This window comes from Chelonia mydas, chromosome 9 (assembly GCF_015237465.2).
Source record: "Chelonia mydas isolate rCheMyd1 chromosome 9, rCheMyd1.pri.v2, whole genome shotgun sequence".
Lineage (NCBI taxonomy): Eukaryota > Metazoa > Chordata > Testudines > Cheloniidae > Chelonia > Chelonia mydas.
Window position 1 is genome coordinate 85,225,766 of NC_057855.1, and position 72,089 is coordinate 85,297,854.

The window sequence follows — 72,089 nt, forward strand, 5'->3', positions numbered from 1 at the left end:
TACGGTCACATAGAAGATTTGTCTGAGTAAAGTCTGTAGGATCAGGCCGCACATTGATAACAATCTCAGTTGACCTTCTTTCCTTTCTATGTTGCACCACTTCTCTCTACTTTACCCACCTCTGAAGCATTCCACAGAGCTCCTTTGTTATACCTTGCATTCTGGAAATGTACCTAGTAATATTAACTATTCTCAAAGACGCTATGATCTACTGCACTAGAATTTTGATTATAGTAGGTAGAGGTTGTGTAAACAGGCTTGATAGAAAACCAAGTGTTGTGCAATTAGGAGCACTTTGAAATCTTCCAGAAAGTGTGGGATATCCCTAGAAATACCTCAAATGTCATCAAATCTATATGTATGCAGTGTTGTTGTAGGTATGTTGATCCGAGCATGTTAGAGAGACAAGGTGGATGAGGTAATATCTTTTATTGGACCAACTTCTGTTGGTGAGAGAGACAAGCTTCCTCAGATCTGAGGAGGAGCTCTGTGTAGCTTGAAAGCTTGTTTTCTGATTAAAATATTAGAGTTTGGAAAATAAAAGTGGTTATTCATGTACTGAAATATGCAGAATACTACTGAGCTTCAATATACTGCACTACTGTCTCTTTGAGAAGTGAATTTTCAGAACTTTTATATTTTTCAGACCTTAAGGCCAATTCTCTTCTTAGTAGGGCCTCAGTTCAGCAAAGCACTTAAGAAAATGCTGAACTTCAAGCATGTGCTTAATTTAAACCATATGCTTCCATCCCATTAACTTCAATGGGACTTATGCGTGTGCTGAAATGCATTGATGAATCGGAGTAAGTGCATAAGGTATAGGAAATTAGACCTGGGTATTAAAATGAAAACAAGAGATGATTAATTTGATTGATAGCTGAGTAGGAAAAGCCATTGATAAATACTGTTGATTGCAACAGTAGTTGTGGGCAAGTGGTAAACAGTTGCTAATCTAAATAAACAAGACTCTGTCAGACATTTCAACTATTCACTTTTCCACTTGTCTTTGAGTTGCCTTTCCCAATCCCATTTATGAACAGGTTGTATGTATTTGTAATGCTGCTAGTACATTTCAAACACCCTTGGAGATTCTTACAAAGAACTAGATTTTTAAATTAAAATGAATAATAATGACTCCAGGGAAAAATCTTTTCCATTGACCTTTGAGAAAAATCAGCCTTGGGTACTATCAGCAAAAATAGAGGATCTAAGAGATGAATGAGAAGTTATGTACCTCACACAAATTTGTCCTGGGTCAAATCTACATTAGACATTTTTTCCCCATATAGCAATGTCAGATGGCATGTGATTTTTTCCCCCAGCAGTCTCTTACCTCAAAACCCCAGTGTAAGACTTAGTTATATTAGCACAAAAAAAAAAAGTGCTTTTGCCAGGACGCCTTATTTTACTCACTGGAGTGATACTGGGAAAACCACCCTTTTCCAGTATAACGTGTCTACACTAGAAGGATTTTCTGGAATAGCTAAAGAGGCAACCCTTTCCTAGTGTAGACCTGGCCTTGGCAGTTACATGCATTTTAGATGCAATGGGGCAAAGATTCAGTTAGTATAAATTGGCTTCAGTGTTTTACTCCAGCTGAAGATGTGGCCTAATATTCAGTGAGAAATGGTTTCCACACTGACGTTACCCAGGGTACAATATGGACTGTTGAACATCTATGTCCACTCAATTCTCCAACATAGGGTGCCTTTTACACAGCTTTGCCCTTAGACCAACCACTCCTGATCAACTATAACAGGGTTAAAAAAAGAGCTAGATAAGTTCATGGAGGATAGGTCCATCAATGGCTATTAGCCAGGATGGGCAGGGATGGTGTCCCTAGCCTCTCTTTGCCAGAAGCTGGGAATGGATGACAGGGGATGGATCACTTGATGATTACCCAGTCTGTTCATTCCCTCTGGGGCACCTGGCATTGGCCACAGTCGGAAGACAGGATGCTGGGCTAGATGGATCTTTGGTCTGACCCAGTATGGCCATTTTTATGTTCTTATGCTCACACACAGCCTCTAGCATGTAAATTATTCCAAGCTATGTTAGGTGACTGCTATAGCTAGCCACTCCTGAATTATACTGTAGAGAAAAACCAGCAAATTCTCAGTCCCAAACCTGTCCCCAGAAATGTACATCTTGTACTGCCTCTCCTTCTGGACAATACAAGCTCATAGAAATTAATAGAAAATTATATGCGCAAACCCCAGTATCTCAAAGGGAGTTTCCTAAACACTTCAATCCAAACATACTGGTTTATATAAAACAATAAAACAAGTATATTAGCTACAGAAAGATTGGTTTTAAGTGACTACAAGTAATGAGGCATAAAAGTCAGAATTGGTTAAAAAGAAATAAAAAGTAAAAAGGCAACTAACATCTACCTTAAAAGTTAAATAAATACAAAGCTAAAGTTTCTCTCACCATATGCTTTTGCTGGCTGGATGTCTTTAAGTCAAGACCCCTCCCACAGTTCAGTGTTAATTTCTTGTCTGTCAGGTGCTGTTGATGCTGTGGGCAGAGAGAAAGGAAAAATAAATAATTTGTGTCTCTGTTCTCACTTCTTATTGTTATTTTCCTCTTTAAAAATCATCTCCAGCTGAGATTCAAGAGACAGAAAGTCTATTCACATTGGAACTTTCTGCTATTCTTTTACCAAAATGTAGATTTTTCCCTCACACTCTTCTTCCTGCCGAAGAATGGCCACTTAAGCATGTAATAATCCATTTGATTATGTTGGCAGCTGGCTGATGTGTCAGTTTGCCTTTTGTGTCCAAGGAACTGGTTTTTGCCTACTAGGGTGACCAGATATCCCGACTTTATAGGAACAGTCCCAATTTTGGGGTCTTTTTCTTATATAGGCTCCTATTACCCACTACACCCATCCCGATTTTTCACGTTTGCTGTCTGGTCACCCTAGTGCCTACTAAGCTTGGAGCCACGTCTCAGTAAAGTCAGAGAGTAGAATCTTATAACTTTACCAATGTTTTCACACATATTATACAAGGCAGTAATGATCAGCAGATATTCAGTTTTCAAATGATACCTCACAAGGCATACTTTGTACAAAATTTATCATAGCCTTGTAAAATGGTCAAACATTAGGGATACAGTCACCCACATGCAGTTCATTTTATTAAATGCAAAATTCTCTTTTTCACATGAGAGACTATTATTTAGCATTAGTGTATATTGCCAGCTGTGTGCTTTGCATTAGTTGCAGTTTGAAGATGTAGACATTTAATCTTTTGGGTATTGCATGCATTATGTTTGGCATGTATAAGGTTGCAGCTATTCACAGCTTAATATTTCTGGAATTGCTATACAGCTGGCCTATATGAAGCTTTGAGTTTTATATATTTATATAAATTACTTCTATGAACCATAAGCACTCTAGCAACTCCAGAGACCAGGTGCTGTGGTGATCTTTGAGAATGGAGAATGTTAAACAGCAGAGAAAAGGTTGCTAGTGACACCCAAAATTTCATTTACATGTGGGAAGTTTCTGTTAGAGACACAGCCAAATGGTAAGTCTTGACCAATCTAAAGTTCACCTAGATTCTCCCCCTATTCAGTCCTTGATTAGGCTCATCTCAGATAGCGTAGTTGGCTTGACCTGGGCAAGATGACCCAAGATGCACCTGTGACTGCATAAGGGTGCAGCTGCAGGCTGTTTTGATGAATGTGCAGGACTCTTCATTGTGTACTATGAATTAAGTATTTAGCATGTTTTAAAAACATTTTTCTTGACAGTTCTCTGCAGCTGCTTTGAAGGTTCTCTCAGACTATTCTTTAAATATCTAATTATGGAATTTGTGAAACACTCATTACTTATTCTGTAATATGGCATGGCTATTTCATTTAGATCTAATTAGCAGAGCTGGAAGAAGACTTCCCCAAAAGAATCTATGAATAATTATTCAAATAAGAAAACCACAAAGTTCCTCTTTTTGTTTGCTTTCTACAAATACTGGCTCGGAAAAAAACAGCAAATTTTAGGTGAACTTTTAAGAAAGCAAATTTTGATTTCTTAAACATGATTATTTGCACCAAAACTTGAATGTGAAATTACATTTATCCAATCAGGGAACAGAAACAATATCACGTGAACTAATTAGCACAGCTTACATTTTGAATTCTTGAAACAAACTGCTAAAGAATAACCTACAGACCAAGAATTATAAGGAGTAAATAATTATGCATAATGAATACATTCAAGAAAACCATAAGTTACATATAGACAGTTTGTCAACAGAGAGGCAAAAGACATCAGATTATTCATTATGAAGTGTTTGTTCAGCTCTGAAAATTGGGTATTCTTTGTTATTTTGTAGCTTGTCAATGTACATCATAAAGGGCACAGTTAGAATTTGAAACTGAAACACAAGTGGTACGAGCCACCCACAAACCAAAACAACAATGAAAGTTCATCAACTCACCCTGCAAATCTAAACTTGCCTCATTTCACACAGCTCTAGTAACTCAGGAGTTTAAAAATAAAAAACTTGATGCAATTTAACAGACTGTCATAAAGAATTAACAACAAACCCTTTTAAAATGCACATTACTGTACTTCAGAGTCTCCAAAGACTCCTTTGTCAAGGCTGGTTTATAGTCTATATAGTTTGTTAAAAAAGCTTTTAGAATCATCATGGTCGATTGGATCAGTGTGGCTATCGTGAATTTGCAGTATACCCACATTAAAGTGCTTATGAAATTTTAACATAGAAAGAATTAAAAGCACATGTTCTGTAACCAGTTTATAAAACCAAATATTTTAAATCTCCAGCCCCAACCTACAAAGTGGAGACCATTGTATAGGTTTTTTTTTTTTCCCCAGAGTATCCATCTACTCATCAGTGATTTTCTAGACAGTACAGTGACCTGTTTGCCGTGTCCAGCCTTGATATTTTCTCCTGCTTAAGTCAAGCCTTGATATTTTCCACCCAAGGTCATCTCATTCTGCATGTAACAAATGAAACATTGTGGTTAGCTTTGTGGTTTTGGTGATGCAATCTATAGGTGTCTGCAGCAGTGGACTCTTCTGAACATCTGTTGGTATGTTCAAAGACCAACCTCAGAGTGTGTATTTGTGCACCTGTTACAGATCTGTGTTCATAGGTGATTGAACTATGTTTAAAGTGACTTTTATGTTTGTGTAATGGTCCCTCGCTCTCCCACTCAGAGGGAGGCCACTCAGGCTGGTCCTGTCTGGCCAGGACCAGAGTCTGCGAGACAGCCAAGAGCCCACAATAGGGCTGGGCGATTAACAGTCCCTGTCAGGCTTCAGCCTGGTTTGGGTAGCTTAAGTCAGCCCGCAAACAGAGTCTATCTGGGCTGGCTGTGGCCTGGGCGGAGCTCAAGCAGCCAGCAAACAGTCTACAGGTGAGCTGGGCCTGGGCTTGAGGAGGCTCAGGCAGCCTGCAAGCACAACGGTCTGAGGGCTGGCTTCAGCCAGCAGACAAACGGTCTTTCAGGGCTGGCTTGGGTCTCGTCGGAGCTCAAGCAGCCAGCGAACAAACTGTCTGGGTAAACTGGTAAGGGAAGCTCCTTTCTCCGGGCTAGAGATTCCCTGCACAGTGTGGGGAGTCAGCCACTCTGGGTGGGGTGGCAGGGGGACGCAGGCCCACCCAACTCCACCGCATCCCAGCCCAGGGCCCTGGCAGGGGCAGGATTGGCTGCCCCTGCGTTGGCGGGGATCCAGCCGCACCATGCCGACTGAGCCACACCTGGCTCTGCAGCCAGCTGCTCTGTGACTACTTCCTGCCTCCCCGGGGTTCGGTACCTGTGGTCTCCAGGCCTCTTCCGGTTCCTCGGGGTACACAGAGGCAGGCACTCCGGGACAGTCCTCGTCAGCGTCTGGGGATCGGGAACAGCCAGGCGTAGGTTCCTCCCAGGGACACGGCGAACTGACAAAGCGTCCTTCTCCTCTGCAGGCTCTCCTCCAACCAAGCTGCAGGGCCGGCCTTTTATACTTCTGGCCACGCCCTGGTACTTCTGGCCAGAGGGGTGGGGCGATCTAGGCTCCGCCCTCCAAGGGGAGTGTAATGGTCCCTCGCTCTCCCACTCAGAGGGAGGCCCCTTGGCCTCACTACAGTTTGCCAAGTAGTAAGTTGATTTCTAAGTTGTCTGCAAAATGTTCTGTCCAGGGGCTGGTAGGTTTGGGCCTGGCTTTAGGCTCTGCCTTATGAGGTCTTGACCAGGGCCACCCTTACAGGTGGGCAACATGGGCAACTGACAAGGGCAGCATGGTCATTGGGGGTGCCATCCAAGTGCTGCAAGCTGGCGGGCCTGGGCTGCTGGAGTGGGGGTGAGTGCAGGCCAGCCTGGGACTGGAGCGCCTGGCCAGTCGGGCGGGGGACGGGCGATGCTGCCCGGAGCTGCCAGCCTGGTGGGGAGGCACAGGCAGCAGGGCTCACCCCTGCAAACCCGGTAGGCCAGCCCTTTGGTCCCCCCCTTCCCATGGGCACGGGCGGTGGTCACATACCTATTCTCCTCCTGCTAGGTGGTCGGGGGTGTATGGTCCCTCTGCAGCCCAACTTGGGTTTGGGGCCAGGAGGTCGTCCTTGTGCCCTGCACCCCATGCTGCTGTTCTCAAACTCAAAGAAAGGGTGTGAAAATACAAATTCACTCACATTTTCCCTAAAGCCGGCCCTGGTCTTGACTTCTGGAAGATTAGGGTTTTACAGTGCCACTGTTTTGAGGTCATTCATCCCCTCTGTTCATTTTCCCTCTGTGCCTTGGGGAATATCAATTTCTCTTGTGTATGACAAGCAGTGGGTGGGTTATGCTGTAGCTTTGCAGTTTTCCTGAAAATATTGATAGACATAATCCTGATCTGAGTGACACCAGCCTAGGGCAGATTGGTTTTACACTAGCTATCGGACACTGCTCCATCATTTTACACAAACACAGAATTGCCATGTCTGTGTACCACACAGCCCTAACATAACCCCCTTCCTCCCCTATCTGTTTCCAATTACACCCATGCCAACTCTTAGGAACATTTTATAGGACCATTTTATACTTCATCTCCCTCTATTGGACACCTTTTTCAACACTGTAATACTCCCTTTGAGTTTGGCTCCATGTTCAGACGTACAAAAGTGAGTGGGTTAACGGTGAATATATCAGTATAAATCAAAAGAGATGGGGGTGGGGGGAAGATCGAGCAGCAGTTTTAAATCCTGCTAGCTTTCATCTCTTATATTCTGAATTGAAGCAATACGTTTTTCTTAAACCAGATCCACCAAGTCACCTGACATACAAATAGATTAAACAGAACATGTTAACACCCCACATGGTAGTTTAGCCTAAAGCACATGTTTACAGCTTCTATTTAAACTGAAAGAGGTAAAAAAAGATTTTACTTGTAGGCACACTAGATGGTATACTGCTTCAATGCAAAATAGAACTAGTTATGCTAAAAGGCAAAATTAATCTAGAAATATAATTAGTTCTGCATCAAAATAAAAGCATCCGTATAAAATTAGGTTGAGTTTTCTATGCCACTATGCTTTGTAAATGGCATAGAAACCAAGGTTACAGGCAATTATTTTGCCATAAGGTAGTAGAAAAATTTTAAATTCTGAAAATAATGTGGAGAAAACAAAGGCAGTTGTGAAGTAACACATCTTAAAGTAATAGTGGCATTTAATTTTGGGTTTTTTTTTTAACTTTGATTAGGGACTGATGATTTACTGCAGCAGGAGTTTGTGTAAGCTATACATGAAGCAGGCATTAACTTCTGTTGAGGGGACTGGTAAGAATTATTGACAGGAGAGGTTAATACTTCCTGAGGCCAACTGATTCCAATATTTACTTCGAATGACAATAATTGTTGATATTCACTGAAACAGTGTGTGTATTGTTATGTACATCCTGAGGGTCCAATCCTGCAGTCTTTCCTCAGGAAAATTCCCACTGAAGTCTTAATATCAATAGGTCTCCATTATGGACAACTATTTCAGGAGTTCAGCAGTTTTTCCTTTAAAATTAACATTCTGGAGGGAGGTTAAATCAGAGGTATATAGCAGTTGTGAACGAATGCCGTGCAGCAACTCAGGATGCATCTCTTGTACATTTAATCTGATTGGTTAATAAATCAGGAATCTTTGATCAATCCTGCTTGGAACATTTTTAATCCTGGTTAATGAAACAGTACTAAAATCTATCTGTTTTAGGTATTTATATGATACCTATTCCTGTAATATCTAAGCACTTCACAATCTTTAATCTAGTCCTCCTCACCACAACCCTGTCAGCTAGGGAAGTGCCAACAACTGTCCTGGGATACAGAGGCACTGAATAGCTAAGTGACTTGACCCAAGGAAATCTGTGGCTGAGCAGGGAATTGAAATTGGGTGTCTCAACTTTCAAGTTTCAGAGTAGCAGCCGTGTTAGTCTGTATTCGCAAAAAGAAAAGGAGGACTTGCGGCACCTTAGAGACTAACCAATTTATTTGAGCATGAGCTTTCGTGAGCTTTCAAGCTGGCTCTGACCACTGGACATTTTGTTCTAGATTATGCTTGCAGTTAAACTGTGGTCGGCACTGATTCACCCGCACCCATTTATGGCACTAGTTGTTAGCAGTGGGTAAATTTTCCTAGCATAGATCATGATATCTTCCTAAATCTAACTGGGGACAGGAAACTGAAGCTATTTCATCATCAGGTAAAATAGCCATTAGATTAGAGAGATGTTACAAAGGAATCCCCCTCTGTGAGGAACAGTAGTCTTTCTTCTTGACCTGAGCAGAGCTGCAGCTACAATGTATCACTCAACTCACAGGAGCCCTTTTAATCAGAGCAAAGGACAAAACTAAATAAAGAAAGAAAAGGATGGTTTCCTCTCTATGCCTGAGAAAAGGCTGAAAAGACAAAATTCTATAGTGAGTTTGCAAAAAAAAAAAAGGGGGGGGGGGAAGGGAGCAGGAAAGAATAGCTAAATATAATACAAGGCTCTCTTTTAAACACTTACACACATACTTAAAGATTCTCAAGGGCAGCTGAGATAGAAATGGTTCCAATTTTATTTTTCCATTGCTTCCCTCCCCCCAGAGCTTCTATTTTACACTTCAGAGACTCCACTCAGGAACTCCTAAATGAAAGCAAGCAAACCAGAGGATGACAGCAATCACTGTTCTTTGCCTAAACTTTAAAACATAAAAGTTTATCTATGTTTGTCTTAATTTAGGCTCTGGCATCTATGGAAAGATATTTTCCAGCCAATGTATTGATTTTTTTTTATAAGTTTTATGTTCAGACATGCTAATTATTAAAATTATCTGAAATAAGCTGATTGAAGATGTGAAAAATATAACAAAATGTGCCTTTTAACAGTACACTTACTGCATATTTTAAAATACACATGACACAAAATATCTGTCCCAATGAGACTGAGCTGCTCCCACTAAAAGTGCCCAAAATTCCTACTGGCTTCAATGAAAGCAGGTTTGGGCCTATTATCTGAAGGTAAACATTAAATATGTTGTGGTGTCTGTTGCACAATAAATTGTATTGCAACAGTCATAATCTTTGTAAGATCGTTCATTTTGGATTTCCAAATAGATGCTAGGGCCAGAAGGGATCATTATGCTTATCAAGCCTGATCTTCTGCATATCACAGGTTAAAGAACCTCATCCAATGATTTCTGCATTAAGCCCATAACTTCTGTTTGAGCTACTGGGTATCTTTTAAAAATATACCCCGCCTTGACTTAAGGATTGAAAGTTGTTCTGATGATTAATTACCTTCTGTGAAAAATTTGCATCTAATTTCTAGTCCAATTTTGTCTAGCTTCAATTTCCTACCATTGGATCTCCTTGTGACAGCGTGGGATATTCCAGTGAACTTCATTTTGTATTTTATCCTCCATTTTATATTATGAGCTGAACACATCTAACCTTGCCCCAAACAAAATTATTTAATTGCTTTCAAAATAGCCAACCTGCCCAGGAAAGGCAAGTGACATCTCTTTGAAAGACCATCACTGAGGAGGAATCATAGAGCAATCTGAAGCCATCAACTTTAATTGTCTCTCAACAGCTGGCACAAAACCACTGAAAAAAGGATTCTCTACATGGCTGCTGGATCTGGAGCGTCTCAGCTGTGCCTATAGCAAAAGGAGAAAGACTGTTGGAAGGGGGGCTTCTGTGAGTGAGAGGACAGACCATCACATCATGTAAGCAGGACAGGCTGGAAGGGGAGAAGGCAGTAGGTACATTGCCCAGACTTATCACTGACCAACCTCAGGCTCACAGAAGGGGTCAGATCAGATGGTGGGGGCAGGAGAGGGTGCATTTCTATAACTCCAGCGAAGGGCAACAAAAATGATTAGGGGTCTAGAGCACATGACTTATGAGGAGAGGCTGAGGGAGCTGGGATTGTTTAGTCTGCAGAAGAGAAGAATGAGGGGGGATTTGATAGCTGCTTTCAACTATCTGAAAGGGGGTTCCAAAGAGGATGGCTCTAGACTGTTCTCAATGGTAGCAGATGACAGAACGAGGAGTAATGGTCTCAAGTTGCAATGGGGGAGGTTTAGATTGGATATTAGGAAAAACTTTTTCACTAAGAGGGTGGTGAAACACTGGACTGCGTTACCTAGGGAGGTGGTAGAATCTCCTTCCTTAGAGGTTTTTAAGGTCAGGCTTGACAAAGCCCTGGCTGGGATGATTTAACTGGGAATTGGTCCTGCTTCGAGCAGGGGGTTGGACTAGATGACCTTCTGGGGTCCCTTCCAACCCTGATATTCTATGATTCTATGATTCTATGAACTCTGTAGTGCTTTTTAAAGAGTAAAGAGAGTGCGGTTAAAAACTTCCTTTCCTAAGCCTGTGTTCCTTATTTTCCTGATACGTTGTCCCTGGGGGGTTAAACTAGAAGCCCACAGAGTGCCCACAGCTAGATGAAGCTCTGTGGGTGCATGTATAAAAGACTGGGTGACTTGGGAGATCTGGGGAAGCTGGACTGCAAAGTCCCATATCCCAAAGAAGAGCTCTCAAGATGTCTGAGCCTTGGCATGTGCCCAAGAAACCGAAAGCCTGAAACAGTGACTTGATCCTACCTAGACCTAGTGGGCCCAGCAATTTGCATAGACTCACAACAGACTAGTGTCCATACAGTGCAGTACTGAGCCAGGTTGTGATACTCATTATGCCTTTTTATGCCAGATTAAATAGCTACCTACTGTCAGAAATCTCTTCCCCAGATAGATATTTACTATACTTGTATGATCTTGCCAACCTATTCAAATCATACTAGAGAATTTTAAAATATGAAACATAATTAAAACACAACAATGCAAACAAAAAAACTCACCAAAAACTGCCTTTAGCCCCACCCCTTGAACAATAAAATCTTAGATACTGCTGAGACTATATAAGAAAATCAATGTAAAATACTAATTGAAAAATTATATAAGAAACCAATACTAAAGAATCAGGTATTTTAAGGATACAGTATAATTGTCCCATGAGTGAATAACTTTGAGTGTTAAATGTTTTACTGTTAATCTAAACTATCTAATGGTACAAAGGTCAGTGTGACTTTAAAAGTGTTGAAAGCTTGTGAGCCTTCCAAGTAAACCATTAGAAATAGTGTGATATAATAAAGTGAGTAGGTCCCACTTCTTTTATACTTACTTGTAACAAAAGTACAGTTTTAGTGGGTTGAAGCTTAAAAGCCTTCTTTAAAAATATCTGAGGTTAAATACCTTATAGTTGAGAAGTGTTTCTCAGCACAGAAGTGTTTCTGAAATTTATGCACACAGCAAGTTGTGTGAGGAAAAAGAGTCTACATTTTATTTCAAAACTCTTGACAATGTATTGTGCTGGTTTCAAGTAACAGTTGTTCAGGCTTCATTTCCCCTCAGACAACAGCCATAATTTAAAGGCTAATCGAGTTCTTGGGAATCTTCTGGGATGATGTCATTCTTTCACTATGTCAAGGTTCCTGTTGCTTATTTATGTCAGTACAATTTTTCAGATTAGCTTTATTAGCATTCCCTACCCCGGTGAGAGATGGACCCAAATAAAACACTTTCATGCAAATCCCCCTGATCTCTGGTAGTTTGTAAAATATGCTTCGCAGTTCTCAGCCCTAGTTTGGTTTTGCAAAAATAAAGTCTGGCTGATAATATTTTGCAAAAAAAAAATGATTTTTCAATTATAGAAATGGAACAAATCCAAAATCTTTTATTAAGTCCTGCCCTCAACTTTATTTCTGATCAAATGAAATCAAAATCTAAGCCACCCATGATTTTGGATTTAGTTCTGCAAAAATGAGATAAATGTGAGATTTCATATCCCTTTTCTGGATTTATCCTGTATTCCATCAGTTAAATATGTTCCAAATAATCTATTTGAGAACCAGGCACCTACAAACACTGATGTATCAAGTAAGAAGGCTTCCTGTTACCCATCTTTTTCATTTTAATGACTATCTGGCTGAGAAACTTTGAGAACCTGCTTTTGCCAGAAATGCCGTTTTTTAGGGAAAAAATCTATTGCACAAATGTCTTGACTCCTGAGAGACTCTAAAAAGGCACATCTGGTTGCGTTTGTGATACTGTATTAATCTATATTCAGTATATACATCAGCCTTTATACTGTATTCACTGTTAACACTGTCAACCTTAGGATGACATTCAAACTGGATATATAAGTAGATACAACTCCATTGAGTCAAAGGAGTGGCACCCATTTACATCAGGTCTGAAGTTGATCCTATGAATAAAATCTGTGGTCTGAGCTTGTCACAGATCTAGATGAGTTCTCCCTTTGCTGCAGTCTTGGGGCCTCTTAGCTCGCACTCAGGGTGCAGCAGATCCTCTGTCTAGTACCCCTGTCTGAAATCCCGTGTTCCAGCTGCCTAGTCTCTGGAACCAGTGCTGACCCCTCACACTCCTTCTGTGTGGGTGTTCTGGGTTTACAGTTTAGCTCTTCAGGAGCATGTGATAGGTACAAAACACAGACTTTAGAAATGATTATAAAACACCATTGATCTTTACTTAGCATGAGAAATACACAGATCTGTACAAAAATATTAAACCCTACATGCATTTCTATGCCTGAGTTTCCTAAGCAAACCAGAGCATGGTTTGGGTCATGGTCCTCTGGGGACGTCCAGGACCTTTCTGCTACAGATCATGGCTTTTCTTCTGAACCACAGAGCCATTCTCTATCTGGGTCAACTTGCTTGGAATATGGCCAGTCCTGCAGTTAAACCAGGCCCTGCCCTCTTCCCTCTCCTGTTGTGAAAGTATGTCTGCTCCTTCTCCCATCCTGTGTCCCTCTCCCCATCAATCCTTTTTAAACCCTTGCTTTGTCATCTACATCTCATTTTGTGTAGTCAGAGTACAGTTGTTAAGGTTACTTACATTCCATTGTCCCTAGTCTGGGGGGTAGATGGTATAGGTCCTGCAAGCGCATTGTGGATACATTTATGCAGAGGCATTCAATGATACAGCAATTTTCATCATAATAATTTCATAATAACAATATAGAATTAATAAATTAAACAGATTCCCCAAATCGTCTCAGTGACTCTCTTTTCTGTATTAAAATTCTTCCATTTTATTTTTATCATTATCTCTTTTCCCAAAAATTAGGATGATCATTTTTTTTATTATGTATCATACTAAGCCAGGGATCAGCAACCTTTGGCCTGGTGGGCCAGGCCGGTTTGTTTATCTGCCGCATCCGCAGGTTCGGCCAATCGTGGCTCCCACTGGCCGCAGTTCGCCGTTCCAGGCCAATGGGGGCTGCGGGAAGCGGTGCGGGCCGAGGGATGTGCTGGCCGCCGCTTCCCGCAGCCCCCGTTGGCCTGGAATGGCGAACCGCAGCTACTGCAATTGGCCGAACCTCTGGATGCAGCAGGTAAACAAATCAGCCCAGCCCGCCAGGGGGCTTACCCTGATGGGCTGCATACCAAAGGTTGCCGATCCCTGTACTAAGCTATGAAGTTTCCACTTCAAACACCTCTTAAGCAGAATGAAAGAGGCAAATATAACTGAGCTCCTATTTGCTGCTGAAGAGTATTTTTCAACACTTCTTACTCTTTAGTTAGTTGGACAAAATTTCTATTGCTCTCAGTGTGGTTGTTTTCTGAGAAAAGTGCATAGCATAGCTAAGGAACTTCAGTTAAAACAACGAGGAGTCCTTGTGTTAGAGACTAACACATTTATTTGGGCATACGCTTTCAGGGCTAGAACCCACAGACTCCTCGTTGTTTTTGCTGATACAGACTAACCTGGCTACCCCCCTGGAACTTCAGTGGCTAATTACTAAATAGCAGCAGCTTTAAATTTTCTTTTTCTCTCTTTCCTTTTCTTAAATTATTGCTCTAAATATCATAAGATGGACTAAGGTAAAATAGGGATGGATTTTATCGTTAGGAATCTGGAGCCTATTGTGAAAGAGGAGAGATCATCTCATTTCACAGTTGTTGATGAACTAACGATGAAATTTTGATCATGCATATATCCAACCTGTTTTCTCATGCTTTCAATTAATGGATATGTGTGGTTGCACTTGTGTAAAACAGAACTGCTGTATAACACTCCAATGTTGTTTACTAATAATTTATTTTGATGTGCTTTACTTCATCTTGTTCTAAACATTGATTCAAATACTCATAGAGTAGTTAGAACCCAATTGTCTGTTTAAAAAAAATATATTTACCTAATGTATTTAATCTGTATGAGTATCATTATCTAAAGGAAATTAATAAAATATCAATTGAAACTACCTTTTTCTGTGTCCCAAGTTCAATATAAGCATTTTAATATTGTACAAATCTACAACACTGAGGGGAAAGATTATATTTTTATGTAATTTGAATTAAAAAGTGGGCTCTGTGCATCTGTCCTGGAATTTGTTGCATATCTTGGGAAATGTACCAAAAAGAAAAGCACAAACGTGTCTTACAAAAGGTGTAGTATGCCCCCCCCCCCCAAAAATGGGAGGGGGCCAAACTCTTCCAAACAAGTAGCTAATGTGTACAGTGTTGTGTTCTCACTTTAAATTAAAGTTGTTCCTCGACAGATGAAACATTAAAGAATTTAAAGACACAGCATTAATGAGGTCATATTTTCACATGGAACAAACTACTCCTGAACAATTATTTAAACGTATTAGACATAAACATGCCTCTCTTCCTCATCAGGCAGCAAGCTCTTTCTACCTATTTGATCTTCAACAAACATTTAATGTGGCATTTGCAAGAGAAACCTCAGCCTCCATTAACATCTGTGTTCCCCTTGCAATCTCTATTCCTATTGGAGTAGAGGGTAAATTTTTCTTAATGGTAAGGGTTATTAGACTATGGAGTAGTCCCCTAAAGTGGTGGAATAAAGATTGCAGAATACACTGTGTGAAACCCTGGCTTCACTGAGGTCGATGGCAAAACTCCCATTGGCTTCAATGGAGCCAGGATTTCACCCACTAATTATAGGGAAAAATCTTCTTGTTGGCTCACAGGTGAATGGATTACTAACAAAATTCCATCTATGATTTTAGCACAATAAGATTAGTAAGAATTACTATAATTTATTTATGGCATGTTAACACTCAAATGTCTCTATCAGGACCTGACGTCTGTTGTGTTGAATGCTGTACAAATTGACAGAATGAGACAATGTCTGCCCCCCAAAGAGTTTATAATTGAAAATATGTAGGAGAGAGAAAGCAGAAAGATGAACTACTAAACAAAATGGTTATGTCTTGCTAGTGTATCTTTGTTTTCTTTCCCACCTCTGTTCCCTCCTCCCCTCTCATTTCACATCAGCCCAGGTGCTCCTGTCAACTTGCTCTGACGCTGCTGCCTGATGCATGTGTGTATGATGATGAAGGAAATTTCCAAGGCCAACCAGATGATGCCTGAGCCTCATGACTTTTTTAAATGAGTTCTCTCATCAGATCAGCTTGTTCTAACCTATATTTCAATTCTGATGGGGAATTGAAATAGTTCTTCTTCAAAATAGCTCAGTATAGAAGCCTCCGTGGACAAATTTACCATCAGGCCCAAAAATCTTCAGACTTTTGAGCATTCGGAATGAGGGCTTTCATTTGAGCCAAGGTGTAACCTATAGTTATTGTGTCATGGCATTGGAATTGTGCCAAGTCATGTGTTGACCCTACTTCTGACACCAAATGCCCAGTTCTGACACCAATTTCATCCCTCTGCCGCATGGCAGGTGGCATCTAGTACCCTGCAGGTTGGCTTCCACTTCAGAGGCTAGGTATATTCGGAGTGTAATTCATTTTATTTACACATGCACACCAGTCCTAGAATGGTGGAAATCAAACAGCATGCAGGGCAATCCTGTCTTTTAGAAATTTCAGCCCAGCACCAATTCCTAGTTTACAGGGAGCTCCTCTGCCACAAAAATTGAGACTGTCAGAGATCAAGGCAGAAGAATATCCTCCTGCTACTAGTACAACCTGCTCTACAAAAGATTCTTTCTACACAGTATTTTGCATAACCCAGAACCAGCCACAACACATCATGTCTTCCCAAAACTCAACATTTGCTTGTATGCTAAGAACAAAACCTGGGAAGACTGTGTGTAACAGTGCCATCTGATTATACCAGCCATACATGGTAGGTGTCCACTATATTAGTCCATGCTTTGAAAAAATTATAATCTCATTTTAAGGAAAGAGAAAATGACTGTCCACTGTGCTCAACAAAAGATTCGGCTTAAAATCATGTGGAGAATGTGTGATGCTTCATTTACATTTGTTAGTTTTTACTTTGTCTTTTTAAGAAAATGTCATTTGCTAAAAAGTTTAGTGACATGGCAAAATGATTTGAATACAAGGGAGCCAGTACTGCTTAAAATACATTGTTTAGTGATGCTGTGTCCCTAGAAGATATTTTGGGAAGCAAATATGTGTATTTGGCGGAAATAATAATCTAGCCATATTTCTCAACAGGGCGCAGATATGATTTTCAGCCAGAACAGCTTTGAGAATACATTGTTTCAGGCTATTTATTCAAGAAGTGAGAATAGAAGAAAATTCTCCAATGGGATTGAAAAAGTCACATAATAGTATCATAAAACATTAACTTAGCAGTAGAAAAAACACTTTTGAACCATTTTAAGTTGGGTTCTCATGGGTTTAATTTTTTTACAGCCTTCATAAATCCAATAGGTACATAATTCCTTTATTAAGTCAGAAATTGTATTTGCTTTCAGAAGCTAGCAACCATTTCATCCTGGAAAAATATGAGTTCTTCATTGTAAACAAATTGGCACATAGGAGATATTATTACAGTTAGATAATCTTCTGTGGGTAAATGATTAAATATTTAATCTCTTTTTGAAATTCAGGATGAAAGGTAGCAAATATAAATTTAGAATAAATACAAATGTCTATATTAATAGTATGTCTTAATTGACTTGCATCTAGGGATTTCAGAAATGAGAACAGTTTTTTACTCCAGCAGAGGGCTTTTCAAAATGGGATGGGATGGAGACAGACCCATCTCATCTCAGCTCTCTCCATTTCTCATTTGTGTCTATGTATTGCTGTTCATTGGCCCAGTCCTGACATGAGCCTGGCTTGGGAAGAACCCTGTGGCCCTGCCGAGTTCTAAAAAAATTAATGGTGCTCTGCATCTGCACAGAGGTCTGTCCACATGGAACCATTTGGAGGATTGGGGCTATAGTTGGTTCAGATAAGAGAGCTGATTATGTTCTGGTTCCCTACCTCACAGAAGATAATTTAATGTTTACAGCTTACTTCCTTGGTCTTATGGATTTAGCAGACTTTTACTCAACCAGGCAGAGTTGTTAAGAGATTTTAAATGTTTAAGACTTTAACAAGAAAGCACCTATTTTGCTGACCAAAAAGAACAACATGATCTAATCACAAATTAGGACTGTACTGGACTTTGATACCAGAGGAAAGGCTTGGCTTTAGACATTGGTACTCTTGGAGAGAAGAATCCTTTTCCAAGCAGTAAAAAAAAAAAAATTTTTTTTTATACAAAGAAATGTGACCAGCTTGGGGTGGCGGGGCAACAGTAACCAATTTCTTGCCACTCCCCTGCACACGTGGTGCTATGTCTTTCTAGTATGTATCTAACCTATTCAGCAAAGGTTTGAGCATGTGGTAGGCTGCATTATATGTCTGAAGGGTCATTGAGTGCATCGTTGAAGGGTCAATACCGTTGGTCAATAGGCACTCACATAATTCATGTTTTATTTAAAAAAATTTAAATAATATTTCTCATTCTGTCTTTGTATCTTAGAATATTGGAGTATTAAAGATCATATTGGCCACCTAGTCTGATTCCCTGCGTTTTTCAGGACTTTGTAAATTCATTGGTTCTTATTTTATGTTTTGTAAAATGCCTGGCACCTTTAATAGTACAGTATAAAAGTTTAAATATTATAACCATTCCAATGGTTTAAGCAGTACATAAAACTTGAAGTACTAACCTCTTCAGGTTACTAAAGATCTTATGGTATTTGTTGCAAAAGTATTGTTCATTATTATTAATTAGTGTGATCTAGGGAATCTATCTGAACAACTTATGAAGTCTCATCAGTGTTATGAAGTTATTATACAATTTGTTGTATCAGGCATTGCTTTTATTTAGATGCGGAACCCACCATTTGCTAACACTGGCTGTAGAATGTACCTACCAGACCAGGAACAATGGAGAGTTGTTAAATTTAACTCCTTTGCTCTGACTGAACAATTGGTATGCTGAAATTGGGAGAAGTGGATTCCTCTACTTTGTCTGCAAGAAGGGGACAGTGTTATACCAATAAAATAAAAACCAGCAGGATCTTATTAAAGGGAATAAGGCAAAATGCCACATTTATTGTGAGTACAGAAAGAATCATAGTAAGCAGTTAGCAGTTATAGCTGTTATAGCTATAACATTCCATTCAATTTCATATTTATTCACACATTCATTCATACACACACACAGGTTCTGCAAGGTTGTTATCATATTTACCAGCCTTAGAGTTGCTTCTGCCAAGCCACTGGCCAGGTGGTCTGGACACGAGGAGGGAGCGGGGCCTTGTCAGATGCTCATCTGATGCTCCTGGAAGTTGGTTTGCAGAATCAGACCCCAAAATTCTCAGTTTCTAGAGTCCATTTTTATAGGAATTTATTCCTATGCCAGTCTATGGGAATTGCTTCATCATGCTGTTGCTGAATCAATCAGCAGATGGCACATTCCTGATTGCTCCGTGCTGCCAGATGTTATCTTGTTCTTCGGTTCTCCCATCCTTGAGGCTGTTGGGAGGATTCCAGTCTGCCCTCCGGGGGTCCGCTGGTTATTTCCACTTGATGACTTCTTCGGCCGATCGACACTGGATTCTTAGGCTGGCACCTCCCTGATCATTCATTTATCATCCACACCAAGCATCCATCCACATATTTTAATCACAATTGTTAACAAAGCAAGATGAATACAACAAAAGGGTGGGGAGTCTCTGTGTGCTATTTCTGTTGTTACAAAGTATCGCTTTGAGTCTCTCTCTGTGTGAGTAGTTGTTGTTACAAAGTATTGCTTTGAGAACAGACTCTGTTTTAGGATGTACTAACACAATTAGCAGCTTGCAAGTTTCACACAGAGAGGGAGAGAAACAGTAAAAATAAGAGAACAAAAACCAAGAGACCTCTTAATTAGTAATACCCTGGAATTTAAACTATGGGGAATCAAACTCATTTGTGATTTTAATACAGAACTTCTTTAATATGATCCAAAAAAAGTGGAGATCTGTGTATTACTCATGCTGCTAAATAAAGAAGAGCGGTGTTGTAGAATCCTATGCAAAGTGCATGTGTTGGCTTTCATTGTCACGTACCCCTGAAGAGGCAAACTGTAAACCACACCTTTGGTGGGATTCTAGGGAATATGTAGGAGCTGCTAGGGAGGCTTGGGGGAGACAACATTAGTTTTAAGACCTGGGCAATTGGACCATGAAATCCCCACTGCCAAGGTCAGCACCTGGAGGATGTGGGAGCTATACTGGGTCCTAGGTCTGCGACAGTTAGGTATTGTGAGGTGGCTGTGCTGAGCATTGTACAAATATAAAGCTAGACACAGTTTCTGCTATCAAGGACTCCCCTTTGCCTGGATGGAACATATACTAATGTTAATTTCCATTCACAGAGAATACACTTCAGACAATAAAAGGCTAAGGATGGTGGCATGATGTCATCATGGTGGAAGATATGATTTTCTTTTAATAACTATTTGGATTATAGATGCCAGATTACAGTTGAAAGGTTTCATGGATGAAGCTTTTTTCAAGCAGAATTTAAATGTAACGAGGGAGGTAATTTAGAGCAAAATGAGAATAAACTGTGGCATAGATGCAGACCTACCAAGTCTCCAGCATTTTGCTGCAGACACAGGCAGTTGGGGATTTTTGTCCATCTGTCTTGTAGGAAGTGTTGAATATCTAGCATTTGAGAACCTTTTCTGTTTGCTCTACGTGTCAGCCATCTTTTTAAAGGACACCGATCTTTTTGTTATGACACCATCTCTGTGAGGGGTGCATCTCTTCTCAGCAAATGGAAGACCTGGATGAAGGGTTTAAGAGGTTCAAAGCACAAAGAGTTGTGAAATGGCCAGCTGGAGTGGGCATAATGACATCTCTCCCCACATCCAATACAGCTCTTCAGGCATTGACAACATCTTTCCAGTGGTTCCTCTGCCTCTGGGCCCCTATACCTGGAGAAAACAAAGGAAATATTTAGTGGGGAGGCTTGGGATGAGAGACCATGAGGTGAAAAGGGAAAATATGTGGAAATCACTTCTGAGCTATAGGCAGGTGTAATTTTATGCAGGGAAGAATGAGAGTTTTTTTGAGAAGTTGAGTTTTTGTCATTTTTACTTTAAGATGGAAGCTGGATTTCCTGAAGGAAGTGTTGGGGAGAAACAGATGCAGCACTGAACAGAGTGAGAAGTCAGGAGTAGAAAGACAGATTCTGCAGTTGTCATTATAGAGATCATAACAGATAGTAGATATGATGAAACAGGGATAGACTATAGAGGGAGAAGGGATCAAGGATAGAAACTTGAGGGCTAGTGACAGCGAGTGGGAGAGGAAACAGAAGTAGAGTAATTGAAGAAAATCATAGACAAGTATTTGAAGAAGTAGGCGAAGGCTCAGCAAGCTACAAAAAAGCCACAGGCAGAGGGTGAGCATGATTAATTGTGTTGAAAGAGGTAGAGAGATCACAAAGGAGAACTACAGAAAAGAGGCGAATGCAACTTCCCCTTTAATCTGATGGATTATTCCTGTCATCCTAAACTGTTCTATAATTACCAATGGTGTTACAATGGCTGCCATGCTCCACCCCAGAAATTACTGCCCCTCAGTGGTAGGTGAAATTATCTCTACAAGAATATTGCTAGTAAAGTCATTTGGGGGTTGGGAATCAATTCATAATCATCTAACCTGCTTTTGCACATTGGCAGTTTATTAGAACTTTGCTGGTTAGTGAAGCTGTAATTAAGTTTGGGAAGAACACTCTGTTCAAAATTGATGATAACACTTACTGCCACTGCTTGGGAAAACAGCTGGGGTAGGGGGGAAAGGTTGGTTTTTATTTCTTCTGTCACTTTTGAAACCTCTTTCTTTAGCTCAAACAATAGCTGTGAATCAGCCTGGGAGTCCTGCCACCCTAGTGAGACTAGTAAGCGGCTTTAATAGATTTCCTGCCAATTTTCTGAGCCTGAGGTGAATTTAAGTAGTGCAGGGTTTATGCTAGGTTTCAGAGTAGCAGCCGTGTTAGTCTGTATTCGCAAAAAGAAAAGGAGTACTTGTGGCACCTTAGAGACTAACCAATTTATTTGAGCATAAGCTTTCGTGAGCTACAGCTCACTTCATCGGATGCATAAAGCGGAAAATACAGTGAGGAGATTTATATACACACAGACTATGAAAAAATACACATTGTAAGGAGAGTGATCACTTAAGATGAGCTATTACCAGCAGGAGAGTGGAGTGGACACTGTGCACAATGCCAGCGATACCCCTCTGCCATGTACATTGGTCAAACTGGACAGTCTCTATGTAAAAGAATAAATGGACACAAATCAGATGTCAAGAATTATAACATTCATAAACCAGTCGGAGAACACTTCAATCTCTCTGGTCACTCGATTTCTGATCTAAAAGTGACTATTCTTCAACAAAAAAACTTCGAAAACAGACTCCAATGAGAGACTGCTGAATTGGAATTAATTTGCAAATTGGATACAATTAATTTAGGCTTGAATAGAGACTGGGAGTGGTTGAGTCATTATACTAAGTAAAACTATTTCCCCTTGTTTATTCCTCCCCCCCCGTCCCCCCACACTGTTCCTCAGACGTTCTTGTTAACTCCTGGAAATGTGCTGGAAATGGCCCACCTTGATTATCACTTCAAAAGGTTTTCTCTCCCTCCACCCCACTCTCCTGCTGGTAATAGCTCATCTTAAGTGATCACTCTCCTTACAATGTGTATTTTTTCATGGTCTGTGTGTATATAAATCTCCTCACTGTATTTTCCACTTTATGCATCCGATGAAGTGAGCTGTAGCTCATGAAAGCTTATGCTCAAATAAATTGGTTAATCTCTAAGGTGCCACAAGTCCTCCTTTTCTTTTTTCAGGGTTTATGCTGTATTTCAGGCTTCTCCTCAGAGAAGCAGATAGGTTACCTGGAAACAACTGAATTTAGCAAATAGGATACTGGACATGTAGTTAGGTGGCGTGCAGGCATTTGGAGGGGGGAAATAATTTTCTTTCTTTAACAGGTAATAGTTTACTTTACATTTTTTATGACTGATTGAGACAACCATATTCAGAAGGGTTGTCATTATCCATTGACAGATTGCCACTTCACAGTAAAATAAATCAATCCAACCATATTAGAATGTTAGGTAAAGGGTCAAATCTGGCAGTGCTAAGGGGCACTCATGCTGCCTTAAGGGGAAAGATGAGAATTCCCTCTGCATGGGCTGCTGAACATTCCTTTGCTGGCGGTATGCCAACAGCTTTTATAGTTGGTGAAACAAACTCTAGGGGCCTGCAAGAGTCTGCACATTAGATCAGCATTGACATTATGGGGAACCTTACATGGTGACGTGTGCTTGAGTTGAGGATTGAATCCATACTAAAACCTGTAAACAATCCAGAGGGCTATGGTGCAGACTGCCTTCAGACTGGTTTCAGAGTAACAGCCGTGTTAGTCTGTATTCGTAAAAAGAAAAGGAGTACTTGTGGCACCTTAGAGACTAACCAATTTATTTGAGCATGAGCTTTCGTGAGCTACAGCTCACTTCATCGGATGAAGCTCATGCTCAAATAAATTGGTTAGTCTCTAAGGTGCCACAAGTACTCCTTTTCTTTTTGCCTTCAGACTGTGTTCCTGCCCTATCTTTAAGATGTATTGTCACTGCACTTGTTGTGTGTCCCCACTGGGTGTGGTTTTGTGTTACTGGCATGGCTCAAGTGGCCCCTCTTCTCACCCCTCCCCCCCCAAACAGCTGCTTCCATGTAGGCCTATTTGGAGCTGGCCTGAGTACTTCCCCCGGTACACAAGGAGCTCTGAGGTACCAGTGCCACCTGCCCTTCATCCAAGCTCCCTTCCCCACTGTGTGCCTCACCACCTGGCTTAAATAGCCCAGAGGGCTCTAAAGGATTAATTTCACCCACACTGGAATATAAATGGAATCACTAATAATGAAAAAAATCAATTGGAGGATTCATTTTAGGGGCTTTTGTCTGGGAAATTGAGACTTTGCCTTTATGAACCTGACTCAACACTAAGCTAAATCAGGTTAGGGGATTGTTTATCATTAACAAATATTGCAGATATAAATAAAATCTAAAACAGTTTCCCATAGTTCAAGTGTGATGAGCCTCCTCTACAGCTAAAAGAAATGGGAGGCAATGTTCTGTCCTTCTAAGCATTTGTGAGCAACAGCTATTATATCAAAAGACAGCTCTACACAACCGCTGATTTTGGTCCTTAAGGTCCAGCCAAATAGTTTTCAGGGATCAGTTCTGCTTTTTTGAAATCAGTAGCAAAACTCTCATTAACTTCACTTAGTTCTGGCCCTAAGTTCTGGCCCTAAGTGGTGTTTAATCAAATGGAATTAGATATATGCAATTGCAATTCAAGGCTACTGTTAAGATAGGTTTAATGTCTTTCTTCTTTGTCCATTACAGCAAGTCAAGCTGGGAAAGTGGTTATCCTAACACCCGTTCCAGGTCTCCTGGGACTCTGTAATGAAATGGAGCTACAGCACTTATGGCTCTAAACTAACATATAGACTGCAGTGAAAAATAACCTTTTGTTTACTTAGAAAAGCTGACATTGTTTTTTCAATAGAAAAAAATACATGAAAGAAAGACAGATAGCAGGGGATAAACTTGAGGAGTGGTGGTGTATCGGGAATTGTATGTGTAACTTCCATTAACGATAAGTGGCCATGTAGAATAGTAAATTCTCGACACACACCAATGAACAAATTCCCCATTAGTGTCACTTAGCTAAATTAGACTCTATAAAAGGTTATGTGAATAAAGCAAAACAAGTCTCTTCACTAAACATCACATTTGTTTGAAAAAACTGATTTTCAAATGTTTTATAAAGCCCTTTCATTTTAAAAAGAAATGTCTTTATGTGTAGTTCAGCGAGTAGCTTTTCTTTAAAAGGGTGTGTCAGTCATTGTAATTATTTACTTGTACAAACTATGCCCAGTAACCAGCCCTACAATTTATCGTGTGCTAGTACCATTTACGTTCATTATTGTAGACTATTGTAATGCAGCATTGAAGAGATTCTGTCACTGGATTCTCTCTCTCTTTTATAACAACTTAAAATTGTGGCTTTCCTTGAGGATAGTGACAGTAGGATAGTTCCTTAGCTAATGTAAATTGGCAAAGCTGCATTAACTTCAACTATGGGTCTGGTGACATAGTTTTCAGATAAATGTCTCATTACTAAAATGAATGAATTGAGGACAGAAGGTTGAACACTGGCGTTGTCTGTGTAATCCAGTAGAGTATTTAAAGAACTCTTTTTAATATGCGACATTTTCTGTTATGGGAGTCACATCTCAGAAAAGTTAAAATATTAATTTTGTGGCATTTTCTCTTGTGGCTGGGGATAAGTATTTTGCTTATGTGAATGTAGCTTTATAGCTCTACACAATGTTTTAGATATCATAGGCTGCCATTTTAGTCATCTCAGCTTGATTTGATACCATGTTGCTTGAGATCTACTACTAAATGGGCTGTGTGTTGAAATAACTCACACACTAATGAGGATAAATGGTAATGCTGCCTGTACAAGAGGATAGGATTTTTAGAAATATTTGTGTTCAAACTTTAAAACTCTCTGTCCCTCTGCATTTGCTGTAGACTAGGAATTTTGCTAATTTAGGGCCCAATACCTACAAATTACAGTGTGCTTAGTTGACAAGATGAATACTGCAACTTTCACAAGATACAACCAATAAATACTATACAAAATGCAGCAAGCAGTATTCTACTTTGATAAAGAAAGGATATTTTGAGGTCAGCAGAAGTTGAGGGTGCTCAGCAACTTGCAGGAGATTCTCAGAACCTTGGAATGCCTGGCGCATAATTAGCATTGTAATGTATCACTGAACCGTTAGTCACATGTTAATGAAATTAATAGTGTTATCTCTAAGCTTGTTAGCTTTATGAAACAGAAGATATATTTACTAGCAAATCATTGCCTTTAAACATTATTACAAGTAGGGCTGTTGATTAATCGCAGTTAACTCACACGATTAACTCAAAAAATTAATCGTGATTAATAGCAGTTTTAATTGCACTGTTAAATAATAGAATACCAATTGAAATGTATCACATTTTTGGGATATTTTTCTACATTTTCATATATATTGTATTCTGTGTTATAATTGAAATCAAAGTGTATATTATTTTGGCTTACAAATATTTGCACTGTAAAAATGATAAACAAAAGAAACAGTATTTTTCAATTCACTTCATACAAGTACTGTAGTGCAATCTCTTTGTCGTGAAAGTGCAGTTTACAAATGTAGATTTTTTTTGTTACATGACTGCACTCAAAAACAAAAGAATGTAAAACTTCAGAGCCTACAAGTCCACTCAGTCCTACTTCTTGTTCAGCCAATCGCCAAGAGAAACAAGTTTTTTTACATTTAAGGGAGATACTGCTGCCCTCTTCTTATTTACAATGTCACCAGAAAGCGAGAACAGGCATTTTCATGGCACTTTGGTAGCCAGCATTGCAAGGCATTTATGTGCCAGATATACTAAACATCGTATGCCCTTTCATGCTTCAGCCACCATCCCAGAGGACATGCTTCCATGCTGATGACGCTCATTTAAAAAAAAGCATTAAGTAAATTTCTGACTGAATGCCTTGGGGGAGAATTGTATGTCCCCTGCTCTGTTTTACCTGCATTCTGCCATATATTTCCTGTTACAGCGGTCTTGGATGATGACTCAGGACATATTGTTCATTTTAAGAACATTGTCACAAAACACAAAGAAGGTATCAATGTGAGATTTTTAGAGATAGCTACAGCATTCAAACCAAGGTTTAAGAATCTGAAGTGCTTTCCAAAATCTGAAAGGGACGAGGTGTGGAGCTTGCTTTCAGAAGTCTGATGCGGAAAATGCAGAACCCGATCCACCAAAAAGAAAATCAACCTTCTGCTGGTGATATCTGACTCAGATGATGAAAATGAACATGCATCAGTCCACACTGCTTTGGATTGTTATCAAGCAGAACCCGTCATCAGCATGGACACGTCTTCTAGAATGGTGGATGAAGCATGAAGGGACATGTGAATCTTTAGCGCATCTTGCACATAAATATTTTGCAACGCCGGCTACAACAGTGCCATGAGAACACCTGTTCTCACTTTCAGGTGACATTGTAAACAAGAAATGGGAAGCATTATCTCCTGCAAATGTAAACAAACCTGTTTGAGCGACTGGCTGAACAAGAAGTAGGACTGAGTGGACTTGCAGGCTTTAAAATTTTACATTGTTTTATTTTTGAATTCAAGTTTGTTTGTTTTTTGTAAGTTCAACTTGCATGATAAAGAGATTGCACTACAGTACTCATATTAGGTGAATTGAAATATACTATTTCCTTTGTTTTTTTATATAGTGCAAATACTTGTAACCAAAAATAAATATTAAGTTGTCACTATACACTTTGTATTCTGTGTTGTAATTGAAAGCAGTATATTTAAAAATGTAGAAAACGTCAAAAAATATTTAAATAAATGGTATTCTGTTATTCTTTAACAGTGCGATTAGTCGTGATTAATTTTTGTAATCGCTCGACAGCCCTAATTATAAGAAATTCAGGTTAGGTTAGTTATGCATGAGCATAAATATCTCTAAATTACAATTAAAAGTTAAGACCATAAATTATGAACTTTCAGTAAGAAATCCTGCTTCTGTCAATTTTTTGTAGTTAAATAACACCTCCACATTCATTCTTTTCTTTGTGTGAAAAGAGGGACAATTGCTTATACAGAATGCAAGGGAGGGAGCAAATGTACAATGTGGTGAAGGAGATGCACAAGGAACAGCTAATCTGCATAACTTGGGTTAGGCGTTCTAGAGCCAGCAGTACCAGAGTTCTGCTTGAAATGTGGTGGTGTGGCCAGCCAGAGGGGGAAGCAGCTGCTCCCACGAGATAGCAGAGCTGTGTCATGTTGCTGTGTAGGGTTTTGCTGTATGAACTGCTGATGGTGGTGCAAGTACTGGGGAGAGCTGGTCATGCTGTCCCAAGACTGGGTGGAGTAGATGATAAGCGCAGGGTCTTCTGCACTACAAATCTTACTGGGGCTTCATAATATAACATATAGAGCTTTTAGTCTTTGAATTTGGTCACAAGATAATATCCTTCCAAGGCCTGGCTCCTACCCCTTTTATTAGGCTACTGTCCCCAGTTCACTAGAGGGATAATGCAGCAACAGAATCTTGGCTAGAATGTTGTGGCCTTTTCCCCATATGTTTCTTAAATCAACCTGCCAGAGAAGAGTTCCTTCTCTCTTTCCCCCTCCATATGTGAAATTATCCCGACCAAAATCACACTGTCCTGATGTTCAGCATAGGTGAAAATTTAGTCCCGTGCTAGTGACAACTTTGAGGTTCAAGTCAATGAGACTTAAAGTTAAGCACGTGCATGTTTGCAAGACTTGAGTCATAATTGGCACGTTCTTCAGGAAAAAGAAATATCCTGCCCCATGTTTAGTCTGATATTTAATGTGCGATCTTTTCTTAACCAATAACGCATAACAGGGTATAAATGATAGGGTGTTCATTCATACCTATTCCATTGTTAGGTAGGAAGCCAAACTCAGGAACGCTGAAGATGGTACATATGCCTGGTTTGTACCCTATGACCAGTTTATACCCTAATATAATTATAATGTGTGTGTGTATATGAGGTGGTTGGTAGAAATGGAAATCATTACAATTATTTTCAAGCATTTACCCTTTGTTCAGGAAAGTTGTTCACTGGAGAAAGGCAGAATTCACTAGATCATAAAAAATCCTCCATATTTTCTCGCTCACATTTTTAGATGATGATCTTGTGTTGCTGTGGTTCACATAGATTCACAAACCAAAGGGAATACTAAGCTGTAAGGGTCATTGTTTTGTACACAACAATCCCCAGAGCAATCCTGCACTTGAAGTTTCTACAGCATTCCCCATTTCATTAAATTGCCCATCTGGCATTCACTATGGCTGATGTCTGCACAGTGTTTATCTCACTGAAAAGATGTTGAACAAAGTAAAATATGCTGTCATTTTAGAAGGGGTTGGTAATAAGTGTTCATAATGTAGTCCAGTTGGTCCATTGTTGAGTGAAGCGAGGAGGCTTCACAGTTCATAGGTTACATCAAACTTGTAACTAGAGCTCAGATGTCTGGTTACATTTCTGTAATAGTCTCCCAATTTCTTATAGCCTCAACCATCAATGTCAGCCTCCAACAGGTGCTGTAAACAATAATGGGAACATCGGGTGGGGGTGGGGGAATTTGATTCTTTCTGTTTTGAAAAGCTGTAAATGTCTTTTTATTTAAGGAGTTTGTGTTCTCAAAGTAATGTTGCAATTCCGTCAAAGCGTCCTAAACCTTCAGAATGTCATGCAATGATAGATGTAAAATGAGCCCGTTAATAGCGCTAGTAAGTACTGGTCAGGTTGTTCCTGAAGTGGATCTGGTCTGTAAGTTACAGCTGTAATGAAAGTCAATAGCTTGCCTTAGGGCCCGATTTACAAAGGTATTTAGGTGCCTAAGGATGCAGCTAGGTGCTTAGTAAGATTTGCAAAAGCACCTAAATAATTTGGGTGCCTAATGCCTATAATTTGAGATTTCAGAATGTCCTATGCCTGCACTGCTGAGAAAAATGCATACTACCAATGCACAGTGGAATTCTGCTGGCTACTTAATGCCTCGAGAGTAGTAATGCACTACAGAGCCTTTCACCTCTAATTCATTTGTTTCAGCCCAGCTTGGTCGGTATGTAGTGATTTTCACTGTCATCTTAATTGAAAAACACAAGGAACCTTTAGAGTGGGCTTTATTCTTAAACTTCAGTGCTCTCAGTAGCTCTGGCTGAGAGGACCGTGTATAAAGCATCATTTTTAATAACAATCACCCTGACAAGCTTTTTACTCCACTTACTGATTAGTTCCACTTTTTTTAACAACAGAAAACAGCTCCTCAGCCTGTGTGAATTAGCTCCACTGATTGCAAAAGAGCTGTGCCGATATAAACCAGCAGAGGGCTTGGCCCAGACTTTTTTAATCATTGAAAGCTGAGATGAGCATTGCAATGTAAAGGATCTCAATAAAGTGGGGAACTGCACACTCACTGACATCTCAAGTGCCAAACACCAGCCTTGGTGGGCAAACAAGGCACAGAACGAGTGGGCATGGAGGCACTGCCTCTCTCCCTTACTGAGGTATGGCAGATTCTGCTTGGGGTTAGTCACGTTTTTACTTTTCATTTTTAAGGATTTGCATAGACCTGTAGCCTGACTTAAAAGTTTGAACATGGCCCAGTTAAAAAATAGAGCACTTAGTTAGTGTCCCATCTTCTATGTTTAAATGACTGTCACCTAGGCAGTGTGGTTACATAGCAACTGATAGCTCCTTTGAGAATGACTGTGTGGAAGACCTAAGATAAATTTATGTAAAGCTGTTTTAAGGAATGTGTTTATGTGAACTGTTGGCTAGAAACTAACAAGCTAGGGATTTAGCTTGTTTTTCGGGGTGCGATACCGGTAAAGGACTTGTGCTCTTCGGTAATATTGTATATGTGTGTGGGGACTATGTAAGAGGACCATATTTATAAAGAACATAAAAGAAACAAATCTGGGAAGAGAAACGTTAAAACATTTGGGTCATGGTAGTCAATACATTTTAGAGGCAGTGGAACATACAGGCATTAAATCACCTAGAGATGTACTTGTTTTCTGCTGAAAACCGGATTTAAAGTTTCACTTGTTTAATATGTAGAAAAGGTATCACCAAAATCTTCAAAAGGATGACATTTTGTTTTAAGGGGCCTGCAGGATTGTTTTACAAATACACACACAGGGTGTAACTGGGCCCTCCCTGCACAAAACTTGAGCAGATAGTTTTGGTGTAGGAAGCTAAAGAGAATTTTGAGTGGTGGAATCATTGAAAGAATGAGAAGGCTGGTTGAGGGGCTGGCTGTAGCACAGTCTCTATGTGGCCTCTGTCCTAGTCTGAGCTTCCTATGTCTCTTCAATGTTCCATCCCCATCCAACTGCCTAAACTTCCTTGAGTCCCTCTCCACTCCATCTGTATACACCCATGTGCAGCCACGAGTTGGAAGCTTTGCTTGAGCTCGTTGTAAGGAGATGAGTTTCCCACATTATAAATGATGCTAATAGTCCACTATCCCATTTCTTATATTTACAGAAAACTGACACAAATTCCTGATAGACCAATTCTCCATGGATAAATTACAGGCTAACTAACTACCAATGTTTCATGCCCTTCCTTGTCTTAATGCATTTTTCTATGCTCAACTGCGTAAATTGTCAAAGATCAGTCAGAGATCTTCACTTATATGGCATGTCAAGCACCCAGGCCTCACGACAAACCAACTAGAGCAGCCGGCGTAGTTCAAGGTCTAATGTTCTGTCTCCAGCAATGATGGCAGTTACGTCTCAGTAGCCTACACTGAGGAAAATGGGCAAATACTTTAATAATCTCATCTACACAATGTTTCCTTATGTTGAGCAGAGCGGGAGAAAAAAGGAGCTTGTGCTACATTATCAGTTAGTATTCTCGGCTAGTAAAGCATGGTGAAGCTGCTATGCACTGTCTCTTTAACAGTCCGAGAAAGAGACAGGCAGGAAGTTAGTAAGCCGTGCTTCTGTTGTTGCTGTCTGTCTCTGTACACTGTTTCATAGAATTGTAGAACATCAGGGTGGGAAGGGACCTCAGGAGGTCATCTAGTCCCTCCCCCTGCTCAAAGCAGGACCAATGTCCCTCCCTAACTGGAAGAATCAGTTAAAGCAGCCTTTATATTTAACATCTGGAGTGCTGGATCAAATACGGACCTGGCTTAGTTACATTATGTGCCATTGATTTCAACTGTTGCTATATTTATTATGAAGAGAGGAACCTAAAGCAAACCCCCACATCCAAATACCCTCACACTTCAGAGGGAATCAGACACAGCAAACAGATATGGATTTTGCTGTTGGCTCACATCTCTATAGTGTATTTGAACACCAGATCCAAACATCCTTGAACTTTGAGATGGGGGTTCAAAATCTAGACTTAGATTTTACAGCTCAGGCTCATCTTTAACTATTATTATTTTTGTTTAATTATTATTCACTTAATGTCTTTGGTGCATTAAATGTGAGTGAGGTGCAAGTTCACCTCCCTGAGGCGCTTACAGTCTGAATGAAATGGATGTATAATGAGAAATGACAACAGATCATGGGTTGGAAGAGGGCAACAAAAAACAAGGGGAAAAGGGACAAGAATTGACACATTGTTTTCCAGAAATAATAATAATAATTGAAAAATGCAAAACACTTCATTATTGCTTTTTTTCTGTCTTTTGAGTGCATTTATTTTCCATTTATTCTAAGACCTTCCAGCAGATGTACACTTGTCTGTATTGAATACTCATGCACAAAGGTTAAGATTACCAGTTGGATTGTCATTTTTACATAGCAATGCAAATGAAATCAGAGTATAACATTGGCACTTGGATGATTTCTCCGTCTGCCTCATGTTGTCTCTTGATAGTTGCACTATTTGTACTCTGATTTGCCTTTCTCCTCCTCAGTATGCTCCATGGTTGCACCTAACACTTGTGACCTCTTTGACAGCTGCAAGCCTCGGATGCCAATATCTTGAATGTATTTTTTCCATCAATGTCATCTGAGTCAGTGGCTACCTTCCAGGCAGACTTCTCCACCATGCCATGTGCATTACTAGTTGTTGGGGGAATACTTGCAGAGTTGGTGGTGGGTCACAGTGCCACTGGGCTGGTTTGCTCTTTGCAATCTCATTTATTTTAGACTCAAAACCAGCAAAGAATTTGTTTTCTAATATCTGCCTTTCTAAGGAACAGGATTCTGCTCTAATATCTAAAGTGTTTAAAGATGTTTTTAGATCATCTGCTCTGGGCAGGAACCCCATGTCTTCTTCTGTGTCTTGTACAGTGTCAAGTTCTGCCTTATGAACAGTCGTAGTCACACAATAGCTGTGCTCTCTTGGCTGCTACAGTTAAAGGTGTGTCAGCACATCCCTTTTTGTCTCCTATTTTCAGACCTCTGAAACTTGCTTATTCTGTGTAAGTAGTTTGTAATTTCTCATCTAAGCAGTGTTTGCACATGTGAAAATAGCACGTATTGGGCTAGATTGTCAGTTTGTGATCTACTTAGAGGAAAGGGACAGTTCTGCTTCCCAAGAGTTAGATCGGGGTGGGCAAACTTTTGGGCCTGAGGGCCACATCGGGATTTCAAAACTGTATGGAGGGCCGGGTAGGGAAGGCTGTGCCTCCCCAAACAGCCTGGCTCCTGCCCCCTATTCGCCCCCTCCCACTTCCTACCACCTTCAAAACCCCCGACCCATCCAAGCCCCCCTGCTTATCCCCTGACCCGCCACTCCCGGGACCCCCCACCCCTAACTTCCCCCCCGGGACCCCACCCCCATCCAACCCCCCCGCTCCCTGTCTGCCCCAACCCCTGTCCACACCCCTGCCTCCTGACAGGCCCTCCCAAGACTCCCACGCCTATCCAACCACCCGCTGCTTCATGTCGCCTGACTGCCCCCTGGGACCCTCTGCTCCTTATCCAACCCCCCCACTCCCCGCCCCCTTACCATGCCTCTCAGAGCACCAGGACTGCCCGGTTGGAGCCAGCCGCACTGCCCGGTTGGAGCCAGCCACGCCGCCGGGCTGCCTGGCAGGAGCTTGCAGCCCCGCCGCCCAGAGCGCTGGTGGCAAGGCGAGCTGAGGCTACAGGGGAGGAGCCGGGGGCTAGCCTCCCCGGCTGGGAGCTCCAGGGCCGAGCAGGATGGTCCCGCGGGCCAGATGTGCCCTGCGGGCCATAGTTTGCCCACCTCTGAGTTAGATTGTGGCCCACAGAGGTTCATGAAACACAAAATCATTTGCAATAAATTATAATTGTGCCTGTAGGAATGTGCTCTGCATACCATTCCTCTCTTGAACTCTGAAGGCTGCATACAGAGTTGGCAATTGCAATTTTCACATGATGCTATCCTCTGAAGACAATTCAATTCTTCTTTTTATTTCCACAGAAAAAGCCCTCGGGTATGGAAAACTTTGTGTGAGGGGGCCAGAGAGAGATATGCACAAATTAATTGGAATCAAGCAATTTATTGAGGCAACATTGTGGAAAATGCTTTCTATTTTCTGTTGTAAGCAAAATGTTTTAGAACAAAAAAGATAACCTTCAGAGATAAGGCTGAAATGAAGCAAAACTTCTTTCACTTCCTTTTTCACATTGAGGGCTGATTTTTATCAGAACACTCAGATGCATTTGGAAATGAAATCTAAGGGCAGGAATGGACCTTCAGTGTGCTTATGTGACTCTGCACATTAACTGGCCAATTATTTTTCCTATGCTTGTCAGCTACTGCTCTCGAAGGTTAAAGCTCAGCATGGTAGATTTATTTAGACAGACTTGTGTGTTTACAATATGCAATATTTATGTATATACGTGTGTGTGAATGTCTATATATACATATATAAAATGTAGAACACTGAATTTTTTTCACATGTTTTTAATATATGGAATATTAAGAGAACACTTTAATCTATATGAATTATATCTCAGATTTTCTCTTTCAGGAATTTGCATGTTGTTTGTATAGTTATATGGTCAAGTTCTGTCTGTCCTCTGAAAAATCCCATCTATAATCCCACAAAATTGGCTCAAGGATATGCACCTTCAGTCATATTGATATATGGCCAATTCTGATTAATAGGAGGCCACTTACGTTGTTATTAATGAACCAAAACCGATCTGTATGTCTGAACAAACCCCAAAACTGATCAACAGAGAAGTTATGTCATCTCACTAGTTTATAGTCTTATTAGCTGGGGAGATGAACCCACACATTCCCCCCCCAGTAAAGCCATTAACATAAACCAATCAAAGATGGTACAGTATTTTGTACAGAGCAAACTGTAGGATTGGTCAGCAGGGATTTGTATGCTGGCTTTAATGTACACCATACCCAATTTTCTTCTTTTGTACCCATGCATGCAGATCACCTAGTTTCCCTCTAACCATAACCATAGGCAGATGTCAGCCACAGGGCTTGTTTGGTGTATAACAATATTCTAACCTCTTCTCTTAACACATTCTCTTTATATTTTCCCCGTATACACCTGCCATATTTTAGCCCATGGCCTTGTTTAGTTACATTTAATTTCACCAACAACATTCTGCTATATACTCAATCTGCATTGGGCTGATTTCACAGTGAAGAGTCAGTCTGCAGCAGGGTCCACTCGCTCCTGCCTCTGCTCAAGTCCACAAACAGCTTGAACACCTTTATGCTGGTAAAACACCCAGTGCAGTTTATTTCCAATGTTGGTTCCCACCACCCTTGTACAAGCGTGGCCAAGCCATATGTGGTTCTTTAGGGGGTCAACTGTGGCTCGCGAAGCTCAGGGCTTCACCCCACAGAGGCAAGGGGCAGAGCCGGTACTCCCACTCCAGCTCCACAGCAGGGGTGCTGAGACTTAGGGCTTCACACTGCAGCAGGGTGAGCAGCGCTCATGGCTTCAGCCCTGCAGGGGGGCGCTGGGGCTCGGGGCTTCACCTTGCAGTGAGACGAGCCAGCACTTGCACCTTCAGCCTGCACCAAGGCTTGGGGCTTCACTCCTGCTGGGAGGCAAGTCGAAGCTCGGGGCTTCAGCCCTGCACGGGTGAGCTGGTGCTCTTGGCTTCAACCCTGCGGCAGGGTGGCGAGGCTGGGGCTTCAGTCTTGAAAGAGGAGGCAAGGCAGTGCTCAGGGCTTCAGCCCCACAGGAGGAGGCAAGCTGGTGCTGGGGCTTCAGCCCTACAGATGGCACTTAGGCTCTGACTTCAGCGGTACATGCTCATTATAACAGGAAATTGTGTCACTGTAGTGCTGTGCAGACCTTATGTGCTGTGATCTGCTTGCATGCTGCACACTACAAGATGCCAACATTTTTATGGCTGACTTAGAACAACGCTTCCTCAGCTCTCATCCCCTGACGCCCCTACTCTACTTGTGCTACTTTGATGACACCTTCATCATCTGGACCCACGGAAGAGAAGCCCTTGAGGAATTCCACCAGGATTTCAACAATTTCCATCCCACCATCAGCCTCAGCCTGGACCAGTCCACACAAGAGATCCACTTCCTGGACACTACAGTGCTTATAAGCGATGGTCACATAAACACCACCCTATACCGGAAACCTACTGACCGCTATAGTTACCTATGTACCCCTCCAGCTTTCATCCAGACCACACCACATGATCCATTGTCTACAGCCAAGCTCTACGGTACAACGACATTTGCTCCAACCCCTCAGACACAGACAGACACCTACAAGATCTCTATCAAGCATTCTTACAACTACAATACCCACCTGCTGAAGTAAAGAAACAGATTGACAGAGCCAGAAGAGTACCTAGAAGTCACCTACTACAGGAAGGGCCCAACAAAGAAAGTAACAGAAAGCCACTAGCCGTCACCTTCAGCCCCCAACTAAAACCTCTCCAGCGCATCATCAAGGATCTACAACCTATCCTGAAGGACGATCCCTCACTCTAACAGATTTTGGGAGACAGGCCAGCCCTCGCTTAAAGGCAGCCCCCCAACCTGAAGAAAATACTCACCAGCAACCACACCACAAAAACACTAACCCAGGAACCTATCCTTGCAACAAAGCCCGTTGCCAATTCTGTCCACATATCTATTCAAGGGACACCATCATAGGACCTAATTACATCAGCCAGACTATCAGAGGCTCGTTCACCTGCACATCTACCAATATGATATATGCCATCATGTGCCAGCAATGCTCTCTGCCATGTACATTGGCCAAACCAGACAGTCTCTACGTAAAAGAATAAATGGACACAAATCAGATGTCAAGAATTATAACATTCAAAACCCATTGGAGAACACTTCAGCCTCTCTGGACACTCAATTACAGACCTAAAAGTTGCAATTCTTCAACAAAAAAAGTTCAAAAACGACTCCAACAAGAAACTGCAGAATTGGAATTAATTTGCAAACTGGACATCATTAAATTAGGCTTGAATAAAGACTGGGAGTGGATGAGTCATTACACAAACTAAAAACTATTTCCCCATGCTAATTTCCCCCCTACTGTTACTCACATCTTCTTGTCAACTGTTTGAAATGGTCCATACTGAACTACAAAAGTTTTTTTTTCTCCTGCTGATATTAGCCCACCTTAATCAATTAGTCTTGTTAGAGTTGGTATGGCAACCCCCATTTTTTCATGTTCTCTGTGTATATATATATATATATATCTTCTGTATTTTTCACTGCATGCATCTGATGAAGTGGGCTTTAGCCCACGAAAGCTTATGCTCAAATAAATTTGTTTGTCTCTAAGGTTCCACAAGTACTCCTCGTTCTTCTTACTACAGGCTGTGTTTACTGTTAATAAGTTGCAGTTCAATAGTTTTAGATTTAAGTGTTAACCCTATGTTAATTTCATGGATGACAATGACATCTTCAAGTATGAAGAAGAAAACCGAAGTTTTCAGCCAGAAGGGAGGAAGATTTTGCATTCACTAGTAAATGTGGCACACCCCTCTTCCTTCTCTGCAATGCGAGCAACTTAAAACGTCACTACAAAATGAATCACAATAACTTTTCCTCTAAATACCCTCCTGGATTAGAATTAAGGAAAAACAAGCCAGCCATATTGAAATTACAGCTCAACGGTCAACAGACACTACTTTTGGCATTCAGTAAGAAAGCTGACACAATGACTGAAGCTAGTTTTGTTATGGCATGAAATATCACTTGTGCAAAACATCCATTTTGTGATGGAGAATTTGGTAAGAAGAATATTGCAGAAGTGGTTGCAATTTTAGAGCCAAGTAACACAAAACTTCAATGACTAATACAGCTAATTCCAGTTTTGTGCCACACTGTGGAGAGGCGGATCTCCCAGATCAGTGCTGATGTTGCATGCAAGATGTATAATGATCTAAAGAATTCTCTAGCATTCAGCCTAATTGTCAACGAATCCACAGATATTCAAGATAAACCACAACTTGCGATATTTGTTTGCTATGTTTCTGTGGATGTAATTGTGAAAGAAGAAATGTTGGACATAGTGGTGCTAACAGAAACAACCCACAGTGTTGACATAAAGAACGTACTTGACAAAGCATTGACAAATACCAATGTACTGCTGGATAAACTTGTCAGTGTTTCAATGGATGGAGCACCTGCAATGGTGGGGGAAAAAGTAGGCCTTATGAGACTTTTGAAAGCGATCCCAAATTTCCAGGGTTTCTCCTGGTTCATTGCATCATCCATCGTGAACATCTCACAGTCAGACTTCAGATACTCATGAAAACGTTACAAAAACAGTCCTGGAAATTGTCAATTTCATCCACTCGAATGAGAAGACTCATCAACAGTTCAAAAATGTCCTTGACGAGCTGGAACTTGAAGACAAACCTAATGATGTCTCTTTCTATGGTATTGTGAGGTAGTTATCAACCAGCAATGTCTCAAATAGGTTTTTGGAACTGTTGGAGCCTATCAGTGCTTTCTTTGAAGAAAAGAAAAAGTCATATCCACAACTGAAAGATGAGCAATGGATGCAGGATTTGATGGTTTTCACTGATATTATGCAGCATCTGCAAACTCTCAACTTGGCACTCCAAGAGAAGGATAAGATTATTTCTAACCTTACCCAGACAGTCTTCAGCTTCCAGAACAAGTTAAAACTTCTGCAAAGAGACACAGCGTTGCGAGACTTCAACCACTTTCACCATCTGAAGAGTAGGGTAAACATATTCCCTGAAATCAAAGTAGAAGATCACATACTCAAGAAATACATCGGTAAATTATAAGGACTGCTTCATGACTTTTAGACCAGGTTTGAAGACTTGCAGAAGCTGAGATCTTGCTTCGCCTTTCTTGTAAACCAATTCATGACTGATGTGATCAGTGATGGCTGTCTAATTCCCAAAACCATGGTGACAGAAACAGCTACTGTAGAAATAAAGACACTCTTTCCCCTGAGCATTGTGGTCCATAAAAAAATTACATTTCATGCACCGTTGTCACTGGATAATATATGATGTCCTTTGCTAATCCCTTCAGCAGTATGGTGCTAGACAGTTAATGCTCACTATCATGTGTTGTATGTCAACTCATAAAATTCGAAAAAAAGTTATTTTCAGCGCAGTTTCTAGGTGTCCATGGCACGAAACCAAAACGATTTTATCTAAAGTTTCAGTACTGAGACCAGGGATGGAATCTGCATAGATACTGAACTATCTTTTCACTCAAAGAGCTGGTTGCTCCAATTTGGGGTAGAGGCTATGTGAGGGAGATTGCATTGATGCTGCTCAGAATGCCCCTCTTCTGTTGTAAATAGGCGTTGGTCACCAGAGCTGTCAGTTGGCAATTTACAGTATGATTTTTTTTAAATCACTGGGGGTAGGGAGTCATAGTGGGAAAAGAAATAACTAAAGGGTTCTCTTGTGCTTGCCACAACACAGTTTCTGTGCCTTTCTGTTCATATGGGATTTTAGGTAGTGATCTGCCTTGAATGAAGCTGATTTTCTCTGCTATGTTCCATATGAAACATTTTAGCAGTTTTCCAGCTTTTGATTTGTTGGGGATTATGATGCCTGTCTTAATTTTTGAGAGTTAGGGGGATATAGGGACACCCCTGAAGTCAGCCCTAAATCTCATCTGCAAGACTGCAGTAGCACTGAAAAACTGAAGCTTTCAGATGTCTTCTGCTGCCAGGTTTCCTGACCTCTACTGTATAGACTTGGAATATTCAGATGCATAATCTGCTATCAATCACTATGAGAGAAAGAAGTACCTTTGAAAGTCCTGAACCAATACCAAAAGATACAGGTGGCTGCAGGAGGAGACCTTAGAAACTCACTAGTGACTGGCTAGTTAACAACCCCCGGATACCTAACCACCTAATGGCAACTCCAAACCTGTGGGATCCATCACATTTTGATGCTGTTCCAGGTAATATCACCTCAGGACAGAGCTCTTTTCCTGGAAAGATGTCGAAGTGTTAGACAATGGGCTCAGTTTCCATTCTATCCCATTTAAATATATTCCCATGTAGAGAAATATTGGATAAAAAAAACCACCACAATTCTGGAAATCATATCATAGTGCTGGCCAGGCAACAGTGAGACTGTCCCCAGAAGTGCTACTTTCCAAACAGAACAATATTTCCCAGACATATAAAATGGCAGCCACTCAGCAGTTTGCATAGATTTGGCTGGGAAAACTGCCTGCTGCAAGACATGTATCTGAACACCTGCAGTTGGGAGGTACCCCACACCTCAGCCAAATCCATTCAGTTCATCTCCAATGTAAAGAAATATTTTCAGTTCACGCTGGATTCAGTGATAACTCGGTACATCCAAATAGATTTGCTTTCGTCATCTTTTTCTCTATATATCTGAGAGTGATGTGAATTCAACAAATTGAAGCAATTCTTTAGTAAAATCTACTGGGAGATCATCTGGGTACTTCTGACACAGATGTTTGATACCTTCACTGACTTTGAAACTTGAAATATTAGGTGAAAAAATTGTCAGTACACTAAAGGTTTTGTCAATATTTTTGGAAGCCTCAATCTGATGTTCTAATGAACTCTTCAGTTTGACAATGGTTGTGATGAAGGTATTAACTCTGAAGGCCTCCTTGTCACTGAATGAGTGAGCAGTTGCATCATCGCATGTCTTCTGTCTTTTGCGGCATTTGCTTGACTTATACTCATGGTTTGCAGTCCCCTGAATTTCATACTCATCAGAACTATCCCGCATTTGTGGAAGAACAGTTCCACGACTCCTCATTAGATTTACCGCAGTGGAAAGGTCAATTTGAGCACTTTGCAAGCTTAGACTGCACCTGCTGAATGGCTGAAGTATATCATTCCAGACCTGTCACAAAATACCAGTTTCCAAAGTGCGCATTGCATCACTCAGGATCTTCGCATCTTTTCTTGTTGCTGATTTTTGAGATTCATCATCCTTGATGCTCTCTAGTGCTTCAAGGATGGTGGGGTATCCAAGAACAACTGCATTCACAGCTTCAGCATTGGCACTCCACTGTGCCTCTAGGGGTGATTTGGACAATGGGCATCCCTTTGGTAGTGAATCTCTAAGAATCATCCAATGACTAGTTGATGCAGAGACAGTTTTTAAAAATTCTTGGACAAATCCAAAATAATAATAATAATAATGCTTCAACACAACAGTCCATGGCAGACTGGGCAACAAGGTTGAGTGACCGTGCAGCACGTGGTATGTAATCAACTAAGGCATTGTGCTCTTTTAGCTGTGCCTGCATCCCTGAATATTTGCTACTCATATTGCTTGCATTGGCATAGCTTTGGCCACAACAAAGGCTAATGTCAATCCCATTTTCGGTGAGGAAATCGAGTAGGTACAAGACAAGTTTCTCCCCTGTGGGGCTGGTGATGTTTATGAAGGTCATGAAATGCTCAACTGATCTGCTGGGTAGCACATAACGCAAGATGACAGTCAGCTAATCTACATGTGACACATCCGGTGTTGAGTCGACGGACGGTGAAAAAAAATCCCACATCTTTGATCTCATCTGCAATGGCTGATAGCGTCTTCTTTGCCAGCAGTGCAATGAATTCATCACAAATCATCTTTGATAGATATAATTGTATGGCCTTTTCCACAATTTGCATGTTTATTGATGTGCTGAGCTAAGAAAGGATCAAATTTAACGAATAGCTCTAGATGCCAAGGTAATTGCCATCGTGTTTCAATCCAGCAGTCTCATCTGAGCCACAGAATGGCAGACCACACTCAGCAAGAAAAACTGTGGTTTCAACTATGTGCCAGGGAACATTCTTCCAATAAGCACAAGCTTCCAAAAACTGGTTTTCCATTTGCATATCTTTCGGGCATGGTAGCTGCTAACGGACAATGTATGGTGCTGCTCACTCATTGCATGATTGGTAATGCATGTAGTATTCTTCCAATTACTGAAGGCTTTGCAGAACATTCCCCATTTTTTGGTATCAGAAAACAGGCAGCAATAAAAACAATAGACTATCTTCTTAGAAGGCGAATAGATGAGCCATGTTACTTGCCAATCTGTTTGTTAGGCTTCACATATTCAAACATTGATTTGGTCAGATAACGATTCTGATTGGTGTACTCTTGCTTTGTCAATAAAAAGTCAGCATCTAGATTCTGGCATTTCTGTGGGCCCTTCTCAATCCGATATGCAATGAGATCTTGAGAAGTCATGTCCCATTCGCTTTAATTGCTGGAGAAGGATATTTGGAATGGAGGGCCTACAGTAGGGCCTAAAATAGGAAGGCCTAAGGCTATAGCCTTATTAGCCTATGGGTTAATCTGGCCCTGATTAGACATAGCATCTGGGCTAACTGTGAAGCATGTTCTGCCTGTGAAAACCACCTTTTGTTTATCACCTAGCATTTCAAGTAAGAACTGAAACTTTTCCTCTTAAAAAACCAACCATACAAACAAAAAACAAAAACCAAAACAGTCACAGTAACCACCCAAATCATGAAGAAAGTAAGAGGAAAAGACAAGGAGCACAGATCAGTTGGCAGTGTAATCTCCCTGTATTTTATATATGACTTAGTTGTCTCCTGGTGAGTTTAGTGATTTCAATGTCATATTCAGATGTGGATAGATGAAAGGAGGGGCAGAGGCCATCTTTTTGTTATGATTGTAGCGTGCCCAGTACAGTGGGGTCCTGGCCCAGAGCTGGGGCTCCTAAATGCCACAGCAGTACAAATCATAAATAAGAACTTGGTTTAGGTTCCTAAGTCAGTCATAGCTAGGCTTGGCAGAATTCAATTTCTTTTTATAACTTTGACGGATAATATCGAGGTTCATTTTAAGCTTTTAAAAAATTTTATCAATTAAAATTTTTATAGTTGTGGGAAATTTGTGGGGGTAAGACAATAAATGGGATTAGACAATTATTTAATGACAGTGGAAGTTGAGATTCAAATAGTTAAAGCTTTATAACCATTAAAACACAAATTGTCAATGTTGTGTCAAAATATACAAAGTAAATATCCTTAAATCATCTTCTAATAAGTTGTTAAGCATTTTTCTTACCTTGCCTATTTGGAATTTTTTATTATAATCGTTAGAAATATTTTAAAATCAATTTACATGTATATGGTGAAATCGACATTTGCCAACATTTACACCTAAAAATCAAATCCTTCCAAGCCTAGTAATAGCATAGACATCACTACGCTCATGAGCAAAGGTATAACTGTAACAGAGCCTTAGGTTGGCAGATAGGATACTATATATAACTCTTTTGTATAAAAATGGTTTAAAAATGAATTCCCATATGCACTTCTGTCTCCTACTCCTAGAATATCACTTCATTTTGCATTTTTTGCTTCTAAATCTGCTTTGAGGTGAGAAATTTTTCTCTAAATGGAAATTAAAGTAAATAATTTGATGTTTTTTTAAAAAACAACACAAATGTGTCTCTGTGAATGTCTGTCATCGTCATTTTAATGATCATTTCAAAACATTGTTGTCTCTGAAGTTAGCTCCATTTCAGCCACCCCAGGCTAATTATTATGCAGTTTTAAGGAGTATAATTTTTTAGGTGGAAATAAAGGAGTTTTTCTATAGTATCTCTGCAAAATGTAAGAACATCAGACATTTAATGGCAAATTAAAAAGAATCCACTGACACCCCGCAGCAAAAATATTAACATTCTGTATAAATACCTTTCTATGTCGTATATACAGCAGGTGTTGCTGTTTACTCCTCAACTGAAGATATCATCCCATGTGTGACAGTGAGAGGCTCAGTCTGGAAAATCTGGGTTCAGATTGAGGGCTACTTGGCTTCAAGGCTGATGATTTGTTAAAACTGTGTCTAAAACTGGATTGGATTTCAAACCTGTCCCTTCTCATCCCCTTTCATATATTCAGAGTTCAAGGATGCTCACATCCAGACCATTACTTTCAACCCATCACCAGTTTTTGACATCACATCCGGCTACCGAAGTGATAATGATGAGATCATAAAGGCAGGAATAAGTTGGCAATCTCCTGAGGTGGCAAAGCTCCTTGATTTTGCTAAAGTGTCCTTAATAAATAAAAGGGGAGGGGGTGGGAAAGAAAAATTACATGGTATATGAGCAGAATTGTTTCAAAATAGAGTAGGGCAGATTCTCAGAGTGGCCCTTTTACGTCTAGGAATGCTGAACTGTAACCCCATTACAGTGGCTGGGAATTAGCCAGACATAGAGATTCCCCAGCCAAGCCACCTTTTTGCTGACCACATCCCCTAACGTGGGGTGTAGGAACTGCTAGTCTGGCCCTGCACTAGCTGTTGATTAGCACACCTCAGAGGGCTCCTCAGGTAGCCAGTGGAAGCTAGATTTGGCAGCTGTTTTGGACCAACAATCTGGGCTCGAATGTGTTTAGAGTGTTTGATGACAGAAGTGGCAGCAGCTTTTCTTTCAAGAAAATTATATTTCAGAAATGTGACTGTTAAAATGGCACCTCCTTACTCAGCAGATTGGCTTTTAGAATATTCTTAAGATTTATCTACTTAATCTATTGATAAAACCAGGTTTTATTAGCATTTTATTGATGTGGAACCCATGCGGCTATGAAAGAGCGAGCTAGATTGTATTCTGCCTTGGGTTTTATCAGATAAATTGTAATTATTGAGTAATCTTTGTTATTGGTGGTGATAAGGAAGGCAAAGGAACACAGCTTGTGTTTTTAGCTCCTAGGCTGATTTTGCAGTGTCAGCTATTAGAAATATCTTATTTTCACTTGTAAAGTGAGCAAATTTTATATGAAAGTTAATTAAAGTGAATACATGTGGAACCCAGAAATGTCATTTTTACAGTCACTTTTTTGTGTATAACTACACTTTTTAAGAGGACAGTTTCACCTCAGCTTCCTCAAGGTATGATAAAAACAAGTTAATTCAAACAAGAATGTGATATTTCACCTGTTTGTCAATTTTCCCTCAAGAGTTGGCAGTTTTACCACACCACACTTTCCACTATTATCAGTTGGGGGTGGGGGAGATAATTAAAATAGAGGGACAAAAGTTGGAAAAAAGTTTGAGCAAAGACAAGCACCATTTACCAATACAATCATTGCCAACTTTTGATTGAAAAACAATATCTGAACTAGGGCTGTCAATTAATCGTAGTTAACTCACACGATTAACTGAAAAAAATTAATCGCGATTAAAAAAAGTAATCATGATTAATCACAGTTTTAATTGCACTGTTAAACAATAGACTATCAATTGAAATGTATTAAATATTGTGGGTGTTCTTCTACATTTTCATATACATTGTATTCTGTGTTGTAATTGAAATCAAAGTGATTATTATTTTTTATTACAAATATTTGCACTGTAAAAATGATAAACAAAAGAAATAGTATTTTTCAATTCACCTCATACAAGTACTGTAGTGCAATCTCTTTGTTGTGAAAGTGCAACTTACAATTGTAGACTTTTTTTGTTACATAACTTCACTGAAAAACAAAACAATGTTCAACTTCAGAGCCTACAAGTCCACTCAGTCAACCTTCTTGTTCAGCCAATCGCTAAGATAAACAAGTTTGTTTACATTTACAGGAGATAGTGCTGCCCTCTTCTTATTTACAATGTCACCAGAAAGTGAGAACAGGCATCTGCATGGCACTTTTGTAGCTGACATTGCAAGGTATTTACGTGCCAGATATGCTAAAGAATCATATGGCCCTTCATGCTTCAGCCACCATTCCAGAGGACATGCTTCCATGCTGATGACGCTCGTTAAAAAAAAAAGCGCTAATTAAATTTGTGACTGAACTCCTTGGGTGAGAATTGTATGTCCCCTGGTCTGTTTTACCCGCATTCTGCCATATATTTCATGTTATTGCAGTCTCGGATGATGACCCAGCACATGTTCATTTTAAGAACACTTTCACTGTAGATTTCACAAAATGCAAAGAAGGTACCAATGTGAGATTTCTAACTGACCCAAGGTTTAAGAATCTAAAGTGCCTTCCAAAATCTGAGAGGGACGAGGTGTGGAGCATGCTTTCAGAAGTTTTAAAAGAGCAATACTCTCTGGCGCGGAAACTACATAACCCAAACCAACAAAAAAGAAAATCAGCCTTCACCAGTGGGATCTGACTCAGATGATGAAAATGAACATGCATTGGTCTGCACTGCTTTGGATTGTTATTGAACAGAACCCATCATCAGCATGGACACATGTCCACTGGAATGGTGGCTGAAGCAAGAAGGGACATATGAATGTTTAGCGCATCTAGCACGTAAATATCTTGTGACGTGCCATGTGAACACTTGTTCTCACTTTGAGGTGACATTGTAAACAAGAAGTGGGCAGCATTATCTCCTGCAAACGTAAACAAACTTATTTGTCTTAGCAATGGGCTGAATAGGAAGTAGGACTGCGTGGACTTACATGTGCTGAACTTTTACATTGTTTTTTATTTTATGCAGTTTTTTTGTACATAATTCTACATTTGTAAGTTGAACTTTCATGATAAAGAGATTGCACAACAGTACTCGCATTAGGTGAATTGAAAAATACTCTTTTTTTGTTTTTTTACAGGGCAAATACTTGTAATCAAAAATAAATATGTGAGCACTGTACACTTTTTATTCTGTGTTGTAATTGAAATCAATATATTTGAAAATATAGAAAACATCCAAAATATTTAAATAAATGGTGTTCTATTATTGTTTAACAGTGTGATTAATCGCGATTAATTTTTCTAATCACTTTATAGCCCTAATTTGAACCGATTCATTCCATTCCTCTTTCTGATGGCATGTATTAATTTGTAAATAATGAACAAATCTGGCACTGCAGGAGTGGTTAGAATTACCTGTATAAAAGAGAGGTCCAGAGCATTTTAATTGATCACACATCACTACAGTGTGAGAATGTAATAATAATGCACATCACTGGAAGTAGCTGAGCTACTATGGTAAGTTATTGAGCGTGACTGGGATTTGGATCCTCCTTAGGGATCCTGTCTATAACTTTTTGAGAAATAAAGTGATTGGGACAAACAAAGCCAGTTTCTCTGTTAAATTTATTAAGCTATGGTTGGGCAAAGAGCATAAAAGAATAATCTCAACATGGCTAATCTTAAGTGTTGTTAAAGTCCCTTTGTGGTTTCATTGACGTAAATGTTTTATAGATGTAGTAATTGACAAGACAGTGGATATAATCAACATACATTGGGGACAAGCCAAAAACAGTATGAAAGAGAATCATGTAATAATAGAACAGATCTAAAGACATGACACACAGCTTAGCCTTTCCTTCCAGCCACAGTTTTGAGCTCTGAGGCTGGAATTTCACACAGCTCTATATTCTCTAAGTTTGCTTCTGAATCCTCCCGTACAGTTTGTTCAGGTTAGAGCAGACAGACTGATAATAAGTCATGCTATCTAGCTACTTCGTTGTTGTGTGCACCTGTGCACTATCAACACCCTGTGGTAGCACACACACTGGCCATTCTGTGAAGCTGGAATTCAGGTCAATGGGCATGTGCTGCAAATGTTGTTACAAAGCATTTGAAAGAGAGAGATGTTGTTTGGTGCGGGGTGGGAAAGAGAGAGAATATGTCAATGGCTTTGTTGTTGTTTCAGCTGTCTTAAAAAACATGGCTTCCCCCCTTAAATTCTAGCTGTTGCAAAGCTGCCTTCAGTATCTAGTACTAAACCACCCACCCACATGCTCAGCCAGGATTCTAATGCCGGTAATAATGACAGCCTTTTTGTGAAGTTCTTTATGCATCTGTATCAAGATCACACATGATTTTGCAATTTGAACCTTATATTTGAGGTTTGTTGTGAACCAAAAAGCTTGATAAATGGAGGGGGAGGAAACCACAATAGCCAGGTTTTTTTCAGTGACTCCTGGAGAAGTCCTTTTTTCATTATCTTAGGTTGCTTTGGTAGTTCCTTCCAGGACCCCGTTGTCTTAAATGTTGTCTAGCAAAGCCTTGCTCTCAGACTTATTTGGTGTCTGTTAGCACACCCAATGTATGGGATGTATAGGGATGTTCCCAACGGCCCGCCTTATCCTTGCCTGCCTTTGCCTCGTATGGACAAGACATTTAGGAGGCATAATTTTAATTCTTTAAAGAGGTATAACATAAATAAGACTTTTACTAAATTTATTTCCTTGTTTCCTAGCCTTTTCCTTTAAGTTGTGCTCATATTTTATACTGTTCCTTTTATTCCATCTTTAAAAGCTTTCATTTATTTTCCCCTGTAAAGTTTTTCTTACTAATTTTTCAGAGCCTGCTTGCCTGGTAATGCATGCATTTGATATCTCAGTCTTTTCTTCTTGACTACTGTGATGGGCTAGGCTTGCCTGTTGCTACTAGAGGCTCTCTCTCCAGGTTCTCCCTGGCATGTTGTACTGATCTCTGCACCTTTTCAGAGACTGCTTTGTGAAGCAGGAACAGAATGGGGAGGTGCTTTGATTTCTGCCATAACATCAGTGCTGCTCCTCTAATGGTGCTTTAGAAGACTGCAGGTTTCTTCTTCTATTGTAGCAAGTACAAACCTGAGCAGCCACTTGATGTACAGTCTGGCTTCCAGGGCTGACCTTACTATGAGGCAAATTGAGGTGTGGGGGGCGCCACTACGACCCAGAGTTTCAAAGTTTTGGCCCAAGCGAGGAGGCATCTCTGTCATGTAGTTTAGCTGCTTCTGAGTCTCTTCAGAACAGGTCAGTGGTGTGCATACATACTGACCAACCTATGACAGTATAATGCAGTCTAATAAAAGGGCAATATCAATGGAGTTGGGGCAGGAGGGAAACACATGTTACTGCTTTCTTTGAACAAGATCATGGTTTCCATCTATTGTTTTCCAGTCTTAGAGGCAAATAATCTATTTAAAACCACAGTTGCTGAATATATTTTACCTCCTATTCCTACAAGTGCTAACTAGCATTACTGTAAGTGAGGCTGATTAGAAGGGGTGGGCAGGACTAGTTATTTTTGTTCAGTTAGCTGAATAGTTGTATTTTGTATATTGACAGCTTTTTGTGTATAGTCAGTCTCACTGTTGCATTACATTGAGTTTCCTCTGGGTGTGTGGTTCTTTCACACAGAAACAGGGGAGAGAAAACATTTTAACAGATAGGAAAATGTGACTGTAAAACCACAGAAACTGGCAAGGGGACCCCAGGGAAAGTGTACTACCTGGAACTGCTCTAAGCTTTTTTTTTTTAATTGACTGGGTTTCAACTTGATGGTGTCCCTTTAAGCCTGCTGCTGTTTCTTTAGAGCAGACATGGTCTTATATACAATGTGTGTGTATGCCCAGTTGGTGACCAGGAGGAAGAAGGTAGTTTGACAAAAAAGCAATTGATTTGTAACACTATGCACTTCATATGGAAGTGGTAAGTTAAAGTAGCATTTCTCCCGCACAAAGCAGATACTCACTTGTATCCCTTCAAATTTGTATTAGACAGTATTTTATCATTTAGAAGTGTCATATTGTTTCACTGCATAATGCAACATATTCTGACCCACTTTAATGTTGAAACACTGATTCACCAGTCAACATTTTAGAGCAAATTGAAATATTTGTTCTTGTCTTCAAGTAGACGACAAAACAAGAGCAGATGTTTACAAACATGGATAGCCCTCAATGGACTAAGATTCCCTTTCAGCATATATTGTAACTATCTAGTTTAATCTAATCGATCATATATCTAACTACAGTGTATCAAGTCTCTTATCTATCCCATACAAATATTATTATATTGTGTGTGACATTAGCATAGTTAATACTTACTATATGTTGTCATTGTTGAGTCTACAGGTTCGTGTGATACATTATAGTGCAAAGCCCAAATATTAGCTAGGTGTAGCTATTGAAACTTATCCCTGTAATATGAACTAACGGGAATAAAGGGTTCAGCAGATGAGCTATAGGGCACATCTTCGAATACTCTATAAAAGAAAACAACATGTCCCAGCATTTTTTATATAGATCTCTTTTCAGGCTAAGCAATTTCTCCATTGAGAGAATGCCCCAAACTTTTATTAGCCATCTGTTTGTTGTCAGTGTGTACTGGTCTTTCCATTCCACAGCAGTTAATGCTCTGGGAGCAAGGAGAGGTAGAAACCATGGCTTGGTTCCTGAAGAATCTGCTTGTGTTACAAATGGTTCTCCCAGCTAAAACATAGACTAGCTGGTTGAGGAACCTTAAGCGGAGTATTTTTAGCCTGCTGCTCCAGTAATTAGGCGTGCAGACACATTAACAGCAGCAGAAAATGTACTCAATTGCCTGCATTGTTTGCTGGCTGGAGCACTAACTGTGTTTATAAATTTTCAAATTATGGTACTGGCTGCAACTCATTGCTAGCAAACAGTCACTATCTCTTTATTTCCTTAGAAGATGAAATGCTGTTTTGTAGGGAACTATTTATATTGATTTTAGATTAAGGGCTGTAATTATTAACACAGTATCTTTTCATATTGCTGTGTTGAATCATGAGACATAGTTATACTCTGGACAATTTCTGTGTGTTTGTAGCAAGAGGTATTCGTTACCCTGACTCTTAAGTAGAGCATGTGACTGATCATATTTAAAGGTCCAGATTTTGCTTGGCCATTGTATGGGTAGGGGATGGGCACAAGGAGCCCATTGCACAAGGCCAGGCAGAATTGTTGTCCCTGCACTATCCTGCACCATGCTAGTGACCCTGGGTGTCAGCTACAATAACAAAGGGTTGACTATGGCCCCATGCACCAACCAGTGGAGCTGAGTGGCTACAGAAGCGAGTGTACCATGCACCTTCCTAAAAGGCATATTCCCCATGGTGTAAAGGGAGCTCTGGGACCCATTGTGCCTTCTTTATTATTATAATTATTTATTATTTGTATTACTGTAGCACCTAGGAACCCTAGTCATGGATCAGGACCCCATTGTGCTAGGCACTATGCAAACACAGAACAAATAGATGGTCCATGCCCCAAGGGGCATACAATCTAAGTACAACACAAGAGAGAACAGATGGATGAAAGACAGACAGGAGTACAAGGAAACAATGAGACAGTATTGGTCAGCATGACCAGCTGTGGTCTCTGCACACTAGCAGCCTAGTTGTTGTCAAGTTTTATATAGGAATCACAGCACTGAGGAGGGATACCTGAGGTAGTTTTGCAGATGTTTATGAAGAGTCCCTCCCAAGCCTGTGGGGCAGAATGAGAGAAAGCACAAAAGTGTTTGCTTGAAAGCTGAACAAGTGGGCAGTGAAGGCATGGCATCCAGTCAGAGCTGAGCTTCAACAGCACATTAGGAAATAATAGAAGATATGTAGGGTGTGGATTGACTATGTTGGGCTTGAAAACGAATACAAGCAGCTCATGTTTGAGACATAATGGCTTTTGGAGCTGCCATTTCTACCCTTACACTCTTCCCAGTGTGATGCAGCCCTACTCAGGGCTAGGATAGATAAGCACAATCACACCCTCAATACTCCAATCTTTACTTTCTACTTTTGTTTGAGTTAAGAGCTTACACAGCATGAGAGAGGCTATTCCCTTAATGCAGAGGGAAGTAGGAAATATCACAATGCTCAAAAGTGCCCCTTCCTGACAGATTTCCACTTCAATTTTACAGGCCCACATATTTGAGCTGCTGTTCAGAGAAGCAGTTGGATTTTTCGGCACGTATGCAGACTGAATCGCTGTGCTTTTGAGGTTTGCCCATCACTTGTTCCAGCTACTTGCCACCATGTTAATTATTACCCATCTAAAATCTTGCATAGCTGAGATAATTGTGCTGTCATCTCTCTCTTTCTCTCTCACCCACTGACATTTAGACCACTTATATTTCTACAACTTTAAGGTAGTTAAACTGTAGTATCAAGTGTGTATTCTGAATTATCTGTCAGAATTAATGGGTTGGTTTACCCACAAGTGAGTCATTTTTCAGTATGTAGAATCTAAACAGGAAGGGCATATTTTAGTACCTACACACTGCTCTAGGCATAATATTATATTGATGTGCAGCACAGCTTCCTTAATAAGATCATTGTGGGAGTAGCTTGCATGTGGTAGGTGAATAATATGCAGATGATATTTGCAGTTGACAGCAGCCATCACACAGATTCATACCGCACTTGTGCTTAATTTTTTTTTTTCTGGGGCAGCACATACACAAGCAGCATCTCATATGCTCTTTATCAGGATACAGTGTGCATTCTCCCCCATGAGAAAACAGTGCCATGGTCCAATCATCACACAGTTCTTCTCTGATTCCTTGGCGGTTTCTTTATAATGTTACTCTTGGAGCTAGAGTTCCCTAGTCTTCGTGCAACGGGAATACAGAGATTGTGCTAGTCCCAGGCATAGGGAGGAAGAAGGTGGAGGGGTGAGACTGCTCCTTAGCACCCTCCTGCCAGCACTCTTATGCTCTTGCAGAGATACCCACAAGGTATCTTAAAATAATAAGAACTAGCAAAATTTGGAATGAAGTTTAAATGCACTTCCTAGTTTAATGTAGTGCACACATCCAGATTGACCAATTTAATGTTAGTATTCCCTGCTTATAGCTAGACATTTAGGACGAAAAATTTTTTATGAGTGCCCAACTAAAAAACATCTTATAGAGGCTTGATATGCATGGGGTTGGGTGCTTCCCTGAACTTTCCGAACATTAGACTCTTTTAAGGAGTCACAGGTTTGGCACCCAAAATCACTATTCGTCGCCGCTAAAAATCTTGGACTGAAGTCTGACATGGCTCAAGTTATTGACCCTAATATCACTCTTAGCCAGAACTGTTTGAAAAAATTGTTTTGAATAAAAGCATTTTGTTGTATTGTTTACACCGTTTATCTACAACTCCCCCTTTCTTCACCCCATTTTTTATCTGCCTTGTTCTTATCTATGGTGTATGATTGGACTGGGATAAAATAAAAATTGACTTGATTCTTGATCTAAAATTTGAACCAAATCTAAATCAAATCTTTGATGTCAGAAAAACTTTGGTGAGCTTTTGAAATACTGTTTTTTCCCTGGTCTGCCATTCTGAGTTCCAATCAGGAGGGAATGTGCCAAAGCATCATGAAAGAGGCTGATCTTGTAATAGTTAATTTTCTGGCCCATGAAGTCCTGGAAATATCATAAGAGCCTATTCTTGTGAGAATTCTAACTCAATTAGGAAAACTCACGACATTCACATAAACACCCAGACTTGTGGTATATATCGAACCCTAACTTCTTGGGGTTTTAGTCTCATCTACCTATATTCCTCTTACAATACAGACAAGAGCTTCAGGAGTATCTTTTAGGTAGGACTGATGAGATCTGTTTTTTAGGTAATTGTGTGAACAATCAGCCAGCCCTGGAGGAAAAATTCATCAACCTGTACCTTTGAAAAAAGTTTGCTTTATGACTAGATAGAAATTGCTTGTTGTGGCTGGAAACACATGCAGTTTGGCCTATCTGCTTCCTTTCTTGGCATAAGCAGCGTGGCTGAGATTTGAATGATTTTTCCATGATGAGTTTGGGGATTTTATATACAGAAAAAGCATGCAAGAAAAAACAAAATCCTGTAATTCCATTGTAAGACTAATTCAGTATAGAATCTCTGTTTTTTGCACATAATGGAGTCACATTTAAGTATAATTGCAGTTGCCAAATTCACACTGAAGAAATTTCCTCCCTGGCTTCTGGTGTTTCTTAGGAATCCCATAGGACACTTTGTTTCTGTGAAACTCAGCACTAGTATAATAAGAATACATATATATTTATTTGTTAATAGACATCTTATTTGTCCCTAATTAAATAAAACCTACAAAGAAAACTGGATTAAAAAAGAAAGTATGGCCTTCTGAAACCGTTGAAGGGAGTGTCACAGTTTCAGGGTAACTGCACCTGTGTCTACCTCCCACCCCCAGTGGTCCACCCCAGGAGTGCCCTCTCAGGTCTCCTGCCATCATCTGTCTGTCAGCTGAGACCTTGTCCCACTCCCTTCTGTCTGGGAGTTTTAAGGCTGAACAGCTCCCTGCATTACACTGTGATGTCCTCAGCAAGCCTAATGGCCAGAGCCTGTGCATTTCTTTTTCCTTCCAAAGGCTATAAATAGTGTATTGCCAGCAGTTACAGGTTACTGCACAGCTCTTTCTCAGCGAGCACATTAATTCTTAAGATAAAAGCATCATAGAAAAAAGACAAACAACAATAGAAGTCCCTATACACTTGCTAAAAACTTACCAGAGGTCACCCATCGGTCTTACAGGGCCCTAGTTAACCAAAGTCTTTCCATCCCTTATTCCAGGATTGGGACCCACAGTGGACAGAAGGTCCTATCCATTTGATGAATTAAAGTCCCTGAGGTAGTTTAAACACAGCCTTTTTCTTCCAAAAGCTGTTTCTTTCTCTGTTGGTCTCAGGAAACCTGTTTGACTCAATATATGCAAGCCTGACCAGGGAGTGGTACCCCCCTGGAGATGTTTACAACCTAGGTGATTCACCTTAATCACTGCCTGCTGGTTTTGGTCCCTGGAGGATTTGTGGTAACCTTCCCTTATGGAGTTGCATACAATCTCTGGCTTACAGAGATTTATAAACTTTATACCATATGATAATCCCAAAATATTGCATGGGATTGCAGTATCTGTCACGTACATGGAAGATAAAACACATCCAAAAATTCCCCTTACACACTGTAAATAAAATCACCCCTTAACCACCTAACAAAAATGAAAACAGGAGAATCTTGAGCTTCAGTTGGGAGGACACCACATGATGGAGAAAGCAATCCAGACACCTTCAATGGAAAGGATCCTATTTCTCTTCTGATTATAATTTATAGCACAAGGCAGCCAGCAATTTCAGTTTTGTTGTATCATTGGCCCCAGTGATACATAAGGCAACTGACTATCCCTTACACCGTTCTTATGTTCTTCAGGGCACAAACTTTGATTATCTTAACATGGCCAGGATTTCACCTGAAAGCTGAAATTAATAATATTAGTCTGTATTACTAACGTTACTAATATGTATTCAAAGTCGCATGGGCGATGTGCATCTAATGAAGATAGTGGGATGAAGGAATGATCTTCAGAGCTTTCAAAAAATGATCACAGGGGGACTCTGAAACAGAAATTAGTGAAGGGAACTGACCTCTGTGGACACTCCACAAACACCACACACGATACTCACAGACTGGAGGATTTCTTCCATTTTTCTTTACATTTTAGTGAAGTACGTGCATATCAGCCCCAACCTAGCTGGTTATGTGTGTGTGTGTGTGTGTGTATACACCTTCACCACAAACCTCAGGGTATTTTGACTGCTTCAGTATATATAGTGATAGCAGTCAAAATACCCTGACGTTTGTGGATTCATTTTAGCAATTACCATAGTATCTAGGCACCAGTAGACTGATTTTCAGATGCACTGAATATTAGCTTCAGTGGGAGATGCAGGTGCTCAGCACCCCTGAAAATCAAACTACACATTTTTAGAATGATTATATGCTTGCCTTCCTATTTGATCTTCACTGTCTTTCCGTAATATCTTCCTCCTGCCCTGTAAATGAAAAGCTGCTGATGTGATAAGTTAGTGAAGATGGACAACATTTCTTTGGCTTGTGATCAGGTTTCTGTCTGAGGGCTAATAGGATCAAGAAGATGGTCATGCCTAGGAACACATCAGCAAGTATCCCAGCTGAGATAACTGAAGTTGTACTCTTTCGTGTCTATGGGCTGTGAATGGAAATTTTCAGGAGAGCAGACACTAATCTATATATCATTTGCACTTTTATTCTCTCAGCCTGTGGTATTTGCAGAGGGAGTATCCCTAATTCTTAGGCCTGCTTAGGGGAGAAAGTAGAAATATCCTCAAGTAATGCCAGACAGAATTATTTAAAAAAAATATATTTTTGGAACATAAGGTGCACATGGCATCCTGGTCTTAAACAATGTTAATTATTTATTTGTGTGGTCTTTTTTTCTTTTAAATAAATACTCCAGAGCTCATAAAAATGTCACCACCTTGAAAAAGACACCAGTACAGATTTCCCATTCCATCCAAACTATGTGCACAGTAGGAAGGAAGGGTGTATGTACAAGGTGTTGTCACAGGATGTGACTACACTGAAGTGCCCCTGCTAGCTGAATGTGGTACTGCAGGCATTCCCTGCCACAGGTTTCTCCTCCCTGTCTCTCCTGGAATCTCATGGCTTAGTCCTCAAGATAGGTCTCAGAGTTCAATTCCCTTTTTCTGTAAAAAGAGCAAACAAAAGTCCCAAATAAACAAAATATTCTTCTTGCCTTCAGGGCTTTGCCAAAGTCCACCCTCTGGCCATGTTCCTAGTCCCTTCTGGGTTACCTTTCAGTCTGTCTGCCTTTCCTTAAATACGAGCCACAGGCCTCCTCCTAGAGGTGCGTAATTCAGGCAGGTATTACTACTCTTCTTAAGCCAGGAGTGCCCTGCTCTCCTCCTTAGAGCCGGGGTCTAATTTTACTGTAGGGTCTTAGCTCACTTCTCCCTTAACTGGTCCTTTTCTCCCTCCTGTTAGTCCTCAGGCTCAGAGTTCAGCAGACCAGCTTTTGACTGATGGAGTCTGCCCTAGGGAGGAGGCAGGCAGCATTTTTGCGGGTCCCCTTCTCCTAGCTCATCCCCCAGCTGGTTGGGTGAGAGGAGAGCCTTGACCACCCTCTCTGCCTGTCTCTGAAAGACACTGACAGGTTTCTTCACAATCACTACTTATTCCTAGGACCACTTTCTCTCTCTCCCTCTCTCTCTCTCTTCCTCTCAGACCTTTCAAAATCTTAATAGGGCTACGCCACATGATGGCTTTACACCACCTTAGCACCTCCCTGCCTTCTTGGGCTTGCCAAGTACTCACATAAGTTAGAGTAATCACGGGGCTGCTCTATCTTACACTTGAATGCCATGCCCTTCAAGGGACCTAGCTGGCAGTTGAGAATACCTGGAGCACAGCAGTTCTCTGACCATAGCCCTAACATGCCCACTCCACCAGGTTCTGCTGGTGTAGGAGAAGTGTAGAGGAAAAGTGTAGGGCCATTCTTCCAGCTCTGCACTAACCAGAGAACCCTCTAGAGCTGGGATTATTCCTCAGGGGCTCTTTACACTGTTTTGCAGAGCCTTTACATACAGGAACAGAACATGTAATTGGGCTCACCTTCTTAAGGATGAATAAGCATGAATAAATGATTCCAGGTAGCATTGTGTCAGCAAGACTCTGTCGGACCTTTTTCAGTCTCCTAAATAAATAAATGCATTGAATGTAACCAAGGCCTTTTGGCTGCAGAGTGGGTTCCAATCCCCACTCCACTGATTGCGCTAACTGATGTGAGTACCTGGCAGTCCCAAGAATGCACTGAGGTGCTAAGGTGGTGTAACCTGCGATGGAGTAATCTGCCTCCTTGAGGGCAATGGTGCCTAGTAGTCAGCCTCCGCCCCTTCATGACTCAAACCAGGGGCTCTCAACCTTTCCAGACTACTGTACCCCTTTCAGGAGTCTGATTTGTCTTGCATACCCCAAAGTTTCACCTCACTTAAAAACTGCTTGTTTACAAAATCAGGCATAAAAATACAGAAGTGTCACAGCACACAGTTACTGAACAATTGCTTACTTTCTTAGTTTTACCATATAGTTATGAAACAAATCAACTGGAATATAAGTATTGTACTTACATTTCAATGTACATACATAGAGCAATATAAATACAATTACAATACATAGAGCAGTATAAACAAGCTATTGTCTGTATGAAATGTTAGTTTGTACTGACTTTACAAGAACTTTTTACGTAGCCTGTTGTAAAACTAGGCAAATATCTAGATGAGTTGATGTACCCTTGGAAGACCTCTGCGTATCCCCAGGGGTACACGTACCCCAGGTTGAGAATCAGTGCCTTAAACTATCAAAATACAATATGTTTCACTCTGGACAATAATCTTGCAGCAGAGTGTCAACAAATATTGCTTGGCAATGTCCACACAAATCTGTTGTCATGGCAACCGAATCCCTACTCACAAGAAAGGAAGGTAAACATATGGTAGAAATAGCATGCTACTCCAAGAACATTTCCAGGATCACAATTCTCTTTAAAAACAAAACAAACAAACAAAAACTTAAATCAAAGAGAAGTCAACTGTACAGTCTTACATTTTCATTTTTAAATTGATATAAAAGGTAAATTTTCACAGCTGGGTGTCAGCTTCAATTATTTCCAGCACCATGGAATTGAGAAGCATGGGCTGTGGTGTGGCTGAAGAGGGGGGCAGCTGGGACCAGTCTTCTGTGTTTGTCCAAACTGATTTGAACCTTTTCCCCAAGGTTTGGGTACAATCCCTCAGCTATTTATACAGGCAACAATTTAAACTTGCATCTGATTCAAAATAATTAGGACCTGGATTGCTCATGCTTAAACATATGAATGAAGTCTGAGAGATGTACAAGAAACTAAAGGTGGGGAACGCTTTAATATTTAGAAACTCACATGAATAAGGGAAGTGGGTGAGACTGGGATGTGTTTGTATATATTGTGGGTATGAAAGATCGACATATGATACATATGATATTCCATCCACACCATACTCACTACTGAAAACAGGTCATAAGACCTTCAAATATTTTGGAAGTGCGTGTTTAAAAACTTGGAGATTCTGGGTGGATGAAAGATGGTATGGAGTCCATTTAGAATTATTTTTCCTTAAAATCCATCACAGGACTGTACAGTAGAAGGGCATTGCTCTGGCACCACAGACCTCATTTGGTACAGAATAGCAGCGTAGCTGGAGCCGTTGTAGAATTAGAGCTTTTCAAATCGCTCATAAGAAAACCCCAAACCACAGGGAATTTGACTAGTTTGGGTGCAAAGTAAAAACTCAGATTTGATTCGTTGATAAGATCTTCATGAATCATTCAAGGAACCTCGCCCATGAGAAATTCACTTTTACATGGTTTCCACATAAACCTAACCTTTCCATCTGGGTTTTATTTTGATATTTTGGGCTCGTTCTAACTTGTGCGAGGGTGAACTACACACTGAATCAGAAGAAAGTGTCCTCAGAAGGGGTGGTCAAAATTTTTCCATTAAAACTGTTTTTTGACCAAAAAATGGGTTTTGACTAAATAAGGGGAAAGTGGCCACTTTCTGCAGAAAATTTCTGCTTTTCATAAAAGCCCAAAAAACGGAGAACAGAAAAGTTTTCAGTTTTTGCCTGAAAACCTTTCGATTTTTGAGTTCTCAATTTTTTGCTGAAAAGTAGAATTTTCCAAAGGGAGTTAAAAAACCAAAACATTTTCTGACTAGGTCTATTTCTCAGAAACTCTTGGGGAACAAGGCCACTGAGCTTCACTGATCTAGTACCTGTCCTCTGCTTTTGACACATCCAGAGGATTCCTTCATGTACAGGAGTGGCTTGACTTGAGATAGAACCATGGCTGGACTTCTTACTTAAAATGGGATATCAGGGCTCTCTTGAGAGGGTTGAGCTTGAATGGCACTATTGTTTTTTTCACTTTTGCTTGAGCGTGTTTGCTACTGGAAAGAACTGATAGTTTCAATGGGGTGTTAATCTCAAGCAGAGCAAGGCTGTTCTGTGGGAATGCCAGAATGTTGCAAATCATTTTATTTACAGGATTTTGCCTTGTGAACTTGAGGTTAAGCAGCAGCTTTTGATTTCAAGCATTATGTTAATTTGAGTTGAGATGATGAGGGGGCAACATCTTGCTAGTTTTATAAGACATGTCACTGTCCTATGTTTGTGTGTGGTTTACTTTCTCACTTGACTAGTTCTCACAGTTGATTTTTAACCCAATCAACCTACAAGCTTTACATTCATTTTAATTTGTAACCCTTATTAGCCGAGGGCTATTTTCAGTCTTTCTCTCTCCCCTCCTCTCTGATACTCCTGCATCTCCGAACAGATGCCAATCTGCTCCTGCTGTTTCTAAGCTTTCATCTTAGTGTGTTCCATGATGTTTCATCATTCCCAATTTGTATGTTTATCAGATTAGACTCAACTAAAAAAAGATCATTAGTACAATATGATAAAGGTGATAATAAAATAGATGTTTTAGGTTTATGGGGCATTATAGCTAAATTACTGTATTAAAGTCTTTGCCATTGCAAACTGATTTAATATTCCTACTTTGTGGCAGTTTTTTTAATAAAGCAAGAAATATGTAGTTTATTTGCAAAAAGAGCGTTATGTTGCATATTTTATAACGCTGATATTCTAAAATTGATATCATACTTGCAACATTTTATTTACACTGATACAGACATTTCCATTGTAAATCGAAAGCACTTTATAATTCTGCCAGTAAAAATGGTTTTTGCTCTAGGAGGGAATTCTATTCCAAAATTTCTAAAAATCACTTTTTTGAGAGCTGCAACTGTGATTTTTCAAATACATAATACAAAACTTTGATATTTTGGAGGATATTTTAAAAACTGAACAATTTTCAAAACAAGTATTGGCAAGCACAGCAATCAATTAATAATATAAACCACTTGCTTCCCTTTTAAAAACAATTTTTTTTTCTATAAACGCCATCTTTGTCATCCAGAATATCTAACCACTAAACTAAACTATCACATGGAAAAATGCATCCTCGGGTGAGGCTCTCTGTCCTATTGTCCTTGAGGAGAAAAGAACAATATTATTATAGGTCCTCTCCACCTTTAAAAAGATGGTGAACAGAGGGCATATACTTCCAGCTGAAGTGGAGTACTCAAGTAGTAAAAACCAGCTGACTGTGAATTTGAACCTGCAATGCCCAATTTGTGAATGGCTCAGTTTAGTCACTTGTGTTGCCCTGCAGAGACAGCTTACAGAATGTTTATTTGTTTTATAGGGCTAAACAAATTAATGCCCTGATCTTCCATTTATAAATACTGGCACAGTGGTCTACCCATATGGATCATAAGGAAGGGCAAAAAGAAGGATATTAGTTAGACTACCGTTCTAGTCGTGTGGATGAACATGTTGGGTGAACATGGCTTTCCTCCCCAATTAGCTGTGTTATACTTGAATGGGAATGTTTTTACCCAATACTAACACAAAATATAAAATTATTAAAATTATCTTTTCTACAAAAGTTTTATATAGTTAACCACTATGGAAAAATAATGTCAGAATTCTTAACAAGCAGCTCCAGACATGAGGCTCAATCTCTGTGTCTGCTCTTTCATGTTGTGTGTAAAATTCTAATTATTCCAATGATGCTAAAATTCACTGCAGGATTGCAAAGCATGTACCACACCCAGCATTAGCCCTTGGGTATGCTGTTTCAAATCCATTACCAAATCTAACAATAGAGCTGATGATATTATTGCAGAATTGAACTTCATCAGTTTGCATTTCAAAAGAACTCAGCTAAAGGTCTGATAAAAATTGTAAAATATCTAGAGAGCAGTTTAATGAGAATAGTCCAACTATGTGGTTAAATAGAACAATGAAATGGATGGAGGACTGAAAGGTCAATTGTTAGGAGAAACTATTAGCTCCAGTGGCTGTTCTGTCTCCTGTAGTTTGTTCCCCAGATCAAATTAACATATAGACTGTATGTGACCTCTACTAAACTGCATTATAAGCTAAAACCAAATTTTCTCCTAGAGGGGTTTGTCCCCTAATGATGATTTGGACATTCCATGAGGCAATGCCAGCTGCCCTGATCAGTTCTCAGCAGCTGGGGGAATGTTTCTCAGTATAGAGGGAGTGCTTATGGGAGATGATGCTTCATAAACAGCATTTTCTTCTGTGAGAAAATACTTGTGTGGTTGAGCAGACATCATCCTGCACAACCACATACTCAAGGCCTCATGCAGTGGAGGAAGAAGGGTTTTTCTTTTCCAGGGATTGATGGAAAGGCCCTCGCTCTCCCCTTTTCCTCTATCTTTGACTCCTCTCCACTTATGCTAGCAGAGGAGAGATTTATGTCCCTTTTTCAACTGATTTTTGGCATAAATATGGAAATGACCCTTCTTTTCATGTATGGTAGAAATGCCCACACATTGTGAAAGTGTAGAAATCAGAAAGAGATTTAATATAGTGGACCCAAGTAGCTTTCAAATGGCAGGAGACAACCACTGGAAAATTCCCTTTTCATAGCTGAACTCTCCACCCACAGAAAGGTGGCCTCCTGCCACCTCAACCCAGGCTTAAAAGGAGAGAGGGGACATGGGAGGGAGCATGGAGGAGCAGAGATCCATTACACCTGGTGGACCTTACATTGGTCATGGAAGTGAGAATAAGTTGTGTGCTCCTCTAGCTTCCACCAGGGTGACTGAAGTTCAGGGAGACGTAACTGGATCCTAATGCCCTCCTTATCACCATCATCTCCACTCTGTCTGAGTAGAGCTCACATGGATGGCAGCATTGAGCCTAGTATGTTTAATTGGGAAAAAAACCTGATACCTGACCCAAAGTTTCTATTGTTATCAGCACTTATGAAAGTGGCTCCAAGGATCATGAGAGAGGCAGTCTGCTGTGGCTGACTGGGCAAGAGTAGGAAGCAGGTGGGGAGGAGGATATCTCAATTAATCACTGTTTGATGGCAGGAAGACAAGTATCATTTGGCAAGACAAGTGCAAAATATTTTTGTCTTTTCATCCTCATATTTGTTGGATTGACAGGAACTTAGTATGGGGAAAAGCCAACCCATATTCTGTTTTATTCCAGCAGTCACTAGCAGAACTCATATCACAACTGACAGCCTTTACTGAAAGTTCCCTATTCTTCTGAATGAAAAGCAAGTTGAAAATCCAAGTGAAACGTACACAATTGGAGTAGTTTCTGATTTCTCATTTGAAGCTAGTTTTCTCTATTGATCATTGTTTCTGCAATGTGTGACTTGGTTCGGTGAATATATTATGTTGTTTTCTTTCCAAAAGTGCTGAATTTTTTTTTTTAAATAAGCATATTTGGAAAATTTAACTTTGGGCTTTTTCCTAGTCCCTTATGTGTGTCTATATATAGGTGACGAATAAAAATCTTCTGCATGCTTGGAAGCAGTGCCAGATTTAAGACCATCATTCTTTGCAACATTTTGCAGATGTCCAGAGCTACCTATTTTTCACTGGCATTCAAACAGTTTCTAAGAACAGTAGGAAAAATATACTTTTCTGATGTCTGTGGAAGAGCAAACTGCCATCCCAATGAGAGTAGCATGGTATGCCATTTTTTATTTCACAAGCAGAAAGAATTCACAGAGTAGCAGGATCTAACTCATAATTCACAAACAAGCAGAATGTGTTCAGCTAACTATCTTTAATGATGGCTGAATAGTCCAAATAAATAAAGTCTACGTATAGCAGGGTGCATGTGATCATGCCTCTGGCCACTGGGGAACTGAACCCAGGCCATGAACATGATATTCTGTTGCTTGAGCCAAAGGTCTAGATCTGTTAGCTAGGGGTCAGCAGCAGAGAAGATTTGGAAACATTATTATATGATCCAGTAGAGAGAAGGGAAAAAAGACACCTTCAGCCAGTGTGTTACTTGCAGACATAATTCATATATCTTTGTAGATTGTCTGTATTGTGTATGTATATCTGACTCAAAGAGGCTAGCTACCTCTGACTCCTTTCTAGTCTCTGAGTGCAAACTCTCAGGTGTTTGTCCTCTTGCCATTACCTGTCACAGAGTAGAATATCATGATTCGTCCTCTCTTAGACCAGCAGCTGGCTCTGATACCATGCATTTACCAACTGTGTATCATCCTGCAGTTCCAAACTCAGTTTCAGGCACCTGCATTTCCTTCTTTTGGAAGCCAGTGACGCTGATATTTGCCAACAGCCTTTTAAAATCAAATTTAGCATCTCACAGTTACAGGGCTAGCTGCACCTCTGTCCCCTTACTGTTCTCTCTGAGCATACCCTGTCAGGCCTTGTGTCTTTATCTCTCCTAGAATGGAATTCCATGATTCTCCCACTGTTAGACCAGGCCCTGGGATACAGTATCTAGTGTACTGAAATTCTTACCCTGCAGGTCTGATTGGGTTTGGGCACTTGTGGTTCTTCCCTTTTGGACTAGTGGTCCATATAGTGACCAAGCAGTCTTCGTAAAATGAAATGATTGTTTATTTTAGCAGTAAGACAAAGGTTTTAGAGAAAAAATGGATTTTAAAATAATCTGTACACGCGTCTATCTTACCTAATGTACTAACATCCCATAATGGTGGCAACCTAGGGAGGCTTATCACTTTCAGATACTGGTGGTGCCTGAGTGTCTCCCCTAGTATGGTTCTCTCTGACACCCCTTTTAAGAGAGCTTGTGTCCTTGTGTCAACCACCCCCTGCCTTTTGCTCTCTTGGGTTCTTTACCAAATGGGTCATGCTTCCCCCACTGTTCAAACTAGTTTGGTGGCTGCCCAGGAGACTGTAAGTGCTACGCCACTGTAAGTGCTGTAGTGTAGGTGTAGCCTGAGTGTGCGCATGATTGACAGGATGTGGAAAAGATGGAGAGTTACTACCCACTTCACAGTGACTAAGCCACGTGTGTGTCAGTTCTATCCATTTTCTTTGTAAATTTTCACTGATGATCATTTCTATTCAATGTACCTCATTTTGGCTGATTAACTTCTTACTTATCAGTGGTACTGACTCAGTACAGTTACTGAACTAAACGAAAACAGTTTGACATTATGTATCCAGTTAATTACATGCCAGGTTGAGGATGGCCCTTCGTAGGTGCATAACAGGGGATGTGGTGTGACAAGGAGAGGTCATAAGCGTCCCTTTCTCCTCCCACTTTGATCCTGTTTAGTGGTTAGCCTCAGTGTGGCAGGGTAGTACAGTACCTGTACACTGTAAGTAGCAGCATCCCCTGAAAGGGCAGCTACAGGGAGTTTGAGGGCAAAGCCATGCCCTCACCCCTCTCTACACTGTGTTGTCCAGTGAACAGCGCACTGGATGTGGGACCCTGACACCCATGATTCTGTTTCAAGCTCGGCCACTGCAGTTACATCAGTGATTGTAAAATGAAAGTATTGAATGTTTAGTGATACCCACTGTATCTCTCATTTAATCCCTATTTGCTAGGTATGAAATTCATCCAATAAACTACGTGCTTCACTTGGATATTAGCCATCTTGGGTTACCTTCTACTTACATGGCCATAGATATACTGTTTTCACCCTCTTCAGGGTTCTTCATTCTGGTAGCTTGATTGTCTTCTTGTTTATTGTTTTAGCAGTGCCATATAAGGGAGGCAACTTTCTCTTCTTCGTTGTTTCCCTAGTCTGAATTGCTGCTTTATGAAAAGACGTCATACCAGATGAAGATTATTTGTGAGTGGTGAAAAAATCAGTCAGGAGAAAGATGTTTAGTCAGACTGAGTAACCCATGCTCAATTAAATATCAGGCATGTAACTGACTCTTTTCATTGTATAACTGGAGAAAAAACAGTGGTTGCCCTTAAACTCTGGAGTTGCCGTTTTAACTAAAAAACATTGTCTCCATATTCCGTATACTAAGTACTAGGAAGCTCAAAGAATATCTTGGTATGTTAACTAGCTCCAAATGTACAAGTCATTATTATTCATTATTATGTGTTTATATTATAATGCCCAGAGGCCCCAACAAGAGTGGAGCCTCATTGCACTAGGTGCTGTACGTACTCCTAGTAAGAAACAGTTCCTACCGTTTCCTGAAGAGCTTAAAATTTAAAGGAACAGGACTGACAGAGTAGGAGAAAGAAAGTGCTATTATCCACATTTTACAGATAGCAAACTGAGGTAAGGAAAGAGATTAAGTGACTTGCCTGAGATCACACAGGATGTCTGTGGCAGAGCTGGGAATTGTACCCAGAACTTTCAACTCCAGTCCTATAATCACAAAACCATCCTTAATCTATAACATTTCTGAAGAGTGACTTTTATAATTCTTTTAATTTTACATACAAGTTCCCAGCTCAAGTTAAAATCTACTTGTTGAGATATTCCCCAACAAAGATTTCTGAAGCGAGGTTGTATGTATTACTTTGTGTTTATTATTCTTCCAATACCCAGAATGCTTCCTTATCTCACTTGTCACAGACACACAGGGATTCATATTCAAGAAGACCAAGGAATGATTGTGAAACACTTGAGTGCACACTGAAGTCTTTTTTCAGAGCGTTGAGTGTTAGAATTTGGGATGCTTTTCTCAATTTGTATCTCACTGTATATTTTATAATATCTCAACTGTTGCACTGAACTTATGAGCTAAAGAAAGTAAAACTCTTCATTCTTATACCTGGGGAGGCTTATTCTGATCACAATTACATAGTTGTAAACCAAGAGTTACTCCAAGGACTCTGATGGAATTGTTGTAATTTACACTGATGTAACCATGATGATATTATGTGCTCTAGCCTAATATTATTCTAGCTCAACACTCCTATTTACAGTACTCAGCCCTGTTTTTACTGTTCCTCTGTTTTTTTAAATTTCCCAGTTATAAATCTTCTGATGTATTTTTTAAACGTGACAGTCTCAGAGGTGAGAGCTAATGTTGAATATGAGAGCTACAAGTATCGTTAGCTGCCTGCTTAAACAATGCTCTTCTTTAATCTTAAAATTACTACAGATAGCTGAAGGAATTTGCATTAGTTATTAAGATGGTTTGTTTTTTGGCAGACCTGTAAACTGTGGTTTAGACCAGCTGCTCAAGTCAACCTTTATTTTTCAGATCTGGATGGAGTGTTTCTTCATCTGCATGATGCTGTCTGGGACTACAGCTCTGTGACACTCCTCAGTTGTGCTTGCAGAAGAGGCAGAGAGGCTTCCAAGAAGCTCTGAAAAGGAGAAAAGTCTGGAGCTTCTAATTAGGTGAGTTTAAAAGAGGTGATTAGCAGCAATGGATGGCTATAATTCCCTTGTTTTTTTACAGCAAGGAAGATACAATATAATAAGCTATCTGGCATAACATTAATAAGTAGTTATACAACATATGCCTCTTCGGGCAGTTACAAGACAGAGCGAGTTATTCACCCAACACTGCACTTCATCAAGTATTTTGATTATATTATTAAACAAAACGCATACAGAGAAATCAGGAGTGGACATTTCATAGATCGCTTACGTTCCATCAGAATGATCAGTTTGTGATCACAGCTTTTTCATAACTTTGTTAAATATGGAGTGGATCTCAGTTATGACTAACGAGCTACAGAAGTTTGCATATCTGTTTAGTTTGGCAAAGCTAGCTCGCCTCCTAAAGACCATCCTATATGTTCCACTATATTAAAATGATATTCTATAATGTGACACAGGATTTGGACAAAGAACTTTGACTAATATATAGGGTTTACTGTAGTGACTGATTTCTAATTTTTCTATCCTGGTACAATCTACAGGGAAACTAGAATTTGTTTTTCTTCAGCTTGGTGCCTAAAAAAGAGCAAAGTGGCAAAAAACAATGGTTTGCTTCTTCCAGAGGAAAAAAACACAGGATGATAAATCTGGTCACATTGACATCAGCAGCAAAACTTCAACTGATTCAGTGGGGCCAAGATTTCACCCACTATCTGTAACTTCAAGTGTGTTTAGTCAACAATATAGTTCTTCAGTTTCCTAGTTCTTGAGGCTATCTGTGCAAAATCTCCCTCTTCCCCTCATGACCCTTCCCTAAGCTTTCCACTGCCTCCTCTTTATATCTCTGTTTTAATTATCCCTTTGTTAACCCCTTCAGTACTTATTTCAGAGTGTGGCATATGTACATTACATCATAAACAGTTTTTTAAAATATATTTTTGTAATTGCTTCACCACAAAACAACCCACCACCAAACAAAAGACCCACACATATATGAAGTTTATGAGGAGAGTTTATAACAAAAGTTGCTACAGACAAAAAAAATCACCCAGCGCCCACAGATGAGATGTGGCACATGAGATTTCATGGTAGTTAGTTTCGTTTGGGGAAGAAGGGAGTTTGGAAATAAGGCAGAAACTAATGTCTCTCCATAAACCTGAATTATGAGGAGATCCCTCAACTCCCAAATAAAATTCTTCCATTCCCAAAATACTTATATTTATAAGGTAGGTTACATTTGGTTAAGGCACTGAACTTCTCAGCAAAATTTGCATAATATCAGTATTCCGCCAGCTCCCAACATTCTTGTGACATGATGTTTCTAAAATAGAAAATATTTATTAATACAAATATTAGTATTATCATAAGGCATCTGCACAGTTGTACTCAGTTAACACAAACTAAATGATGTAAACATAATGACATTGTGATACATGAAGGCAAAATCATTGCTTATCATGGGAATCAATTCAGTTGTTCACATAATAGTTTACCATGTTGTTCAGTCTAAAATATTCAATCTTTACAACACCCTTTTTTCTAGATCAGCATTATTTTGTCCTTCCACACATCATAATGTCCACTCCATTGACTTGTATTGATCTCATTTTGTCTTTCTTTAGATTATAATGTTGTTGCCTTAGACTTCCATTGACACAGCTTTGTCTTTTCCCACCAGCCTCCATTGATTAGCATTGATATTGTTTCCACCTAATTATGATGCTGTCTTAAGAACTTTGTGACAAAGCTTATTCTCGGTAGTGCAGCTATAAATATAAACAGTAGCTGCAACTCTGTATCTCAGCCATTTCCAAGGTGTTCCTCCATTTCTTTCAGGAAGAGGGGGGAAAGTGTGTTTTAAAGTATTGTAATATTAACTTGGTTCATCAGCTCTGCAAAATATGGGATGAGATATTATTGGAATCCAACTTCTCTGAAGGTGACCCATCCTCAATACACCCATGGCACAGAGCTTTATGTGAGCACATTCTATTCTCCATTCAATTTGCCTCCTTGCTTCATACTTGTATTGAAGCACTGTAGACAATAATCCTACAACTGGAATCCCCTGGAGATCACATGAGTTGTATATTTCACTAACCTGCCTACTCCCCGAAACACCTCAAACAGGCAGAGGCACCCACACACCACCATCATTCGTACTCAGACACCCATGGACAAAATAAAAGTTGGTAGGCTTAGTTTCTAGTGCTGCACTGAATGAGACATCTCGCTCTTGCTTCAGTTGTGCCCTATGGCTTTATTCATGCTGGGGAATACACGTGTCATGTTCCATCTTCTGAATGTTTCCTTTTGACAAGTAAGAAGGCAGGTTTTGAGTCCGAAATTCAAGAGTAAGGCGGGTGGCATCAAACTATAGCAAAAACGGACTTCCTGAAAAAGAGACCGACCTCGCTGTGCAGGTGGAGACTGCTTCTCTAAACTCATTTTAGCAACTTCTGCCATGATATTTTGACAGCCTTGTGAGCAAACGTAATGCTATCTCAACACAAAGGTGCATGAATGAAAGGTTCAAGCTAATCAGTTGAGAGGAATTAAGGGCTGGATTCACAAAGTACTCAATGAGTAGTCGGTCGCTATAGTGATGGCTGCTTATTATACCAGTCTGTACCTGGGCATAGTTTCACTGTTGTCTTTTCCTACTCCCTTCCCCATGTATGCTGATTTGTATCCACTTGTTGTCTGATGTCATATTGATAATATTGTAAGCTCTTGAGGGAAAGGACTAGTTTTTATATTACATGTTGTATATTACATGCATAATGCCAATATCACAGGAAGTACTGAGCTTATAAGAGGATTTAAGGCCTCCGCTGCTCTTTCCTGTGCCTGGTTTCCTCTTAGAGCAGGGATCAAGATGAGCATATTCTTCCACAGGACCCACTAGGAAGGGAGAAACAGGAAGTAAAAAGCTCTGCCATCCCCACATCCCTCCCCCTGTGGGGGGAGAGACCGGGGGATGAGCAGGAGTGGGTGGCTAATGCTGGGGTTCTCCTAAAACTGGGAATCTGGACCAAGACCAGGGGGCTGTCTCTGCTGAGAGGAATCTGGGAAAGGCATCTGAAGATATCTGGGAAAGGGCTAAGGAGAAGGCCTAAGAAGATACAGGCAATCACAGGAAGTGGCTGAAAAATGAAGCAGGATGATTTTGACTCTTGGATGGACAGTGGCTTTACGGTCTGGCATCCTAAGCCTGGAGGATGTATATGTGGCATTGTGACATCAATGCATCCAGGAGCAAAGGACTGTTGTCCTGCAAGGTGGCACAGACACTGGTGGGGTCCCAAGGAGGGTGTAAGGATTTATGGAAAAGCCTTTTGGTTTTCAACTTTCCTTACCATGGAAAGGAAGGACTTTTGATGTGACCAGATGTCCAAATCATCCAACCAGCTGGAGACAGAGAGATTCTTCAGTAGGAAAACTGACGCAGCAGCTGTGATCAGTCCACAAGGTGTCGAGGACTCGAACCCCACACGGCACGGCACGGTTCGAGAGACAGGCAACACCAGCAAGGTCCAAACACAAGCTCTTTATTGAGGAGTGCACACAACAATAGAGAGCGGCCCGTCTCCAAGGAGAACCAGCTGCTTCTTAGGTAAAACTAGTAGGTTTTTATAGACAGTTCCATCCCGTCACAGATTATTCATTAAGCAGCCCACCTGCCCCATGTTAGTTAAAGTTCTCTTTCTCTATTACGCATGCATACCTATCCCCCTATTATATATAGCTTTTAGCAAGTCCTAACGCCTCACCAAACTTTCTTATCAGTGTGGTTGTCAAACAGGAGACGAGGAGTTAAGAACAGACATAGAACAGAAACAGGGAGTGGAGATCGTGTGTCTCCTTATCTAAACAAACCGTTCTCAGAACATCTGGTACAAAAATGCAGGAATGCAGGTCTCCCCTTGTCTCACTCCCTGCAACTTAAACAAGTATTCTTTCGTTCTGCTTATCTCGTTCAGGGACTTTCCCAGCAACCTTTATTGGCCTGACGTTGGTTCGTTTGGCATAACTGCTTCATGTTTAATTATTCTCACCTAACAAAGGGAAAGCTACGGTTTTACACCTTAGCACAACTGGCCTTGATCCTGATTGGAATCTCTAGGTGTTACCACAGTAGAAATAATAACAATTAATAATGTTTCCAAGACAAGAATATCAGCTTCAATTCATTGTTCCCTCTGAGCTTTTGCTCTAGTACTTCACACTTTTGCCATTCCAGTTCCATAGATGACTTACAGCTCCCCATTGTCAATTATGGGTGCCTAAAGTTAGACACCAGTATTCATATGTAGGCATGTGACAGGTTGTACCAGGCCTTCGTGGACCCCTGCTGAAAGTCCTGTGGTCTATGAGTCTTACCATACCCTGCCCCAGGTAAGGAGCAGTGAGGGTCTGTCCAGACCTGTCTAGAGAGGATGCATGGAAGCAGCCAATCATATCCCAGCAGGTTCAGATAAAAGGAGCTGCAGGGCAATTCCTGGCTGGGACCAGAGGGACAAGGGCCTCCACTCTGACCCAAAGAGCTTGAGAGACAGCCAGAGTTTGGTTCTAGTTGCATTTGTTTAAGCTGGGAGAGAGAGAGGTGAAGACAAGAGACCAGGCAGGGAAAGGCCCAGGGAAATAGCAACAATGAATAGAAGTGAGCGGTATGTGGCTGCTGTGTATAGCATCTCAGGGTTGGAACCTGGAAGAGTGGGTGTGACTGGGTTCCCCCCCCCCCACCTGCAGAGTGGTGTAAGCTCCAAGAAGGGAACAAGGCTCATTTAGAAACCCAAGTGAAGCGCTGAATTTAAAGGGCTCAGAGACAGGGCTGAAGACCCTGGTGAGGGCAGATAGACAGTTTTTGTTGGATTCTTTGTTACCCTGGAAGGAGTTCATTTTAACTGTGTGACCTGGCCAGAGCCAATGAAGACCCACCAAATGAGACTGACAACCTAGAGGGAGTGCCAAGAGTAGGAAAAGGCCTGCAGTACTAGACACAGCAGCAGGAGGCGCTCAAGAGCTGAGTGCCCCCCCTTTACAAAGCACTTAAAGAAGTCTGATTTTTCAGAAGGTGCTCAGTACCTCTGAAAATCAGGAGACCTTTTTAAGTGCCTGACTATGGACTTAAAGGCCCAACTTTTGTCATCCAGGTGTAAATATTTTGGCCCAAATCTTCAGAAGTGTTTTTCCAGCACCTTTCATGACTACTTAATTCACTTAATGTTTAAAACGGGGGTGGGGGGGTGGAGAGTGAGATGTAATAATTTATAAAATGGGTTTGGTTTAATGAAGCAGGATCCATATATGAGCTGGCTTCAGATGCAGCATTACCAAAACTGCCTGCTGACCTATAAATATTGTGATACAGGAGGGCCAAGGGAGCAGTGGTAGAGTGGTCAAGGGGAAATATATAAACCCTAGGCTAATTAAGGTGTGGTTCCC